Raw genomic sequence first — 72089 nt, 5'->3', positions numbered from 1 at the left:
TTTACTCCTCATTACTGTGAGGAGAAAAGAGAAAATGAGCATTGAACCAGGCAGCTAGCAATCTGTGCAACAGTATCTTTGAGTCTGTGATTGAATTGTGGTACTAGGCTTTTGTCCATTTTATGCCCTGTCTTAAAAGTGAGGGAATTATGATTTTAAAAGAAAGAGAAAAGAGCAAATATGTTATACATGACATTATTTACTAATTTATTTCTTGACTCATGTTCAATTAACTAATGGAGTAGGTATTAATCTTAGCATTTGTCTTACTGTTTACTGTAGGCAGAGACTGGATGTATAATATATGTACCCAAAACCTGATTCTATTTCTTCCAAGGCAGCTACATTACATTTTTCAGCTTCCATAGAAGTTGTGTGGCTATGTAACAAGCACCAGCCAATGGAATGTGACCAGAACCGATTACTACTAAAATCCTCCATCTCTCTCCGTTTCTCTCTCTCTCTCTCTCTCTTTCTCTCCATCTCTCTCCCATTCACCAGCTGAATGGAAAATACTCTGAGAAGAGCAGAGCCATAGGATAAAATGCTAGCTTACAGCATTACAGCATTTCTTCCTGCCACCCACCTTAGCCCCACCAACCTACATTGGAATGTGAAGTGAGCAACAATTAAATTTTTGTGCATGAATACACTGAGATTTGGGGGTTGTTTGTCAACAGCTAGACTATCCTCCTTATGTTAGTATCCTCCAGGTAGTATGCATTCATTTTATCTCTTAGAGTTTTGCTTAAAATAAAAGTAACAACCCAAACCACCTTCCACTTTATACAATAAAATTTTCCTTTAACTAAAAGGACCATTTTTTACTATAGGATTGCCATAAATATCAATGAAGTTAAGGTTCTAGTCTACAGTGGCCCTAGAATATGTTAGAGTTTCACCAAGCACTCCTACTCTTACCACAGTTAACCCATTGTGTAGTGCAGACAAGAAACTGAGACACTGGAGCTCTAAAAGGTGAGATGACATTCAGCACTGTCTTCAGTGATTCTAACAGTTCCTTATGTGGGATCAACTTACAATTTCTTCAGAAATGCAAGTGCTGCTAAAAACGACTCCTGGCCATTTATTTAACTATCAGGTCAAACATGCAATACAAATACCTCAGTAATTGCTAGCAAGCGAGAAAAGGATGTGAGGTCAGCTATGGTCTGACTTGAAAGCAGTGTTTGTAGTGGTTCCAGCCATTGCAACGTTGATTAACATCTCAAGTGGGTAGAGGAAACAACCAGATAGGATGAAAGCACCATCCAAAGAATCCAGTGGGTGTAGAAAAACTGCACAGTATTGTTATTTGCCTTTTGCTGAGCCGTCTTCCTCTTTCGGCTGAGAAGCAGGGTTGTTTCCCTTTTGCAAATAAGAACTCAGTAGGGCAAGGGGAAAGTAGATGAGTCGTCCTAGGCATTTATAATGGCAGGCGACAAGCTTTTGCATGTGTATATACATATACACTAAGAATTTGAAACAGGTTTGACACCTATCACACGAATTCTAAACACAAATATATCTAACAGTAACAGGAGCAGTTGAGCTAGATGTTGAACCCGAAGGCTGATCTCAACTGGCTGCTTTTTTGTGATATCAAGTCTAAATTAACTTCCAGATTTTCTTAATTTTCTTGCTCTAGAAAAAAACATAAAATATAAAATTAAGCAGAAATGAATGCAAGCCTTCAGAAGTATAGAAACTGGGAAGTAAACACTGAAGGAGCCCCAGCTAAACTTCATTTCCCCCACAGAATTTTCAAAGGATGGTCTAGGACAGGTCTTTCCCAGGGAAAAACTACAATGAAGCAGACTCTCTTGCCCCAGCGATGCAAGGATTTCTGCCTGGGATCTCACTTGTTAACAAGGCTTTTATGTCAAAGAAGGAGCTGGGGCACAAACAGTGTGCCAAAAAATGGGTCAAGCTTTTCCCACGACATTGTAAACACAAAGTCTTATAATAATGTTTTCTTTCTAATGAGTCTGTATTTTTCACTCTTCATCTCCTACCTGCAATCATTTGTTCTCTGGAAGTAGATGAAGCCTACAGTGACTAGGATAACCAAGAAAAGAGAGAATTTCACATAGAGAATGATCAGTAAGCCTGATGCTGGGAAATCCCAGGGTTCTGATGCCTTTAAGCATAGGCAACACAGACAGGGGTGAAGAGCCATTTCAAAAATTCTTCTAATGAAAAAATTAGAGTCTATAGTTTAAAAGAGCCTTTTACAATATTCCTAAAAGTTCACAGACTATCATAGTCAAAACCCCTTCTAAATTACAATTTGAATTCTGCTAGTGTATAATTCTTTCAAGACAGAATTTAGGAATGGTGTCTTTGTTTTTGTACATGGTATTTTTTTAATAGTTTAGACTGTTATATTATTTATTACTTCTTGATATCATTCTTTATCAGATAATCTTTCCCAACTCCAGACATTTGAAGAATAGAATTTGTTTATAGCTTGATTGATTACAATGTCTTATAGGACAAAGAAGACGTTTTAACATCACATTTCCATTTGCAATTTGAAACTCTTCTGCCAACTGGGCTTTTCCAAAGGACCTGCCTCTCTGAAATTGTTCCCTTTTCTATTAACTTTTGTAATAATCACATTGCAAAGAATTAATGAGATTAATTGAGGTATGTTTAAATAATCTTGTATAGTACCTCATTTGTTAATTTCCCTTCCTCTTGCTTTTCTTCAAAACCAAATTTAAGGCAATTTTAATTTAATAGCAAATCTAAGAGTTACCCTGAGTCCATTTAAAATGCTAATTAGACGGGCTTCCCTGGTGGCGCAGTGGTTGGGAGTCCGCCTGCCGATGCAGGGGACGCGGGTTTGTGCCCCGGTCCGGGAGGATCCCACATGCCGCGGAGCAGCTGGGCCCATGAGCCATGGCCGCTGGGCCTGCGCGGCCGGAGCCTGTGCTCCGCAACGGGAGAGGCCACAGCAGTGAGAGGCCCACGTACCGCAAAAAAAAAAAAAAAAAAAAAAAAAGCTAATTAGATAACATTTTGTACACACAATTAGCATTATATTAATATTTTATTTTTATGGTATTAGAGTCATCATGAGTCATTAACATAGTATGTTTTTAGTAAATATTTTCTGAATGAATAAATGCACAGTAAGCATTGTAAAACCTTCCCAGTTTTATATGAAAAAAGGAAATGTACTTTCTAACTTCCTGTGTAAATGTTAGTCTTTTGGGGCATTATTCTTAAATATTTTGAGCACTATTTTATGGTACTTTCTACACAGAGAAGTGGTTTTGTTACTGAGTTTCTGTCACCCCTTTAGTAGGGTATTTTGTCTTCCTACTTTCATTTATCCATCTGTGAAATGGCCCCAAGAACTGCTGAAAAGATAAAATGGGACTAATTAGGACCATCATTCTGAAGTCTTTACTCCTATGAAAATGGCAGCCAAAGAGTGTGTGAACTCTAAGTACTAGTCTGACTCTTCACTCACTAGGTCATGTCATCCTGTTAAATAATCTGCTCAAGGTCTAAACTAGAAGACTATCTCCTAGGCACTGTCAGGGAAGAAGAAGAAGACACGTCACATCCCTCAAAAACCTCACAATCCAATTGGAGAGTCAGACCCAGACAAATGAAAAGATAACTTACAAGACACTAAACAGCGCTAAGTGAGCGTTAAGGATTGTAAATCATCTAAGGAATAAGAAAGCTTAATCAACTCCAACTGGGAGGTCAGGGTGAAGTGGAATTTGAACTGAGCCTTGCCGATAACAGGATTAAATAGCTTAAGAGATAAAAAAAAAAAAAAGACTTTTCAGGGGAAAGAAACAATATGAGCAAAGTTTTGAAGATGAGTTAACTTTAACCATATTTGGAGCGTAGAGTGGGATATATAGAGATGAACTCTGTGATGATCTGAACTTAAGTCTGCAGTTATTTGTGTCAGGCACTGTGCCAAACTCTGGGGATATAGAAATGAATGATATGGTTCCCATTCTCAAGGAGCTTACCCAATACTGGGAGTCAGAGAAGTGGGCGGTCAATTAAAGGGCTAGAGAAGTACTCAGACAGAGGCATGCATGAGGCTTTATGTGAGCACAGAGAAGGAACAGCTAACCAAACTTCAGGGCAAGAGAAAATTATCCCAGGAGTTATATCAAACTAAGTCTTAAAACTTCAATAGGAATTGATCAAATGGAATGGAAGAAGAGAGTTGGGGAAAGAAGTATACTATGAAGAAGTAGAAATTGCTTGTAAAAGAGAAAGAAGACTAAAAGAGGATAACACTTTTGAGTAGCCCAAAGAGGCCCATATGCATGGGGTACAGGCTGGAGAATAGCAAGACACAAGGCAAGGAGAGCAGCAGGCCAAAGTGATTTAGTTTTCCATGAGGCAAGGAGAAGTCACTGGGGGCACTGAAATAGGGGAGCAGCATGTTTTTCAATTTGGAAGTCACTGGCCACAGTATAAGGGAATGGAGGGAGGTAAGCTGGGGGACAGAAGACCTGTTGAAAGGACACTGAAATAACCCTGGTGAGAGATGATCATGTGCTCAATTAGTGTAGTCAGGAGAAAGAAAAATGTCTAGATTTAAGAAAGAATTTAAGGTAAAATCAGCAAAACATAGTAACTGATTTTCATTATGGGAAATAAGAAAAAGTGCTATTGTGGGATATTTTTAATTTTCTGGCTTGGGTCATTTATCAAGACATAAAATATAGGTATGGAGTTACAGAATGGGTAGAGGAGAGGAATTATGTTTCAGGAATATGCACATTGGGGTGTCTCTGATGCATTCCAATGAACCTTTTCAATTGGAAATTGATTTTGATCATGGGGTAGCCAAGGAGAGAAATCTGGGCTAAAAATATAGATTTAAGAGTCAAGAATTAGACAATGGTGGAAGTCATGGGTAAGGATGAGACCTCTCAAGGAACAGGGGTAAAGGTGAAAAGAGAGTCAGTGATGGAACTCATAGAAATGCCTTCCTTCATGGAATGAGTAGTTGAAAAGGTATCTATTAAAGAAGACTAAGAAGTTGGCTGAAAGTTAATAAGAGAACCAAGTGAATATGGGAGGAAAACAGATAAGGGAAGAGAGACTGCATCAAATATCACAAAGAAGCTAATTAATAACAAGGAATTTAAAATTTATATTTTATTTGGCATCTGGGAGAACTTCAGTGCTTTTTATTAGAACATTTTATGTGCAGAGAGATGCATGTGAGTTAAGGAGTAGATGTGAGGTGGCATAGAAAAGACAGTGAATATAGAATCCTCCTTTTTTTTTTAGATTTTTAAAATTGAAGTATGGTTGATTTACAATGTTGTGTTTGTTTCAGGTGTACAGCAAAGTGACTCAGTTTTAAATATATACTTTTTGAGATTCTTTTCCATTATAGGTTATTACAAAGTATTGAATATAGTTCCCTGTTATATACAGTAGGTCCTTCTTGTTTATCTATTTTATATATAGTAGTCTATATCTGTTAATCCTAAACTCCTAATTTATCCCTCCTCCTTGCTTTCCCCTTTGGTAACCATAAATTTGTTTTCTGTGTCTGTGAGTCTATTCCTGTTTCGTAAATAAGTTCATCTGTATCGTTTTTTAAGATTCTACATACACGTGATATCATATGATATTTGTTTTTCTCTGTCTGACTTACTTCACTTAGTATGACAATCTCTAAGTCCATCCATGTTGCTACAAATAGCATTATTTCATTCTTTTTTGTGGCTGAATGATACTCCATTGTATATATGTATTAGGTTGCTTCCATGTCTTGGCTATTGTAAATAGTGCTATGAACATTGGGATGCATGTAACTTTTCAAAGATAGAGTTTTCATCTTTTCCGGATATGTGTCCAGGAGTGGGTTTGTGTTTTTTTTAAGGAACCTCCATAATGTTCTCCATAGTGGCTGCACCAGTTTACATTCCCACCAATGGTGTAGGAGGGTTCCCTTTTCTTCACACACTCCAACATTTATTATTTGCAGAGTTTTTGATAATGGCCATTCTGACTGGTGTGAGGTAATACCTCATTGTAGTTTTGATTTTCATTTCAATTTGTGATGCTAATTATTAGAGCTAAGAGCTTGAGGAAGTCATAGCATCTAGTTTTAAATATGGGAGGAAAACAGTCATGTTTATATAATCACTCTTAGGGAAAGGATTTGTGAAACAGAAAAAACTGAACAAAACAGAGCAAGGATAATTAATGGAGCACAGCTTCTGAGGACATGAAAGAGGAAAATAGAGTATAAGTTGAATGTTTGGTCTACAGAAGAGAAGGTCAGGTGGAACTGGAGATAAATGCATGGGTCAGAGACAGGAAGTATAAAATAAGAGCCTGGAGTTGGTGGGAGATGAGATGGATACTAGAAAATAAAGATTAGAAGTGAATATACTGATACATGCTGCAACATGGGTGATTCTTGAAAATATTATGCTAAATAAAAGAAGCCAGTCACAAAGGCCACATATTATATGGTTCCATTTATATGAAATGTCCAAAATAGGAAAATCTATTGTGAAAGAAAGTAGATTATTGATTGCCTAAAACTAGAGGAATGTTGGAGTTAGGGAGTGATAACTAAAGGGTAGAGGGTTTTGTTTTGGAGTGATGAATATGTTCTAAAACTGATTGTGGTGATAGTTGTACAACTATGTTCAAAGACCACTGAATAATGCACTTTAAATGGGCAAGCTGTATGGTATATAAATAAGATCTCAATAAAACTGTTTCAAAAACAAATAAATATGACAGATGTTATGATGAATAATTAATAGATATGATTATTTTAATAATGTTATAATAATGAGTATAATAGCTAATGTGTACAATATAATTAATATAATAATAGTTAATATTTAATATAATACATACAATAGCTAATATTTATTGAGTACTGACTTTGTGCTAGGCACCATGTTAAGTATATTATTTTATTTAATAAACACAGTACCTCTGTGAGGTGGGTACTTTCATCCTATTTAACAGATAACCCACGAGACATTAACTAGATCTATTTTGGTGATCATTTCACAATGTATACAAGCATCAAATATTATGTTGTATACCTGAAACTAATATAATGTTATATATCAATTAAAAAAACAAAATCATGAGACAGAGAAATTAAATACTGTTCAAAGTCACACAGTTGGTAAATGAGAAGCCATGTATCACCAAAGGCATTGCCATGTATTACCAAAGGCATTGCTCCTAATCAACAGATAATATTCCCTGGAACAATACGAAGGCATGGACTTTGTCTTTTCATCTTTGTATTGTCTTTTCATCTTTGTATCACCAGGCTTAAACACATAATAACATTCAATAAATGTCTGGCCAATGAATTGGTTTCAGATGACAAGGGAGAAAGAGAAGGAAAACTTGACTTTTACTCAGAGTAGCAAATAAAGTGGTGACTACTATAAGAAGCAAAAACATCAGGAGGGAAATAATTATTGTTCTTGACTATCTACTGAATAAGTATTGTTAAGTTATATAAAAGTACTGATATTTTATACCAATAATTAATCTCAAAGTAAAAGCCTGGATCACTAAATTAGCAAATAATATTTTTATGGCTGCCAGAATAAAAGGTATTTAGAGAATATATTAGTAAGGAGTTATTGAGTTAATTCCTTCTCTTTGATAAAGGAATACAAACAATTTCTCTAGCATACTAATGCATTACCCAGTTAAATTTTAGAGAATATCTTCAAATTAGGAGCATAAGCTTTCTTATCTTCTGCTTGGTTGTTCACAGTCTTCTGGAAAAGGCTGAGCATCAAGTTCACTGCTCTCAAGAAACAGGTGATTACATTGATCCATCTCTATGGACAAACTCTTGTTGCCAGTCAAGTGGGAGACAGAGCAGGACACATTAGGTACATGGCAGCCCTCCCAGTGGCATGTACTCTGGACAGTCACTGTGCCGTTGCCCCAATGACATTTTTGCTCAGTGACACAATCTCCCTCTGGGGTCCAGGAGATCTGTGCAGCTGGCTTCCCTGCAGCTGCCTTGCACACTGCAGTTCCATTCTCAGTTTGAACCAGGGTCACCTCAGGGGGCACTGCGGAAATGTAGGGGAAATGCTTCAGTCTTAACACACGGGCTCAATAGTCGTGGCCCACGAGCTCTAGAGCGCAGGCTCAGTAGTTGTGGCACATGGGTTTAGTTGCTCTGCGGCATGAGGGATCTTCCCAGACCAGGGATCAAACCCGTATCCCCTGCCTTGGCAGGCAGATTCTTAATCACTGTGCCACCAGGGAAGCCCTCTTTTTATATATTGTTGAATTCAGTTTGCTAATATTTTGTTGAAGATTTTTGCATCTATGTTCATTAGAGATATTGACCTGTAATTTTCCTTTTCTTGTAGTGTCTTTGTCTGGTTTTGGTATCAGGGTAATGGTGACCTCTTAGAATGAATTTGGCAGTGTTCCCTCCTCTTCATAGTTTGAGAAGGATAAGTATTAACTCTTATTTATATGTTTGGTAGAATTTCCCTGTGAAGCCAACCAGTTGTGAACTTTTGTTTGCTGGGAGTTTTTTGATTACTGATTCAATTTCACTACTAGTGATCTGTCTGTTCAGATTATCTATTTCTTCCTGATTCAGTCTTGGAAGACTGTCTGTTTCTAGGATTTTAGTCATTTCTTCTAGTTTGTCCAGTTTGCTAGCATATAAATATTTATAGTATTCTCTTATGATTTTTTTGTATTTCTCTGTGATATCAGTTGTAAATTGTCCTCTTTTATTTCTTATTTTGTTTATTTGCATCCTCTCTCTTTTTTTTCTTAATGAGCCTGGTTAAAGTTTTGTCAATTTTGTTTATCTTTTTCAAAAAACAGCCTTGGTTTCATTGATCATTTCTATTGTTTTCTTTCTTTCTTTCTTTCTTGTCTCTATTTTGTTTATTTCCTCTCTGATCTTTATTATTTATTATTCCTTCCTTCTGCTGACTTTAGGCTTTGCTTGCTCTTCTCATTCTAATTCCTTTAAAGAAATTAGGTAGGTTAAGTTGTTCATTTGAGATTTTTCTGTTTCTTGAGGTAGACCTGGTCACTATAAACATCCCTCTTAGAAATGCTTTTGCTGCATCCCATAGATTTTGGGAAATTGTGCTTTTATTTTTATTTGTCTTGAGGTATTTTCTGATTTCTTCTTTGATTTCTTTATTGACCCATTGGTTTTTTAGTAGCATGTTGTTTAGCCTCCACATGTTTGTGGGGTTTTTTCTTCCTGTAATTGATTTCTACTTTCATACTGTTGTGGTTGGAAAAAAAAAATGCTTGATATAACTTCTATCTTCTTAAAGTTATTGAGACTTGTTTTGTGGCCTAGTATATGATCTATCTGGAGAACGTTCCATGTGCATGTGAAAAGAATGTGTATTTTGCTGGTTTGGATGAAATGTCCTATAGATATCTATTAAGTCCAACTGGTCTAATGTGTCATTAAAGACCATTGTTTCCTTATTGATTTTCTGTCTAGAAGACCTGTCCATTGATGTAATTGTGGTATTAACATTCCTAATATTACTGTATTATTGTCAGTTTCTCCCTTTATGTCTGTTAATATTTGCTTTACTTTTTCAGGTGTTCCTATATTAGGTGCATGTATGTTAACAAATGTTATATCCTATTCTTGTATTGAACCCCTTATTATATAATGCCTTTTTTTGTCTTTTGTTACAGAATTTGTTTTAAAGTCTACTTTGTCTGAGATGAGTGTTGTTACCCTTACATTCTAGTCATTTCCAGTGCATAAAAAAGCTTTTCCACCCCCTAATTTTAGTCTGTGTCTTTTTTTTTTAATTGAAATATAGTTGATGTACAATATTACATAAGTTACAGGTGTACAATATAGTGATTCACAACTTCCAAAAGTTGATAGTTATTACAAAACACTGGCTATATTCCCTGTGTTATACAATATATCTGCATAGCTTATTTCATATATAATAGTTGTATCTCTTAATCCCCTACCCTTATTTTGTCTCTCCCACTTCCTTCACCCCACTGGTAACCACTAGTTTGTTCTGTAAATCTGTGAGTCTGCTTCTTTTTTATTATATTCACTAGTTTGTTGTATTTTTACGGTTCCACTTAAAAGTGATATCATACAGTATTTATCTTTCTCTATCTGACTTATTTCACTTAGCATAATACCCTCCAAGTCCATCCCTCTTGTTTCAAATGACAAAATTTCATTCTCCCCCATGTTTTCTGTTTTTGATGTCATATTTTACATCTTTTTATCTATCCCCTATTTATTGTAATTATATTTGATTTTATAATTTTTGTCTTTTAACCTTCATACTCGTTTAATTAAGTGGTTGATACATAGCCTTTTTATATATTTGCCTTTACTAGTGAGAATTTTCTTTTTCTATCAATTCTTAGTTCTTGTAGCCTTTTCTTTTCTGCTTAAACAAGATCCTTAAACACTTCTTGTATGATCAGTTTAGATGAACTCTTTTAGGTTTTTCTTCTGAAGCTCTTTATTTCTGCTTCAATTCTGAATGATAACTCTGCTGGGTAGAGTATCCAAAGTTTTAGATTTTTGCCTTTCAGCACTTTAAATATATCATGTCACTCCCTCTGGCTTGAAAAGTTTCTGCAGCAAAATCAGCTGATAGCCTTATGGGGACCCCCTTGTATGTGACCCTTTGTTTGTCCCTTGCTTCCTTTAAAATTCTGTCTTTATCTTTAACTTTGCCATTTTAATATGATATGTTTTAAATCATACCAATGTTTTCTTAGGTCAGTTTCCAAGGCAATAGAAATAAAAGCAAAAATAAACATATGGGATCTAATCAAACTTATAAGCTTTTGCACAGCAAAGGAAACCATAAACAAAATGAAATGACAACCTCTGGACTGGGAGAAAATATTTGCAAATGATGCGACTCATACGGGATTAATTTCCAAAATAAACAGCTCATACAACTCAATAACAAAAAAACCCCCAAATAACCCAATCGAAAAATGGGCAGAAGACCTAAACAGTAATTTCTCCAAAGATACACAGATGGCCAATAGGCACATGAAAAGATGTTGTTTATCATCACTAATTATTAGAGAAAGGCAAATCAAAACTACAATGAGGTGCCACCTCACACTAGTCAGAATGGCCATCATTTAAAAGCCTACAAATAACAAATGCTGTAGAAGGTGTGGAGAAAAGGGGACCCTCCTACTCTGTTGGTGGGAATGTAAATTGCTCCAACCACTATGGAAAACAGTATGGAGGTTCCTCAAAAAACTAAAAATTGAGTTGCCATATGATCCAGCAATCCCACTCCTGAGCATATATCTGGACAAAATTATAATATAATTTATCCAGATAAAATTATATGGCACTATTTACAATAGCCAAGGCATGGAAGCAACCTAAATGTCCATCAACAGTTGAGTGGATAAAGAAGATGTGGTATATATCTACAATGGAATACTACTCAGCCATAAAAAGAATGAAATAATGCCATTTGCAGCAACATGGATGGACCTAGAGATTATCATACTAAGTGAAGTAATCAGAAAGAAGAAAGAAAATTGCCATATGATATCACTTATATGTGGAATCTAAAATATGACACAAATGAACATATCTATGAAAAAGAAACAGATTCACAGATATAGAGAACAGACTTGTGGTTGCCAAGGGGGTTGGGAGTGGGAGAGGGATGGATTGGGAGTTTGGGATTAGCAGATGAAAACTATTACATGTAGAATCAATAAACAATAAAGTCCTATTGTAAAGCACAGGGAACTATATTCAATATCCTGTAGTAAACCATAATGGAAAAGGATTTTTAAAATGTGATACGTCTTCATGTGGGTCTCCTTGGGTTCATTTTGTTTGGGAATTTCTTCAGGTTCAGGAAATTTTCAGCCATAATTTCACCAAATACATTTTCAACCCTTTCCTCTCTCTTCTCCTTCTGGGACCCCTATAATGCAAATGTTAGTATGCTTGATGTTGTCTCAGATGTCTCTTAAACTATCTTTATTTTTTTAATTTGTTTTTCCATTTGGTGCTCTGATTGGGTGATATTCATTTTTCTATCTTCCAGATTACTTATTCATTCTTCTCTATCACCTAGTCTGCTGTTAATTCCTTTTAGTGTATTTTTTATTTCAGTTATTGCATTCTTCAGCTCTAACTGGTTCTTTTTTTATATTTTCTAGTTCTTTGTTAAAAGTCTCACTGTGCTCATCTATTCTTTTCCCATGTTCTTTTAGCATTTTTATTACTATTGCTTCAACATTTTTATCTGGTAAATTATTTATCTCCATTTCACTGAGTTTTTTTCAGGATTTTTTCCTTGTTCTTTAGTTTGAAACACAGTCCTCTGTCTTTTTATTTTGTTTAACTTTATCTGTCTCTATGAAGTTAGGTGAAACAGTCACCTATCCTGGTCTTAAAGGGATGTCCTTGGGTGGGAGCATTACTATACAGTCTGCTTGTGCCCAGTGGCTTTTGTGAGATAGTTGGATCTGAAGTGAGCATGGGTCACATCTACCCCCAGGGTATGCTGGCAACCACCACCTTGGTGGGAGGTAGGGCTATAGGTGGAGGGGTAGAGCCAGAGCCAGATGTGAGCTGGGGTTTCTCCTGTGCCCAATGGCAGTCACCACCCTATCAGGGGCAGGGGCAGGGCCCAAGGGTTTGGAGCAGAAGCCCTGAGGAAGCTGGGTTTCTTCCCATGTGTGATGGCAGTCTCTGCCTTGGTTGGGGTACTGGAAAGGGCCTGAGGGCTTGAGACTGTATATCAATGCTGGGTCATTTTTTCCCCATTGTGCACACTTCGATTAGAGACTGGGTCAGGCCAGAGGGTTTGGTGCCTCACTACTGAGCTGATTTTGCTCCTGCTGACAATGTCAGTCTCTACCCTGGAGCTAGTTTAGCTCCTCCTAAAGGTGGACCGGAACATGTTTGCTGGCAAAGGCTGACTCTACCTGGTCCGAGGCAGGGTTGGGTCCAAGCTGGTTCTGTTTCCTCTAAGTGTACATACTCTCCTTGGTAAAGGCAGCCTTCACCCAAATGGAGAGCAGGACCAGAGCAGGAGGGGCTACAGCAGTCACCCAATGTGGCTAGGGTGCACACTGGGGCTGCCCTGGCAAGCTGGCCAGAGCCCTGGCAGTTTTCAATCTGCTTCTTCCATGCTGTGCCCTGGAGTAAGCAAGCATGTGCGGTGCTTTTCAAGAGTGTTATCTTGGTTTCTTTCAGCTCTCTAGTAAGTCCCATTGGTTTTCAAAGAGGATTCATCTTCTTGGTATTGGACCCTTGTGCTGGGGTACCTCAAAATCCTTGCCCCGCAGGGAGGATCCCTCAGCCCGAGACGTCCCCCTCCTCTTCTGTTTCTGTGTTAAGGGTTGGGTCCTGACCTGATAGCTTCTCCTCCCTTCCTAACCAACTTCATGGGGATCTTTCTTTACAGTGTTGGTTGTAGAAGAGCCTTTCTACCGGTCTCCAAGTTGTTTTCAATAAGAGTTGTTCCATGTGTAATTGTATTTCTGATGTGTTCATAGGGGAGGTGAATGCAGCATCCTCCTATTCCACCATCTTGATCTCCCTCTCTATGTTTAACTTATTGAAGACTCACCAAACTGCTGTTAACAATGATTGCACCATTATACATTTCTACCAGCAATGTATAAGTGTTCCAATTCCAGGGACTTCCCTGGTGGTCGAGTGGGTAAGACTGCATGCTCCCAATGCAAGGGCCCCAGGTTTGATCCCTGGTCAGGGAACTAGATCCCGCATACATGTGACTACCAAGAAGCCCACATGCCGGAACTAAAGATCCAGCATGATGCAACAAAGATCCTGCATATCACAACTAAGACCCAGCGCAGCCAAAATAAATAAATAAATAACTTAAAAAAAGAGTTCCAATTCCTCTATAACCTTGCCTACACCTGTTTTCCATTTCAGTAGTAGTAATAGTAGTAGCATCCTAGTGGGTTGTTAAGTGGTATCTCATTGTGGTTTGGTTTGCATTTCCCTAGTGACTAGTGATATTGACCATCCTATCATGTGCTTGTGCCTACTTGTATATCTACCTTGGGAAAATGCCTATTCAAGTCTTTTACCCATTTTTAAATTGGGTTGTTTGGTTTTGAATAGTACAAATCTTTTATATATTCTGAATACTTAAACCGTATCAGATATATGATTTGCAATTTTTTTTCATATTCTGTGCATTGTTTTTCACTCTTTTGGTAGTGTATTTTGACATAAAACTTTGTGTACAAAGTTTTTAATTTTGGTAAACTCTGATTTCTCTATATTTTCTTTGAATGCTTGTGCTCCTGATGTCATATCTAAAAATTATTGCCAAATCTAAGGGGATTGAAGATGTTTTCTTCTAAGAGTTTTATAGCTTTAGTGCTCATACTTAGGTTTTTAAAATCTACTTGGGGTTAATTTTTTAATATGTTGTGAAATAGGGATCCAAGTGTATTCTTTTTCATGTGGGGATCCATTTGTCCCAGCACAACTTGTTGAAGAGACTTTTCTTACGTACAGTGAGTGAATGGTCTTTGCACTTTTGTTGAAAACCAATGGGCCATGGGAGAATGGTTTTATTTCTGGACTCTGAATTCTTTTCCATTGGTCTACATGTGTTTCTTTGGCCAGTTCCAAACTGTTTAAATTACTGTAAACCTGTAGGAAGTTTTAAAATTGGGAATGTCAGTTCTCCAACTTTATTTCTTTCTCTCAATATTGTTTTGATTATTTGGAGTCCCTTGCAATTCCATATGAATTTGAGGTTTTTACATTTCTGGAAAAAAAAAGAGGCTACTGGAATATTGATAGAGATTACATTAAATATGCAGATTTCTTTGAAGAGTATTGTCATTTTAACAATTATTACGTCTCTTATACATGAATACAGAATGTCTTTCCATTTATTTAGATCTTCTTTGAACAGTTAATTTCTTTGAACAGTTTTACAGTTTTCAGTGTACAAGTCTTGCAACTCCTTGATTAAGTTTATTCCTCAATATTCTTTTTGATGTTATTGTAAATAAATTTCTTTGAACAGTTTTACAGTTTTCAGTGTACAAGTCTTGCAACTCCTTGATTAAGTTTATTCCTCAATATTCTTTTTGATGTTATTGTAAATAAAATTGTTTTCTTAGTTTTCCTTTAAGATTGTTCATTGCTAGTGCATAGAGATACAATTCATTTTTCATGTTGATTTTGTATTGTGCAACTTTGCTGAATTTGTTTATTAGTCCTAATTGTACTGGTGGGGGAGTACTACGTTTAGGATTTTCTACATATAAGAAGATCATGTCATATGTGAACAGAGATAGTTTTATATCTTCCTCTCCAATGTGGACATCTTTCATTTCTTTTACTTGTTTAATTGCCCTGGCTAGAACTTCTGGTATAATGTTGAAATTCCAAAAAATAGAAGTAGAAAAAGTGGACATTCTTGTCTTGTTCCTGATCTTAGGGATAAAGCTTCCAGTTTTCATCACTAAATATGATATTAGCTGTGGGGAGGGGTTTAAATTCCCTTTATTATGTTAAGGACTTTCCTTCCATTCCTAGGTTGTTGAGTGTTCTTATCATGAAACAGTGTTGGATTTTGTCACATGCTTTTTCTATATCAATTCAGATGATCATGTAGGCTTTTTTTCCTTCAATCTACTCAAATGATGAATTACATTGATTGATTTTCATGTATTGAACTAACCTTGCATTCCTAGGATAAATCCCACTTGAGCATGGTGTATCATTCTTTTAACATGCTACTGGATTCAATTTGATAGTATTTTGATGGGGATTTTTACATCTATATCCATAAAGAATATTGGTCTGTAGTTTTCTTTATTTGTTATGTCTATGTCTGGTTTTGATATCAGGGTAATGCTGTCCTCATAGAATGAGTTGGTAAGTGTTTCCTTCTTTTCTGTTTATTGAAAACAAAATTGAGAAACATTGGCATTAATTCTCCCTTAAATGTTTAGTAGAATTCACCAATGAAGCCATTTGGCGCTGGACTCTTATTTGTTGAGAGGTTTTATATTACTGATTCAGTCTTTTTACTTATTACAGATGCTCAGATCTTCTGTTTCTTCTTGAGTCGGTTTTGGTAATGTGTGTGTTTCTAAGGGGTTATCAATTTCATGTACGTTATCCAATTTGTTGGTATACCATTGTTCATAGTATTCTATAAATAATAATACTTTTTATTTCTGTAAGTTTGGCAATACTGTCCCTTTCATTCCTGACTTTAGTAACTTGAGTTTTCTCTTATTTTTTAGTCAACTGGCTAATTTTATTGATCTTTTAAAAAACTACCTTTTGGTTTTACTGACTCTATTGTTTTCCTATTCTTTATTTTATCTCCACTCTAATCTTTATAATTTCCTTCTTCGGTTAGCTTTGGGTTTAGTTTGCTCTTCTTGTCCTGTTCCTTAAGGTGTACATTTAGGTTATTGATTTGAGATTTTCTTCATTTTAAACATAGGGTTTCACAGCTATAAATTTGCCTCTGAGCACTGTTTTCATTTTCTGTAAGTTTTGGTATCTTACGTTTTTATTTTTATTCATCTCAATGTATTTTATAATTTCCCTTTTCTTTTCTGTCCCATTATTAGTTTTAAAAAATGATGTTTAATTTCCACATATCTTTGAATTCTCTAGTTTCATTCAGTGATGGTAGTCAGAGAAGATACTTCATATGATTTCAATCTTTTTAAATATTGAGACTTGTTTTGTGGCCTAACACATAGTCTATCCTGGAGAATGTCCCATGTACACTCAACAAAAAATGTGTATTCTGCTTTTTGGGGGTGGAGTGTTCTGTATTTCTGCTAGGTCTAGTTGGTGTATAGTATTGTTCAAGTCTTCTATTTCCTTATTGGTTATCTGTCTAGTTGTTGTATTCATTATTGAAAGTGGGTTATTGAAGTGTCCAGCTATTATTGTAGAACTGCCTATTTCTCCTTTCAATTCTGTCAAATTGTGTATATGTTTATAATAATTATATCCTGCATATGTTATATCCTATATACTGACTTTGTTCTCAAAACTTAGACATTTTTATTTGCATTGGAGATAACCTATTTCCTATGTACCAAAATCTGTTTACTTTCAAGGTCACTTTTGGAGACTTTACAGTCTTTCATCAACATGGCTTAAGCTGCTTCTGCTTGGACCTGTCTGGGGCTCCAGGTAGTCTGTCACCCTCCACAATCAGCTTGCCTCCCTGCACTTCTTCCCCAATTCTCTGGACAGCCTTTCTCATCTTTCTCTTCTACCTGCCTTTCTAAAGTGCATATTTAACACTGAAATAGTTACTTACATGAATTTCCTGTTCAGGTTGATTCTTATCACAGATATTTCCACCACTAATACAAACATTTTATCTAATATCTTTAAACACATGAATGGAAATATACCACATACACACAAACCAAATATTAGGTTTTCACAGTGTGGTCAATTGTGGTCATCATTAAACATCATGGCTCAGAAGAAATTGTTCTTTGCTTATTTCTCATCTGAACCACAGGCAAGGTGGTTGGTTATGTTAATGCTATAATTGCTATAACTGTTGTAACATTTTAGCAATATATTATTTAATCAGTAGTCTCTAAATTGTTGTGACTATGAATAAGACTTTGTTAGTATGTTTTATTTTATTTTGATCCTGAGAGGGTTTTTTTTTTATCTCTTTTTCTCAGAATGAAAACTAGCTCTGCTAATAACTCTATGATTACACTGTCAGATATAATAGATCCTACCACACATTCAGTGAGTGGCATGACAGAGAGATAGACATATTCTGGACTAGGGTGAGCTACAATGGGTTATTGTAGATGGTGATATCCCACCAAAAAATAAATAAATAAAAATTTTAAATCATGATTGGTGATGAACAATAAATCCATTTAAATATATAGTTAAAACTAAATACTTGAGAGAATTATGTATAAAGAACACAAGTGTTTTAAACCTTCAAAATGTAAAAATAATATATAACCAACAAATCAGAAAGTGGGAGGAAAGGCTGTTTGAAGAAGTGTAAAGTTGGTCTTTATCTTATCTCCCTATTGGCAGGGAGTCAACAGAAACAGTGACAGTGAAAAAACAGGTTTAAAATGTACAGTTACATCATCCTCTTAATATTGTTCACAATCTTTTTTTAACTTACATAACTCCTTTAGAAATGAGTGTCTCATCTGGTAAGGATATTTTTTTTCAATATGTAGGGGGCAATAGTCCAAACTCATTGGAATAGACACTCTCTACTTGGCATGCTGTGCTTTTGTTTTGGTTTTTAGTTTATTGGCTGCCTTATACATCATTATGATACACCAGAAAATACTGCTTCTGAAAAGGAGCTTACTTTTTTATATTTAAGCTAAATTTTTTTAGAGCAGTTTGAGATTCACAGAAAAATTAAGCAGAAAGTACAAGGAGCTCCTGTTTGCCCTCTACTCCCACACGTGCATAGCCTCCCTGATTGCAAATATCCCCAGCAGAGTGGTACATTTGTTACAATCAGTGAACCAATAATGATGCAGCATTATCACTCAAAGATCGTAATTCACATTAATGTTCACTTTTGTATGTGGTAGAGACATTTTTATCTCACATTCAGTAATGACTTCTGCTTCTTTTGCTAGCTTAAAATAAAGTAACAATAAATGTAATAATTTTTATTTAAAGTAATTTTTATTTAAACATGCTTATATGAAATAATTTTTATAAAATAATTTCTGTCTTTCCTTCTTTTTACATATAGTCATAGAAAAGTGTTCAGCTAATGTTAACACTGGTTGTTTTGAGTGGTGGAATTTACATTTTTCTGTATTGCCTGAATATCCTGTAATAAATGTTTCATCTCACAAAAATAAAATGCCATTATTTTTTTTAAAAACAACTAAAGAGAAAATTATACACCTTAGGGACCACTGATAAATATTTCCACAGTAAGTGTTAATGCTGATTTATAACATATTTGGCAGAATTGACTTAGAAAGCTATCCTGAAAAACAGCAGGAGACTTGGATAAAAAAGAGAAAGATATAGTAAACAATTAGATTTGGGAAGATAAGAATAAGTGGGATAAATGGAATACTTCAAATGTTTATTTAGGCTAAAAATGGAAAGTATTTACATCAAACATAACCCATACTTAAGGCAGGTTAGACCAACTCCCATAGTGTACTCTTCTGCTATGGCAGCAGTAACAAAATACCACAGACTGACTGTTTGGCTTAATCACATGGTGTTTGTCCAAAAGGCAGGTTATTAAGGTTGGAAGGTGTGTTTGTTGATAGTCAACAAAAACTGAGGTTATGCTTGTGTTAATTTTAAAGAAAGTGGCTAATAAAAATCTAAATGTTTATTTATAAAACATGATGAAAACAAAGAAAGAGAGGAAGCTCTGAAGCTAAGGAATGAGTTTTAGTCTTAACTATCAGAACCTGTTATAACTCTAAAAAAAAAAAAGAGAGAGAGAGAGAGAGAGACTCACAGCCAGGAACTCAGTAATTTACAATCAATTCAGGTAAACCAAATGATACAGCTTATGAATTTTCATTATTTTTTCACACTTGATAACATTTTATAATTTTATATAATTTTCTAAAGTTATGTTTTCCAAACTTAAAACTAATTCAGTCATAAGTGATCCTAATATGTATTTCATATTGGCTAAAACAGCAATTCTCAGGCTTTTGGTCTCAGGATTTCTTTTTTTTTTTTTTTTTTTTTAAACATCTTTATTGGGGTATAATTGCTTTACAATGGTGTGTTAGTTTCTGCTTTATAACAAAGTGAATCAGCTATACATATACATATGTTCCCATATGTCTTCCCTCTTGCGTCTCCCTCCCTCCCACTCTCCCCATCCCACCCTTCCAGGCTGTCACAAAGCACCGAGCTAATATCCCTGTGCCTTGCGGCTGCTTCCCCCCAGCTATCTACCTTACTACGTTTGTTAGTGTGTATATGTCCATGACTCTCTCTCGCCCTGTCAAAACTCACCCTTCCCCCTCCCCATACCCTCAAGTCCGTTCTCCAGTAGGTCTGCGTCTTTATTCCTATCTTACCCCTAGGTTCTTCATGACATTTTTTCCCCTTAAATTCCATATATATGTGTTAGCATACGGTATTTGTCTTTTTCTTTCTGACTTACTTCACTCTGTATGACAAACTCTAGGTCTATCCATCTCATTACAAATAGCTCAATTTCATTTCTTTTTAAGGCTGAGTAATATTCCATTGTGTATATGTGCCACATCTTCTTTATCCATTCATCTGATGATGGGCGCTTAGGTTGTTTCCATGTCCTGGCTATTGTAAATAGAGCTGCAATGAACATTTTGGTACATGACTCTTTTTGAATTTTGGTTTTCTCAGGGTATATGCCAAGTAGTGGGATTGCTGGGTCATATGGTAATTCTATTTGTAGTTTTTTAAGGAACCTCCATACTGTTCTCCACAGTGGCTGAACCAATTCACATTCCCACCAGCAGTGCAAGAGTGTCCCCTTTTCTCCACACCCTCTCCAGCATTTATTGTTTCTAGATTTTTTGATGATGGCCATTCTGACTGGTGTGAGATGATATCTCATTGTAGTTTTGATTTGCATTTCTCTAATGATTAATGATGTTGAGCATTCTTTCATGTGTTTGTTGGCATTCTGTATATCTTCTTTGGAGAAATGTCTATTTAGGTCTTCTGCCCATTTTTGGATGGGGTTGTTTGTTTTTTTGTTATTGAGCTGCATGAGCTGCTTGTAAATTTTGGAGATTAATCCTTTGTCAGTTGCTTCATTTGCAAATGTTTTCTCCCATTCTGAGGGTTGTCTTTTGGTCTTGGTTATGGTTTCCTTTGCTGTGCAAAAGCTTTGAAGTTTCATTAGGTCCCATTTGTTTATTTTTGTTTTTATTTCCATTACTCTAGGAGGTGGGTCAGAAAGGATCTTGCTGTGATTTATGTCATAGAGTGTTCTTCCTATGTTTTCTTCTAAGAGTTTGATAGTTTCTGGCCTTACATTTAGGTCTTTAATCCATTTTGAGCTTATTTTTGTGTATGGTGTTAGGGAGTGATCTAATCTCATACTTTTACATGTACCTGTCCAGTTTTCCCAGCACCATTTATTGAAGAGGCTGTCCTTTCTCCACTGTACATTCCTGCCTCCTTTATCAAAGATAAGGTGTCCATATGTGCGTGGGTTTATCTCTGGGCTTTCTATCCTGTTCCACTGATCTATCTTTCTGTTTTTGTGCCAGTACCATACTGTCTTGATTACTGTTGCTTTGTAATCTAGTCTGAAGTCAGGGAGCCTTATTCCTCCAGCTCCTTTTTTTGTTCTAAAGATTGCTTTGGCTATTCGGGGTCTTTTGTGTTTCCATACAAATTGCGAAATTTTTTGTTCTAGTTCTGTGAAAAATGCCAGTGGTAGTTTGATAGGGATTGCATTGAATCTGTAGATTGCTTTGGGTAGTAGAGTCATTTTCACAATGTTGATTCTTCCCATCCAAGAACATGGTATATCTCTCCATCTATTTGTATCATCTTTAATTTCTTTCATCAGTGTCTTATAATTTTCTGCATACAGGTCTTTCGTATCCTTAGGTAGGTTTATTCCTAGATATTTTATTCTTTTTGTTGCAATGGTAAATGGGAGTGTTTTCTTGATTTCACTTTCAGATTTTTCATCATTAGTATATAGGAATGCCAGAGATTTCTGTGCATTAATTTTGTATCCTGCTACTTTACCAAATTCATTGATTAGCTCTAGTAGTTTTCTGGTAGCATCTTTAGGATTCTCTATGTATAGTATCATGTCATCTGCAAACAGTGACAGCTTTACTTCTTCTTTTCCAATTTGGATTCCTTTTATTTCCTTTTCTTCTCTGATTGCTGTGGCTAAAACTTCCAAAACTATGTTGAATAAGAGTGGTGAGAGTGGGCAACCTTGTCTTGTTCCTGATCTTAGTGGAAATGCTTTCAGTTTTTCACCATTGAGGATGATGTTTGCTGTGGGCTTGTCATATATGGCTTTTATTATGTTTAGGAAAGTTCCCTCTATGCCTACTTTCTGGAGGGTTTTTATCATAAATGGGTGTTGAATTTTGTCGAAAGCTTTCTCTGCATCTATTGAGATGATCATATGGTTTTTCTCCTTCAATTTGTTAATATGGTGTATCACATTGATAGATTTGCGTATATTGAAGAATCCTTGCATTCCTGGAATAAACCCCACTTGATCATGGTGTATGATCCTTTTAATGTGCTGTTGGATTCTGTTTGCTAGTATTTTGTTGAGGATTTTTGCATCTATGTTCATCAGTGATATTGGCCTGTAGTTTTCTTTCTTTGTGACATCCTTGTCTGGTTTTGGTATCAAGGTGATGGTGGCTTTGTAGAAGGAATTTGGGAGTGTTCCTCCCTCTGCTATATTTTGGAAGAGTTTGAGAAGGATAGGTGTTAGCTCTTCTCTAAACGTTTGATAGAATTCACCTGTGAAGCCATCTGGTCCTGGGCTTTTGTTTGTTGGAAGGTTTTTAATCACAGTTTCAATTTCAGTGCTTGTGATTGGTCTGTTCATATTTTCTATTTCTTCCTGATTCAGTCTTGGCAGGTTGTGCATTTCTAAGAATTTGTCCATTTCTTCCAGATTGTCCATTTTATTGGCATAGAGTTGCTTGTAGTTATCTCTCATGATTTTTTTTATTTCTGCAGTGTCAGTTGTTACTTCTCCTTTTTCATTTCTAATTCTATTGATTTGAGTCTTCTCCCTTTTTTTCTTGATGAGTCTGGCTAGTGGTTTATCTATTTTGTTTATCTTCTCAAAGAACCAGCTTTTAGTTTTATTGATCTTTGCTATTGTTTCCTTCATTTCTTTTTCATTTATTTCTGATCCTAATATGTATTTCATATTGGCTAAAACAGCAATTCTCAGGCTTTTGGTCTCAGGATTTCTTTATACCCTTAAAAATTGTTGAGAATCCCAAAGAATTTGCCTTAGAAAAATTTGGAGACACACCCACACAAATACACAAATACTCCATAAGCCATTAAGGCAATATTATCAACATATGCCATGTAGCATCTAGAAAACTAATGTGCACTAATGCAAGAGAATGTAAGTGCCAAAAGCAAATAACTTATTAGTATTATTATGAAAATATAAAAAACCTTGAAAACCTCCTGCAAGTGTTCCTTGGACCACATTTCAACTAGAGCTAAGCTAAAACAAGCTTGAAAGCTCAAAGATTATTCTTCTTTTATCCATTTGTGTGCCAAAAAATGTTAGGGAGGAGGAAAATGTAGAAAAAAGAAAAATGTAATTTCATTTATTTAGTCCCATTATTTTTCATTTAAGAATTCTAGTTGGCAAAGCAACTGTGAATAAAAAGCTATTTACACTTTGAAAGAGAAACCTGCTTTTTTTTATTATATGTTCTTTTCCCCCCACAAAGATCACTGCTGTACCTTGACATATCCAAAAACGCATGCATGTAAGACATAAAAGCTTTTCACATAAATGGTCAGTTACCCCCAATATTTAGTTCCATCCCTGTCAATAAGAAAAAAATAGTTAAAGTGACATGTGAGGCATATGGTATAGTGCCTGGAAGAGTAGTAAACATTCAAATAATGACAGCTATTTCTGTTTGCTGTAAGTATTGAATACTAAGACGACAGGGGTAGCATAGCAGGATCACAAATTTTGTTGCCTATGAATTTACCATTTCAATAAACATACTTTGAATTCACAGTCCATTTTAATTAACTAATAGATAACTTGCATCCAGTAAACTTCCAGAAAGCAGTGGATCCCACAACAGGCAGAATGCCCAGAAGGAAAGAGAGACTTATGCAGAGTCCAGGGGGTGTAATAACCTGGAGGCTCAAGACCTTTAAATACAAGCACAAGTAATGCCTTAAAGGTACATTCCGTATTGACAAGTCAGGTTGATCTATAGTGTGTCATTGATACTAATAATGCTTTTTGCTCAAAGTAGCAAAGGAATCTGGAGAAAGGTGTTTTGCTTTTCTCTTAAAAATTTAAGAATTTCTAGTGAAATTTTGCCTAATGTTCCACAAAAGTTCCTTGGAAAGGAGTCTGTAAATAACACATCAAATGTTAGCATTCTGATCAAAATATTTTTGACCAATGTGCTATTTAAAATTATTTAAAGTTTTATTCCTAGAAAATGAATATTATGATATTATACAAAAGAACATCAGTAAGGTATTTTGGGATATTTCCTGATATGATTCACAATATTTTTAAAAAAATAATCAAAAGCTGACTGAAAAGCTAGCCCTTCCCATTCCTACACAGTTCCTCTGCTCTTTCCACCACCCCCCAAAACTGCTTTTATGACAGTCATCAGTAATCCACTGATTGATTCAAAGAACATTTAAAATTCCTATTCCACCTGACATCTTGAAGGAACGTGAAATTTTTGCTTCTTCCTCCCTCAAACTCTTCTGTTGGTTTCCATAGATTTTCTTTCCCCATGGACTGCATTCTGCCTCTTTTATTAGATTCTCTTCTTTGGCCCACTCCTAAAAATGTGGTGTTCCCTAGATTCCATCTTGTGCTTGCTTCTCTATGCAACTCAACATCGTTCCCTAAAAAAATTTGATTCATTCCCATTGGCTTATACATTGCTTGAAAGAAGATGACTCCCAAACCTGAATCCCACTTTAACTTCCTATGTTTCAAACCTGTGTTTCCAACTCATCTGTAAAACAGATTGAATCCAAACAAATCATCTTCACTTCCTTCTTTGCATTCCATATGTAAGCAATGGCATCATCATCTATATTTACTGACATAAAATACCCAGTCATGTAACTCCTACTTAAGTCCCATATTTAATTGATATAAAAATCCTATTGATCCTGCAACCAAAATACCTTCCAAATATTTTATATTACCATTATTTATGTCCAAGTCTAGCCCTTATTATCTATGTCCTAGACTATTAAAATAGACTGCAAACTGATCTCCTTGCCACTAACTTCTTTTAATCCTAGTCCATGAAAACCATATCATGTCATTCCCTTATTTGAGACCCCCTATTGCCTTTCTATTGCTTATTGAATAAAATATAAATTCCTTAGAATGGCATAGAAGGCTCTTCACAACTGGGCCTTAGTTTATTTTTCAAGACTTACATCTTAGTCGAGAGATTAGAAACACTGGTCAAATCTAAACTGCAGATACTTGAATTTGTTTTGAGCTGATACAACAACATTTTTCAAATAAGAAAATTTTACATAAAAATCTAGATGTCAAGCTCTTTTGAGAAATTTTAAGATGTGGCAATATTGAGCCCTCATTTTCTAATGGAAATCATCTGCTGGACCTGAAGTGTTAAATTATTCTTATACATTCTCACATGCTTTACATGGAATATTGCTCTCCATTTTGCCACAGTTTACCATCTAGCTCACTTAGACTCCTCTATGTTAGCTGTCTGTCTCCTAAAACTCCTTAACACCACTGACCTAGTCACCATCCACTCTCCCCACACTGCATTTCTTTCAAGTGATTTCAAGTAAGTTGATGATTCTAAGCCTTTGTATAGTCAGTCATATTTATTTAAAATGCCCTCAAACAGATGGAGAGATACACCATGTTCTTGGATTGGAAGACTCAATATTGTCAAAATGCAATCTACAGATTCAATTCAATCTCTATCAAATTACCAATAGCATTTTTCACAAAAATAGAACAAAAAATTTTATAATTTATATGGAAACACAAAAGACCCCAAATAGCCAAAGAAAACTTGAGAAAGAAAAAATGAGCTGTAAGAATCAGACTCTGTGACTTCAGACTATACTACAAAGCTACAGTAATCAAAACAGTATGGTACTGGCACAATAACAGATCAATGCAGCAGTATAGAAGGTCCAGAGATAAACCCACACACCTATGGTCACCTAATCTATGACAAAGGAGGGAAGAATATATAATGGAGAAAAGACACTCTCTTCTATAAGTGGTGCTGGGAAAACTGGACAGCTACATGTAAAAGAGTGAAATTAAAACATTCTCTAACACCAAACACAAAAATGAACGCAGAATGGATTAAAGACCTAAATGTAAGATGGGATACAATAAAACTCTTAGAGAAAACATAGGCAGAACATTCTCTGACATAAATTGCAAGCAGGATCTTTTTTGATACATCTCCTAGAGTAATAAAAATAAAACCAAAAATAAACAAACGGGACCTAATTAAACTTAAAAACTTTTGCACAGCAAAGGAAACCATAAACAAAATGAAAAGACAACCCTCAGAATGGGAGAAAATATTTGCAAACAAAATGACCGACAAAAGATTAATCTCCAAAATATACAAACATCTCATGCAGCTCAAAATACCAAACAACCCAATCAGAAAAATGGGTGGCAGACCTAAATAGACATTTCTCCAAAGAAGACATACAGATGGCCAAGTGGCACATGAAAAGATGCTCAACATCACTAATTATTAGATAAATGAAAATCAAACCTACAATGAGGTATCACCTCACACTGGACAGAATGTCCATCATCAAAAAATCTACAAACGATAAATGCTGGAGTGGGTGTGGAGAAAAGGGAACCCTCCTACACTGTTGGTAGGAACGTAAATTGGTAGAACCACTATGGAGAACAGTATGGAGTTTCCTTTAAAAACTAAAAATAGAGCTACCACATGATCCAGCAATCCCATTTCTGGGTATATAGCTGAAGAAAAACATAATTTGAAAAGATATATATACCCCAATGTTCATTGCAGCACTATTTACAATAACCAGGGCATGGAAGCAACCTAAGTGGCCATCGACAGAGGAATGGATAAACAAGATGTGTGTATATATATAATGGAATATTACTCAGCCATAAAAAAGAACAAAATAATGGCATTTTCAGTGACATGGTTGGACCTAGAGATTTTCATCCTGAGTGAAGTAAGTCAGACAAAGACAAATATCATATGATATCACTTATATGTGGAATCTAAAAAAATGGTACAAATGAACTTATTTACAAAACAGAAATAGAGTCACAGATGTAGAAAACAAACTTATGGTTACCAAGGGAAAAAGGGGTAAGGGAAGGGATAAATTGGGAGATTGGGATTGACATATACACACTACTATATATAAAATGCATAACTAATAATAACCTATATAGCCCAGGGAACTCTACTCAGTACTCTGTAATGACCTATATGGGAACAAAATCTAAAGAAAGAGTGGATACGTGTATATGTATAACTGATTCGCTTTTCTGTACACCTGAAACTAATACAATGTTGTAAATCAACTATACTCCAATAAAAATTAACTGAAAGTAAAATAAAATGCCCTCTTTTTACTGTGTCAGTCTAATTAACTTTTTAAACTCTTATCTATCCTCCAGGCCTCATTCAAATTTTATCCCTTGTATAAAGTACTCTCTAAATTCTCCCCACTCCCATTTACCATTTAAGGGTCACTGTTTCTTCTATAATTCTGTAATTCTATTACAGCGACCAACAGGAGAATTGGCAACACAATAACTAGAAATAATAGGATAGTACCAAAATCACCATAAAATAACATAAGGTTAACAAGGTTAAAAAGGGAAAAGAGGAAACAGAAAATAAAATGAAAGAACTGAACTTTTAAAATGAAAAATACAATTATTGGAATTAAATCTCAGGGGGTAGATTAAAAAGCAGATTAGACACAATTGAAAAGAAAAATTGTAAAGTGGTAACATAACGTGATAATTAAAATGCATTGTCAGAATGCTCTAAGAATTGATAAACAGATAAAAAATTAAAGTGGAAATTTGTTCTGAGAAAACCAACCTCAGTCCAATAATAAGACATAAAGCAAAGTAAAACATGAAAGAGGGAATAAAGTAAATGGAAGATAGAATGAAAAAATTCAATGTAAGTCAATTAGAATTTCCTGAGGAGATAACCGAGTACATAAATAGGTGATGACTTGTTTGGTAAGAAGTTTTGATAATCAGATCAGTTGCTGCATGCCTCCTCACCTATGGTTAGACTCTTATTCCCACACAAATGTAAAACAAAGCAGGTCACATAAGATACATTGTTGCCTACCCAGTGGTATGTGCTCTGGACAGTCACTTTCCTGTTAATCTGAGATTCATACTCAGTGATGCAATGTCCTTCTGGGGCTCAGAAAATCTGTACTGCTGGCTTCCCTGCAAGTGCTTTGCACACTGAAGTTTTATTCTTCCCCAGAAGAAGGGTCACCTCTGGAGATGCTGTAGATGAGGACAGAAAAAAATTGTTCAAGTTTAATATTAAAAAAGCAACAAAATTTTATCCATGAATATTTATTAAGAATCTACTTATAGTGCATGTTGGTTAAGGGCATGGGCTCTGGAGTTAGATTATCTGGGTCCAAATTCTGCCACAACTGTTTCCTAACTGTGTGATCTTGAACAAGTTTCTGTGCTTATCAAATAAAAGAATGATACTAATTTGTAATGTATTAATTATGTAACAGTAGGAAACAAAAATTCTGCCAATTACTCATGACATGTTCTCTACTGTAAGGTGCATCTTGTGCTGGAATCTCCTCCATTTTCTCCTCCAGATCAATTCTCCAATCTCTTCTGCCATTCTCTGGGTCCTAAGAGGCTGACTTATTGGAGGAATTGGCAGTAAATGTAGGTCAGAGGTGGGAAGAGAGTGAGGTCAGGGTATTATATCTTTCCTGTGGTGGTGTCAGGGTTTGCCTATATACCACTACAATAGCCATAGTCCTCTAGGCAGCCCTCTCAAAACCACTGCTTTCTTCAGCTTCCTTCATCGTGTAACTTCAGGCCAAGGAGTGGAATGTCTTCCAGAGGATGCAAGCCACCAGGTCCTTCATTATCTCTTATTGGTTAGGGAAACCGCTTCTTTTTAAAGCATGCATACTTTTATAAAACTCTCCTCAAGTTACTCAAAGTGTGCTGTTTGTTTATTGCTGCTGCTCTGACTGATACACATCCCACTTTGGAAATGTTAAATGTGAAAAAAATATTGCAGCTAAGATATAGTGAAATATATCACTTAGCTTCTCTGTGCCTCAGTTTCATTTCTCTTAAATAGGAATAATATTCCTCTTAGAATTATTATGACTAAATGCACTAATGCATGTAGAGTACTTAGAAGAGCATGTAGCAGGTAATAAGTTCTCAATAAATATCATCATTAGTATATTTAAAACATTGTGATAGGTGCCATGAATTATACAAAGACGGGTAAAAGACAAAGCATCCTGGTCATCTTAGTAAGTGACAGCTTTAAGTCAGTTATTTTGACCTAAAGCCCAGTATTCTTCTATCAAAACTTCCTTGATAATCCAAAATAACTGGAAAGAAGATCACTCTACCTTAGTGCAAAAGCACTTTTAACACTTTTTAGAATAAATGGTGTTATTAGTTTTAATTATGTACAGTAACACAATGTAATAATTAAAATGCATTGTCAGAATGCACTAAGAATTGATAAAAAGATAAGAAATTAAAATTATCTTGAATGTAAAAATGGTAGTTATTTATAAATAAATAGATTCTTCAAAAGATTAGATAGAAAAGAGATTAGAACACTAATCTTCATTGAGCATCCACTATGTGAGAGGCACTTCAAGATTGAGTACTCACAAACTGTCTAACAGGGAGAAACGGCTATCCCGGTTGTACACATGAGGAATCTACCTCTGAAGGGCAGAGCAGAGACTCAAACCCAAAGCTTCCACAGACAGCAGCAGGGAGCACAGGGAACAACCATGACTTTTCTGTATCACACTGCCTCTGGAATGCTTTAAAAAAAAAAATCCCCTAACATGGCTTAAATAACACATACCCACTTATAAGGAGATTTATGTTTATGTGTGAGTTTGTTCTTAGACTCCTTTTGGGGGTTTCTGTTTGTTCCTTTGTTTTTGCAAATGGCACAAAGATGCAGTCTAAGAGTTATCACAAGTGTCTTTTTTCAAAAACCAAGACTTCTTTAAAGCCTTGCTGCTGAGTGTGATCTACAGACCAACAGCAGCAGCCTCACCTGGAAGCTTGTTAGAAATGCAGAGCATTAGGCACCCAGACAAGGACTGTTCTAAAATTGCTAGCCAAGGAAACTAGAAAGAGAAGAATAAAACTGAGCATTTTCAAAGACAGAAAAATTCTGGTGGAAAACAATCTAAAGTACCTTTCTCATGATGGTTTCCTCTATTCCACTCCAATACCTTTCACCCTTCCCTCCACCACTCTGAACAGACTTAGCAGCTGTGAAAGGGAGAAAAATTGTGAAAAGTATCCCAAAAGCTGAAGACATATTCTGAAGGGAGTTCCCGCCTTCTTTTTTTTTCCTATCCCTACCTCTCTGTTTTCTTTCCACCATACCATATACCTAGCTGTGGTCTTTTTCTTCTCCTGATCTCTCCCATAAGCACTGATGAGAAATCCCCTACTGTCTTACTCCACTGTATTTCTGGCTAGTGAGCAATTTAAGAAGAAGCATTTCCTGTTTGGAGAGTTGAGGTGATAATGACTGAACTTCCTGGTTTGTGCTTTTATACATTTATTTCTCTCCAATGAAGCATATATATTTGACCCACTATTCAGATCCAATGGTAATCACTTGAATTATAGCCCAGACAATGTTAAAATGATTCTTGGAGCTTCCCTGGTGTCACAGTGGTTAAGAATCTGCCCGCCAATGCAGGAGACACGGGTTCGAGCCCTGGTCCAGGAAGTTCCCACATGCCGTGGAGCAACTAAGCCTGTGCACCACAACTACTGAGCCCGTGAGTCACAACCACTGAGCCCGTGTGCCACAACTACAGAAGCCCACGTGCCTAGAGCCTGTGCTCCCAACAAGAGAAGCCACCACAATGAGAAGCCTGCACACCACAACAAAGAGTAGCCGCAACCAGAGAAAAGCCCGCGTGCAGCAACAAAGACCCAACACAGCCAAAAATAAAATAAATAAAATAAAATAGATAAATTTATTTTAAAAAGTGATTCTTATGAGGCATGTATCAGTATATTCATTTTTATAAATAAAGAAGTAGAGAAGTTAAGTAACTTATCCTAACTTGATTAATGACAGAGCTATAGAACCAGGATAGAAACCGTGATCTTTTCATGGATAGTTTTCCTTCCCTTGCATTGTATTGTGTGTGTGTGAGTGTGTGTGTGTCTATGTATATTTGGTAATTTGTTGTGTGGTTTATGAGAGATGACAAACATGATCTCTTCCTCTAGAAGTATATGCACTTTAATACAAAAAACACTGAGGCAGAGAGTATTTAAAACACTCCAAAAAACCGTAATACAAATCGTTCTCCACTCATATGACCCCCTTCCAAGTAGAAAGCTTAGGCTGGGGCTAGAGGTCAGTCTGCATTCAGGAACTAAAGCCCAGCTGGGGGAATTTTACTTTGATCTATCCAAGAAATCCTATGCGCAAGCCCTGGACTTCTGTCTTCCACAGGTGAGGAGGGGACCAGATCCATGATAATGCTGCATGTGGCATTTCTGAGGCACCTCCAACCTGGCTCCAGCGCAGCTGCCCCCTTGCTGTTTCTGAACATGGCCCTAGTGGAATGTCATCCCTGCCACAAACTAACAGAGGACACCACTGCCCACTGCACAAGCTCAGACCTGTTGTGGGAGAGGCCAGGTCCTCCTTGCCTCCACCCGACCTGCCTAAACATTCACCCTTACACTTTCACACCCTGCTGATGATGTTACCCTCTTCTACTTCATAATTTCCACTTTATTTCTTTTTTATTCTGTTTGTTTCTGGCTAAGGCATTTTAGGATATGCTGTCTTCTACCACAAAATAGAGGGTGGCGGGGTAGGGGAATCAATCTACAGATTCAATGCAATGTTAACCTGGGTTTTCTGTGTGGAAGGAGACAGTGAAGACTGAGGGGCTGGACTGGTAGGCAGAAGTTTCTGCTTATAAATTCTCCTTACATCTTCTTGAACAGATGATAATCCTTCCCTTTGGGTTTGTTCTATTAACAAATGTTTAACATAGGTTTCAGTTTGATTATCCAAAGGAACGATTAATGAAAACTTCTTGTGAAAAGCATCAGGATCAGCTTCTTGTCACCAGATAGATAATTCGTCTACACATTTGAAGATGAAAGTTGGGATTCTTTTAATTGGTGAATTTTATTACTGTCAATATCTTGGTTACTGTCAATATAGTATAATTTAGCAGAATGTTATCATTGAGGTAAACTAAGAATGGTGCACAGGGATCTCTTGTGTTATTTCTTACACTTACATGTGAATCTATAATTATTTAATTATTTCAATGAAAAAAATTGAAAGTCAAGTGTGGCTGAGAATCTCCCTGAAGGTTATAGTCAAAGCGTTTATTAGGACTGACCTGTGAGACATGGACTGAAGGAAGATGGAGTGCTTCTCTTCCAGTGTGATTTTGATCATGGCTTTTTCCAGAGCATTTCAACTAGTTGCTCGATTGGGCCACCATGAACTTGCCCATCCATCACAGGGAGACCTGGCCTTCGGAGATGATGACCTTCAGTCCTGGGAGGAGCCTGCAATTCATCATCAACCTTCCCAGTTTGTACCATCCATGGGAATCCAGGACAGTAAGGAGCTAAATAGCTCCTGTCTGTATGGGGAAACCTGCATCCTGGGGTCCCTTTTGCCTGCCCTCCCTCTTTCTATGGACGGAACTGTGAGCATGACTTGCACAAAGAGAACTGTGGACCTGTGCCCCATCACACCTGGTGGCCCAGGAAGTGTTCCATGTGTAAGTGCTGGCATGGCCAGCTTTGCTGCCTTCCTCAGTCATTCCTACCTGGTTGTGATGGATAACCACCTCACAGCTTCTGGGACTCCAGAATTAACACTGTCTGCATGTGCTCTTATGCCACCTGTCATCTGCCTTGCTATACAAAGTTATAATTAACCCATGTTTGCATGCAATATTTGTCATACAAATTTCATGACCTGTAAAGGCTGTCCCTCCAATGTCCCACCTGAGAGATGATGATTTGTTAGTTGCCTTGAAATAGTGAATAGATTTCCCTAACACAGTGAAATAGTGAATAGATGGTCCCTAACATTTCCTTAAAGTACCAACTATTTTCCTCTGCCCTGCCCTCTCCAAAAAACTACTTAAAAAAAATAGTAACCCATATCTTGTGCCCAAGTCCTATGTTTCTTGATACATGTAACTCTAGCAAGGGCTTATTAATAGTTTCCTTTAAACAATTGAATTCTATCTTCAGATTATTAAAGGTTACTCCCAGTGTGGAACTGAGTATAAAGCACTGAATAGAGTTGATCAAAATCAATTAAGATAATATCTTGAAAAGGAAAGGAAAGGAAGTATCTGTAAAGGGAGCAAAGGAGAAGAGAGGGGCAGATATCGGAGGTGAGAGACAGGATGCTGGAGAAATGGAAGTGTGCGTGTGTCCCTAGGAGACTAGATATTAAAGTGGGAACAAATGAGAAAGAGTTGAGAAAATAAAATGAATTACTTGGTTGATCAGATGGGTATAGAGAAGCAAGTTAAAAAGGTAAGTTGAAGGACAAGTTTCTATCATCTATAGGAAGCTGTATAAGACAAGGGCACCAGTTTTCTCAAGGATTTGTATTAAGAGTGCTTAATACATTATGATTTCTCCATACTATGCAATTATTTTAACGGTGGTAAAAGATAAAATGTTCACAATGTATTTAATTGTAAACGAGGTGATAAAACTATACATTGTAAAGCCCATTTTAAAAATATGTATCTGGTGTGTATTTGGTGTGTCTAGTAAAAGTGGGAAGTACGCTGAAAAAAAAAAATTGAAACTGGGGTCTATATCTCGAATCTTGATGTTAGTAAATTTAGGATAATAGAAAGGAAGTTGGTTGCAAACTTACAGACCTTACTGGCCTAATTTCAGAAGCTGCAACACATGGATGGAATAAAATAATTTGAGGTGTTATATACATGATCCATCCATAAGGGATACCTCTAATTAATTAGGATATTCTGTAGTTCATCACTACACCTAAGTTGTAGGGGAATTCACACCCTTTCAAAATTGTTCTTTAGTATCTCTGACAGAGATTTAATATAGTATTTGGGAGTTGGTGGTTGTCATTTCTAACATCAGTCATAGGAAGTTTTTTAAAAGCAAACCCATCACCTCACATAGTACCTTTCTTTGTATACTTGAAATTAGCAAGTTTCGAGTATACAATACAGTATCATTAACTATAGTCACCACGCTGTACATTAGATTCCCAGAACTTATTCATCTTATAATTGAAGGTGTGTACCCTTTGACCAGTATCTCCCCATTTCCCCAACATCCCAACCCCTGATAATCACCATTCTACTCGGTTTCTATGATTTTGACTTTTTTTCCCTTAGATTCCACATATAAGTGATACCATGCAACATTCGTCTTTCTCTCTCTGGCCTATTTCACTTAGCATAATGCCTTCCAGCTTCATCCATATTGTCACAGATGATAGGATTTCCTTTCTTTTTAAAGGCTGAATAATAATCCATTACATGTATATACCACATTTTCTTGATTCATTCATCCGCCAACACACTCTTAGGTTATTTCCATACCTTGGCTATTATGAATAATGCTTCAGTGAAAATGAAAGCACAGATATCTCTTCAAAATAATAGTTTCATTTCCTTTGGATATATACTTAGAAGTAGGATTAGTGAATCATGTGGTAGTTCTAGTTTTAATTTCTTGAGGAATCTCCATACTGTTTTACATAGTGGTTTACCAGTTTACATTCCCACCAACAGTGCACAAGGGTTCCCTTTTCTTCACATCCTTGCCAACATTTGTTACCTCTTTTCTTGTTGATGATAGCCATCCTAGAAGGTACAAGGTTATAGCTCATCATGACTTTGATTGTCATCTCCTTGATGACTAGTGATGTTGAGCACCTTCTTGTGTACTTGTTGGCCATTTATATGTCTTCTTTGGAAAAATGTCTACTCATGTCCTTTGTCCAGTTTTAAATTAGAGTATTTGGTTTTGTTTTGTTTTGTTTTTGGGTTTTATGAGTTCCTTATATATTTTGAATATTGACCTCCTATAGATATATGGTTTGCAAATATTTTGTTCCATTTTGTAGGTTGCCTTTTCATTTTTTATTGAGGCATAATTAACTCATATAACATTATATTAGTTTCAGGTGTACAACATAATGATTTGTTACTTGAATATATTATAAAATGATCATCACAATAAGACCAGGTAACACATGTCACCACACATAGTTACAATTTTTTTCCTTATGATGAGAACTTTTAAGATTTACTCTATTGGCATCTTTCAAATGTGCAGCACAAGGTATCATTAACTGTAGTCACCATGCTGTACATTATATCCCCATGACTTATTTATTTTATAACTGGAAGTTTATACCTTTTGACTCCCTTCACCCATTTCACCCACCCCCTACCCCCCACCTCTGGCAACAACCAATCTATCCTCTGTATCTGTGAACTTGGTTTGGGTTTTTTTTGTTTTGTTTTGTTTTAGATTCTACATAAGTGAGTTCATATGGTATTTATCTTTCTTTGTCTGACTTATTCCACTCAGCATAATGCCCTCAAAGTCCACCCATGTAGGCACAAATAGCAAGATTTCATTCTTTTTTATGGCTGAATTATAGTACATTGTAGGTATTTACCACATTTTCTTTATCCATGCATCCACCAATGGACACTTAGATTGTTTCTATGTCTTGACTATTGTAAATAATCAATCCAGCAAAGCAGAGTAAAAGAAAAAATAAAACAGAGCTGGGGGAGGAAACATAGTAAATGAGACATGTAAAATAAGATTATAGAAATATGGCCAAATATGTAAGTAATCACAACAAATATGAATGGTTTAAATTCTCTCATTAAAAGTTTAAATTCACCCTCACCCTGGTCAGAATGTCCATCATCAAAAAATCTACAAACAATAAATGCTGGAGAGGGTGTGGAGAAAAAGGAACCCTCCTACACTGTTGGTGGGACTGTAAATTGGTACAGCCTCTATAGAGAACAGTACGGAGGTTCCTTAAAAAACTAAAAATAGAATTACCATATGACCCAGCAATCCCACTCCTAGGCATATACCCACAAAAAACCATAATTTCAAAAGATACATGCACCACAATGTTCATTGCAGCACCATTTACAATAGCCAGGACATGGAAGCAGCCTAAATGTCCATCAACAGAGGAACAGATAAAGAAGATGTAGTACATATATACACAAAATATCATGTCAGGTGTTATCATCAGTTTTACATCCAAAATAGACTAAAAATCCTTTTAAGGATAAAGCCTAGAGGAACCAAAATGTCTTCTGGGAGACAAACATATTAACAAAACAAAATAGCTGTCTTAAACATTTCAAATGGCACAATTAAAGAATGAAATGGATTTTGTTTTAATTTCTACCATGTTGAAAATTTTTAATTTTCAGTATCATTTTTTCCTGCTATGGAGTAAATAGACATATTTTTCATAATTAAAACATATATTTAATAATATTAAAAATGATTAATATACACATTCCCAACATTTTATTCCATAGAAAAATGTAGAAAAGGGTCATGTCATCCCATGGCTATTCCCTTAGCACATAGATCATATTTTATAAATATCTCAAGTCCTCCATAATGCATATTTAGCTGGTTATAAAATTGTTATTTGATAAATGCATCACAGTAAAGTGCACACCATAAAAATACACATTTCCAATTTATCACATCTGCAAAACTATTAGGCATTAGATAGCAATACCTCTATAGAGATATAAGTTCAGAAGAAGCTAATGTCCTCACATGTCTGTCCTCCCTCTCTCCCTCCCTCCATCCCTCTCTCCCTCTCCCTCTCTCTCTCTCTCTCTCTCTCTTTCACACACAAGCATTAAAGAAAAATATAAATTCAGTTTTATTAAATAGTGAAATTCTTATTATAATCTTATATTAGCTAACAGTAGGTTGGCATTTTACAGATATTAAAATAACAGAAAAGGCACATTCAAACAGGGTTGGAGGGAATGTAAATTGACACAGTTTGACATATTAGTCAATAAAAGAAATGCACAAACCCTTTGACCTGGCAATTTCACTCAAGGAAATTATCTTACAAATATATTCAAATACATACAAAGAGATATAGTCACAAGAAACATTCTATGTAGTATTGTTTATAATAGCAAAACAAACAAAACTTACTCTAAATGTCCACCACTAGAGTTGTGGTTAATTAAATTAAATTCCATTACATACAATGGAATTTTTTGTAACCATTAGGAAGAATGAGGTAGCTTTGCTTGTGTTGATACAAAAGATCTTCAGGATATACTACATTATTAGCTTTCTGTAAGTACAGAACAAAACTATGGTATGTTCCCATTTGTGTCTTGACAAGGATATGTGTATGTATATGTAAATGGACATATAAGTGCACACATATACCATGCACATATAGATATGACATATGCACATAGAAATTTTCTAGAAGATTACATAAAAACTGTTGGTTAATTTTTCCTTCTGTGGAGTTACTTGAGGTAACTCAGTTTTCATCATCTACTGTATTGAACAATTTGAATATTTTATCATGAGCATGAGCTTTCTTTGTAATAATATCAGTTCTTCAAAGAACTACATAGTAACAGCTAAAATTCTAAAATTTCAAATGTATAAGGATATGAATGCAAATCCTCTAGAATGTCTCTGTCTTCTAAGAATCTTTGAAAAGCTAATTTCAAAATAAGCCTTCCATTCCAGAACTCCAAGAAAATCAAAACAGTATCTGTACTGTATCTTGATTCATTTGTCCTGGTGCTACACTTCAGGAACATATACAGTATGGAGACTCATCCCATCAACTTCACTTTGTAACACCTTAGACATCTTCACCCTGTTTGTAGTATCATAAAGTGGATTGTTCTTCTCTGTGTAGCTGGCATAGGGCTGCATTTCATCCTAAGAAATAACCCAAAGTTAAAATCAATTCAAAAAAGCCAGAAATCAGTAACCACCTATGTTTTTCTAACAAGGGCCCACAGCTTTAGTATCTACCAATAGTAGTCTCTGGGCTTACATGAACATAAGAGCAAGACTTTTCTAATATTTTATCAAAAAATTATTGATTATTTAAGTCTCAGTGTGACATGATAGCAGTTGTCTGAAAGTAGGAGTGGAGAAGAATGGAGTGATATGAGAAGTATTTCAGAGGAGAGTGTCAAAGACTTAGTAAGCTATTGGCTATAAGAGATTATAGAGCTGGATAGGTTTTAAGCTTGGGTAAGAGAGAAATGATGATGGTATTGAAAAAAGGAAGTCAAGAATTAGAGCTGGTTTAATGGGAGAGGAAGTACCAATTCAACTTCTCCAAAGATTACAGCCCAAATGAGGCAAACATTATGTCTTTTGTAGGATGCAGTTCTTGAAATAAAAATATGGATTTGGAGTGTATATAAATAGTACTTGGTGGATAATTAACAGAATAAGTACACCTGACAGCACTGTAAAGTTAGAATTTTTGCTTTTCAACTAAAATACTAATAATGATGCAAATTACAAGTTATGTGACTAGATTTTCAGACTACATAGCTTAAAAGTTTATAAATATTCTTTTTAATCTTACCTCCTCAAAAACTGAAGTATGTTCTGTTTTTTTCAATTTTCTGCAAAAATAAAAATTAGCTGGAGTGAATGTCAAAACATTATTTTTCAGATTGAAAATGGAAAAACAAAACAGTATGCTATTGACAATTGTGGTTCATTTTGATAGAAGCCTTAATAAATCAGAAATGAACTACCAGAAATGAATGAAGAATGCTGCTTGTAAGTTAATTCGTCCAAATAAGATAATTCTGGATTTTGGAAAAGGAAGTGAAATTATGCAAAGAAGTTTGATGTAATAGAATATATGTGACACCTCATATTTGGTGTATGAAATGAATCACTGTAATTCTTTTCTCAAATAGAAAATAGCATGCACTGTCTCTCCCAAGATCCTGCCCCAAGTGGGCTATGCTTGCATGTCTAATTCACTATGCTTGCATGTCTAAGTAACCTAGAAAAATCCCCCTTGTCATTAGTGTAGTCCAAGTCTGTTATTTTCAGGACACACTTATGAGAGAACTGAGGTTAACATCTTTTTTTTAATTTTTATTTTATATTGGACTATAGTTGATTTACAATGTTGTGTTAGTTTAAGGTGTACAGCAAAGTGATTCAGTTATACATATACATATATCGATTCTTTTTTACATTCTTTTCCCATTTAGGTTATTACAGAATATTGAGCAGAGTTCCTTTTTTACCCAGTCAATTCCATTTTTTGACTCTTTTCTAATCCAATAAAGCAGGAGAAGAGAAAGCATCAGTCAGTACCTGCAGCCACTGATTTTCAAAAGCCAAATGGATCCAACGATGACCAAGATAATAAAAATAGGGGGAACGATACGTAAAATTCTTAAGGGTGCTGATGTTTTGGCATCTGTAAATGTAGACACAAAAATGTATGATTTACTATTATTCAGCAGTAGAAAGAAATGAGCTATCAAGCCATGAAATCATGGAGGAAAATTAAAAGCATATTACTAAGTGAAAGGAACCAATCTGAAAAGGCTAAATACTGTATGATTCCAACCATATGACATCTGGAAAATACAAAACTATGGAGTAAAAAGATCAGGGGTTGTTAGAAGTTAAGGTGGAAGGAGGGATAAATAGGTGGAACATAGAGGACTTTTATGGCAGTGAAACTACACTATATGATACTATAACGGTGAATACATGGCATTTATACATTTGTCAGAACTCATAGAATGTGCACCTAGAATGAACCCTAATGTGAACTATGGACTTTGAGTGATAATGATGTGTTAAGGTAGGGTCATTCATTATAACAAAGGTACAACTGCGGAGCGGGGAATTTAGATAGACAGGGAGACCATGCATGTGTAGGGTCAAGGGTTATATGGGAGCTCTGTACTTTCCACTCAATACTCCGTCATCATAAAACTGCTCTAAAAAATAAAGTCTGTTTAAAAACTATATATATAGCATGGTTCAAGAATGTCTCACAATACATGAAATTCATTTCTGTGATTTTATTTGAAAAACTTTTGATCCATTTATAGTTCAAATAATTGTTATAATTAAATTGCTTTATCATTTCAGACTCTTAAGTTTTCAACAAGACATCATCTTGTATCAGTATTTTGTTGCTTTAAGGATTCATTTGGTGAATTCCTGTAAGAGAGATGTGAAATTTAGACCTCTCTGTTATAGTAATAGAGTGTTTCTCATCTCCAACATTCAGAAATAAATAGAGTTGTAAGGAAACTATTTGGATAAATAACCCTAATTCTGAAGTCACCTTTCTTCCAGGGCATTGAAACTGAAATGAATGCATGGCAGCAACTTTAAACTATTCACTGACTGCTGGCAGCAATACAAAGTTCAATCTGATAGGAGGACAAGTCGACCAAGGAATTGCCAGCTCTGAGAGGTTTTGAGACTGTGCTCCTGGTGTTTCGTGAACGCGGCTGGGGCAGCAGAGGAAGGTAAGTGGAGGCCGCATCCAGTCCCTCCACCTTCCTTCAATACTTTGTTTTTAAACATTGGATTTTTATTTGAAAAAGAAGTTTAGTTTTGCATTTTAAAATGACCACATTGTTTTGAAACCCTCTCTTTCAAACTAATGGGCTCTCTTTTATTGGAAGTGCACTAGCACCAGGTGAAGGTCCACCCTGCGAGGAAGACATATCTGCACTGGGTGAGAGTGGACTAGAGAGTCCCTCCAGTTCTGAGATTCTATAAATATGACATCATATTGTAATACTGGGTGGTTGGACTTCATACATAACCAGTGGCAATTACTCTTCTCAGTAAATACTGCTGAACTATTAATATATATATAAAACTTTAAGAATAGATATTAGAAAATTGTGGTTTAAACCCATGTGTTTTCCTCTTCTCCTTTCTTAACACTTACTAAAATATCAGCAGAGAATTTTTTAAAGTATAGACTGGCAAAGACAAAGAGAACATGGATGAAGACAAGAGCAGATGAAAGATTTCAACTTGTTTTTAGGGTGAGAACTGAACAGAAGAATGGCCAATAATTCAGAGTGAAATAAGTATAAACCTTAGTGAACTCCAGGAAGACTCTAGAGTAGGAAAGACCAAATATAGAGAAGGGGGAATGTAGGGAGTGAAGCGTGGAGCTAAAGTTGGAAGCTTCCTTGAAGGTCTGTATTAAGAACAGATGGGCTGCCAAGTCTCCTCCCAGCCCGTGCAACCACGTTATCACACCTTCCCCAACCAGCAGAAAACAGGAAGTGTGACCCAAAGAAGATGAACTGGAGAAACTCCAGAGTGTCAAGGATCCAGACATAATGGAGGGTGAAGATGAAGTGTCATTAAAAGAAAGTTGAGTTCTCAACAGTCATACACACACACACACACACACACACACACACACACACACACTCCCCTCTCCTCCCTGCTCCCAGAACACTGATAGTCAGGATTATCCCTCCCAGGCAAGAGACTGGAGAGTTATTTTTTGCAGAGTCTGAATAGCCTCAGAGAAAAGACCTTCAGGTACATAAGGAAATAAGGAATCCCCAATTTTAAAACAATCATCTGTTTTCACCCTATGGAAACCTACTAGCTAACAAACCCACTCACAGATAATATAGGTTCCAATCAGCTCCTTAGTGTTCACTTTTAAGTGAATGGATAGCCAAGGAGTTAAGGAAAGCCTTGTATGTGGAAGAAAGATTAAAACAAACAAATGTCAGGAAGGCAGAGGGAACTCAGATTACACAGACGTGGCATCAACCAGAGGACTGAGGGAAAGAGAACATCCAGGACAATAGCTGTGCAGCATGTCTCGTGACCAACCAGGCCAGATTAGAACAAGAGCGTGTAAAAACTCAAGAAAGAATGTCTTCAAGGAAAAAAAAATGGAACTGACATTACCTAACAAATCTGACCATGTGGAAAGCAGTATTAAGAGGCGTTTTCTAGGGTTTTGTTTTGTTTTGTTTTTAGTGTTAGTGATAATTAATAATAGGTACATGCATTATTAAGGAAATGAAAAAGGAAAGCAATTAAGGCCAGGAAAAACAAAAAGTTATTCAAAAATGAAAGTATGAGTTTATTTCTTGATTCAGAGCTTAACAAAACATACATGTTCAAAATAATGTAAACACTGGCTATTTAATTTAACCAAAAATTGCTATTTTACTACATATGAATGGTGAGGGAAGAGAAGGTAAAGTTAAATCCTCATCTACCATAAGAGGAAGTGGGTACACTAGGTTTAAATTTGTTATATTAAGAAATAGCAGCACAACCATGTTGTTTATAAAAACTGAGTCAATTACTAGAAGAAACACTTGAAGATCTGGAAGTACTTGTCTCTAGAGAGTTGTGTAAGAATGGAGAGGTGGGGTTGGAGAGGCAGAGAGATGGCTAACGTTTTTCATGGTAGCCCTATAGAACAACATAGACTTTAAACTATATGAGTTATGTTGATTTGAATAATATTTTTTATAACAAGAAATAAGAGTAGATGGGAGCAGAGAGTAGAGAAACTGAACTGTAATGAACTGAATCATAGATACTATTATAAGACATTAAAGAAATTTCACTGGAAGACCCTGGAGGAGAGAATTCTACCAGACTGAAAATTCATGAAGATAATTTATGAGCAACGTTATTCTTCTAATAAAATAATAATTATTTGTTTAAAATTACCCATTATCTGTCTATTAAAATCATAAATATTTATGTAAAAGTACACTACACAAGCCAATTTAGCAGTACAGAAGAGAACATTAAAAGAAGAATAAATTGGGAAGTTCACTAGTGGCCTAGTGGTTAGGATTCGGGCTTTCACTACCATGGCCCAGTTCGAATCCCTGGTCCCAGAACTGAGATCCTGGAAGCTGTGCAGCATGGCCGGAAAAAAAAAAAAAAGAAGTAGAATAAACTGCATTTGATAATATGGCTTTTTACAATAAATTTTTGTATTATTCTTCCAGGCAATCTCTTTACTTTGAGGAGGAAAGGGAGATAAAGTGGAGGGTGGAAAGGACATCCTTGAATGAAATTCCTCTGCACACTCCTTTTTTCTTCTTAAGGTAACTCTTCTGAAAGAATGGAAAAATCAAAAACAAAACTAGAATAATTACTAACCTTGATCCAGCTCCATGGACAGACTCTTGTTGCCAGTCAAGTGGGAGACAGAGCAGGACACATTAAGTACATGGCGGCCCTCCCAGTAGCATGTACTCTGGATGGTCACTGTGTCGTTGCCCCAATGATGTTTTTGCTCAGTGACACAATCTCCCTCTGGGGTCCAGGAGATCTGTGCAGCTGGCTTCCCTGCAACTGCCTTGCACACTGCAGTTCCATTCTCAGTTTGAACCAGGGTCACCTCAGGGGGCACTGCAGAAATGTAGGGGAAGTGCTTCAGTCTTAACACATGGGACATGGAATTCGGAGATTTGTTTCAGCCCAAAATCTGGTTATCTGAAACACCACAATATATGATGTTCCTTACCTAACACTTGGAGGTGATATCCACGATGGAAATTCCCATTAGGTGTTACCATTTGACACCTGTAATACCCATCATGACTGATGGCCACTGGATCAATCTGAAGGGCAGGATTCTCGTCAAGTCTGGAGGCCCAGGTTATTCTCTCGTCGGTACAGTTTCTTCCCTTGGTCTCATTTGTATCACCCCTGAAGGCTCTGAAGCAGGGCAACTTGTCTCTGAGGACTATTTCCCATGTTGTTAGCAGTATACTTGTACACAGCACAAGAGGGCAAGAGAGCACAGCCTTTGTACCCACTGGTACTGATAGTGAAGTGTTAACTGTACACACACACACACAGACACACATGCACAAATACAGAGAATAATAAGAGAAAAGCTTGATAAAGAATTTCAGTGTTAAAATTTATTCACAGCATATTACATGAAATTGTACTTGAACATTACTTAGCGAGGTCTTATTCCAGAAATATTAGACTTACGTAAGAAATTAACATTCATGAAGTATACATAAAGTATTAAACCCATCCAAAGATTAACCAACTTCCTCCAGGATTATGCATCATTAGGAAAACAACATGAATTATATATGTGACAAAATTGTTAAAAGTGTTATGAAATTAATTCAGGAGATTTGATCTATAAGACAAACAGATGAGAATGCAGAATCTAAGTTAAAAGACAAAGGCAGTTTTCTAAATCTAATCTTTTGGCTTCAGAGACTATTAGATTTATCATACAACTCATGCTCCTCAGGGGGAAAAAAAATGGAATAATTAGTGATGTGGTTTTCTCCTCCTAAGTTTTGATGAAAGTGAAAAATCAGTAACATCAGAAGTAAACACCTATCCTTAAGGGTGGCAATTCAGACAAACATAAATGTGGAAAGATACGGTACTTTCATTAAAAATAGCTAAGATGGCAATCAGGCTGAACAAGGTGGAAATTATTTTGTTTAATTTTTATTCAGTGAATCACAAAATCAGTTAAATCAGCAGATTTTATTTATTTATTTATGTAAAGAATAAAAATTTCCTTTATTCTTCCTAACACCTCAGATGTACTTCCTAAGTCTACAAAACAACGAGAAGCACGTGCTCTGTCTTTCAGATGTAAATATGCACACTTAAGTATGTATTTACATACAAACATGCATATTTTAATACATATATATATAAATTGAGATGTATATTGCATATCATACTGTGTATATTGTCCTAAGTCTTTTTCTTTTTTGTTGATATATAATAGACCTATCACCATATCAGTATATTTACATCGATCTCACTCTTTTTTTTATTAATTAATTTTTATTGGAGTGTAGTTGCTTTACAATGCTGTGTTAGGAAAACTGGACAGCTACATGTACAAGAATGAAATTAGAACACTCCCTAACACCATACACAAAAATAAACTCAAAGTGGATTAAAGACCTAAATGTAAGGCCAGACACTATCAAACTCTTAGAGGAAAACATACGAAGAACACTCTTTGCATAAATCGCAGCAAGATCTTTTTTGATCCACCTTCTAGGGTAGTGGAAATAAAAACAAAAATAAACCAGTGCGACCTAATTAAACTTAAAAGCTTTTGCACCACAAAGGAAACCATAAACAAGACAAATAAACGACCCTCAGAATGGGAGAAAATATTTGCAAATGAAGCAACTGACAAAGGATTAATCTCCAAACATACAAGAAGCTCATGCAGCTCAACATCAAAAAAAACAAACAACCCAATCCAAAAATGGGCAGAAGACCTGAACAGATATTTCTTCAAAGAAGACGTACAGATGGCCGACAAACACATGAAAAGATACTCAACATCTCTAATTATTAGAGAAATGCAAATCAAAACTACAATGAGGTATCACCTCACACCGGTCAGAATGCCCATCATCAAAAAATCTACAAACAGTAAATGGTGGAGAGGGTGTGGAGACAAGAGAACCCTCTTACACTGTTGGTGGGAATGAAAATTGATACAGCCACTATGGAAAATAATATGGAGCTTCCTTAAAAAACTAAAAATACGGCTCCCCTGGTGGCGCAGTGGTTGAGAGTCCGCCTGCCGATGCAGGGGACACGGGTTCGTGCCCCGGTCCGGGAGGATCTCACGTGCCGCAGAGCGGCTGGGCCCGTGAGCCATGGCCGCTGAGCCTGCGCGTCCGGAGCCTGTGCTCCGCAACGGGAGAGGCCACAGCAGTGAGATGCCCGCGTACCGCAAAAAAAAAAAAAAAAAAAAAAAAAAAAAAAAACTAAAAATAGAGCTACCATATGACCCAGCAATCCCACTACTGAGCATATAGCCAGAGAAAACCATAATTCAAAAAGACACATGCACCCCAATGTTCATAGCAGCACTATTTACAATAGCCAGGACATGGAAGCAACCTAAATGTCCATAAACAGAGGAATGGATAAAGAAGATGTGGTACATATATACAATTGATATTACTCAGCCATAAAAAGGAACGAAATTGGGTCATTTGTGGAGGTGTGGGTGGACCTAGAGACTGTCATACAGAGTGAAGTAAGTCAGAAAGAGAAAAATAAATATCATATATTAATTCATATATGTGGAATCTAGAAAAGTGGTATAGATGACCTTATTTGCAAAGCAGAAAGAGAGATACAGACGTAGAGAACAAATGTATGGATACCAAGGGGGAAAGGGGTGGGGTGGGAGGAATTGGGAGATTGGGCTTGACACATATATACTATCGATACCATGTATAAAATAGACAGCTGATGGGAACATATTGTAAAGCACAGGGAACTCTACTTAGTGCACTGTGGTGTCCTAAATGGGAGGGAAATCCAAAAGGGAGGGGATATATGTATATGTCTGGCTGATTCATTTTGATGTACAGTAGAAGCTAACACAACATTGTAAAGCAACTATACTCCAATAAAAATTAACTAATAAATAAACAAACAGATTTTTAAATAATCTGTAATTTCTTTAGTTCAACCACCTCACAAAAATGAAAAATGATGATGCCAAGTGGTAAGAGATGCTTAGAAGTATTCTTCTAGAAAAAAAGTACTATAGTATATAAATACAAATCAATGCAAAAACAAGGATTAGTTTCCTCTGTAAATTTTCTATAAAAAGGATTTTATTGCAAGCATGTAATAGTATCAAATATGGCCTTTCAATGAGTTCCCCTTCCTTCCTATTCATTCACACATATACTCCCTGACAGTTTGCTGTGAACCTTGCTCACAGATTTTGTTTCCATACATTCAATAACATTATCAGGATTAAATATAGCATTGACCTATTTTTCCATATTTTAAAGTACAAATTAAGACCGGCAAGCCTCTCCTAATGTAGAAGCTCACGCTTTCGCATAAGTTGACATGTGTACCTGACAGAAAGGGGTTTGCTGACAGGTGATTAGGTGTATCTGTCACAAGTCACCTGTAACGAAGGAGAGTGTCATTGATTTCATCAGTTTAACATAAACAGAACCAGCTGTGGTATGGCAAAATTTTTACGTGGATGAAGCTTATTTTTTCTAAACTTTGCATTTAATATTTCTCCTATCCTCTTTTGGTGTCATCTGCCCCCTCTGTGATGTACTCAAGCCTTTGCATTTCATGGCCAAATAAAGATCATATTACTAGATGAAGAGGGAGGATTTTAATGCCGATCTAAGAGGGCAGGTAAATCCATGCTCTTTCCATCACTCCAAGTGGCATCCCCTCATAGCAAGAAACTCCAATTTGGCAAAGGCTTGGAGAGAAGCAAGAACATGGCTTGTTAGAGAACTGCTAGAGGTTGGGTGTGGGAAGCATATATGTGCATAAGGGAATCGGGATTAAGATAAAACCAGAAAAATAAGAGACTGGCGAGATAGCAAGTTGTGAATGTCCTGTTGTTCTTGGGATTTGGAAGTTTAGCTTATAAGCAGTATAAGGCTTTAATATTTAACCTCAATATCTGACTCATTTTTGTAAAATAAAGTTCTTGCTAATCAAATAAACATGTATTTGAACAGGGGCACAGTATCCGAAGAAGTAACTCTAATGGTGAGGATTCCAAGCACTGCAGATATTCTGTTCTTTCACCTTCCTCCATTCTATAAACTTCAGTCAATCACCCTACACCTATAATGATAGTTCTTATGTTATTGTTATTTTTTCACCCTTTCTTCATCCTCTTCTTTCCTTTTTCATACCTGTTGTGATAAGTTACACAATGGCCAATACCTCTACAACACTCAGTGGGTTTGGCACCTGTCTGACAGATATATTCTCCATATGCTCCTGTGATCAGCTAGGGTGATTTCACTTCTTGCTTCACTGAGAAGATAGTAGATTCTCATCTCTGCTCCCAAACCAGCAGTCACATCCCATCTTTTCTGCATCCTTTGCCTACAGATATCTTCCAGTCTCATCCAGCCTTATGCACACTGACAAATTCTTATTGGCTTTGGGGCATTTCCTTTCTTTTCTCACAACCACAACCTAGATTAAGTCCTCGTTGCCATGTACCTGGATTGCTGCAAAGGCCTCCTAACTTCTGTCTCTGTCTCAAAACCCTTCTCCTTTCAGTTCATACCTTACACTGCAGCCAGTACATCATTCTGTAACACAGATGTGATTCCCTCAACTCTAAAACCCTCCAGAGATCTCTCACTGCCTGAAGAATAAGTTCAAATGTCTTCGTATTGGCTTTGAAAGCCCTCTTTTTCACATTGACTCACTTTGCAATCTTATCACCCACTACATTCCCCCAAACTGCAGAAAAAAACACCAAGCACAATTCCATTTCTGTGTCATTTCTCACATCGTTTTCACTCTCTAAGGTGCCCTACACGATGCTCTTTTTCTATTAAAGTACTCTACCTTTAAGACCTGATTCACATGCTACCTCATCTGTGAGGCCTTCTCTAAGCCTTGGTGCTTAATCAGCCCCTCTGTACATTCCTGGTACACTTGATGTGAGTGCTTCCCTCTTCTGCCTGTGTGATAACTGTGCTCCTGTCAGGGTTCCCCCACAAAACTGAGCTCCCTGGGGGCTCTATGATAGTCTTGCTCATCTTTATGTTCCCCACAAAGCCCAGCACAGTGCCTGATAGAGAAAGCTCCACAGTCTTCCAGTGGAATGGAGCTGTTTTAGGGGAAGATGGGTGAGGTCGTTCAGGTCCCTCATCCCACAGCATTCAGATCACCATATTCTTCAACTGGGCACAAGGCTGGACTTGGTCCAGACCATCGACTATGTTTCTAAGGAAGCTCAACATTCCATGCTTCAGTACTGGCCTCAAAAACAAACAAACAAACAAAAACCAAAAACAGCATACTACCTTCTGCAGGAGGTGTTACAGTGCTCTGCTTTCTGGCCAGGGACGAAGTAATTGTTGAAGCTAGAAAATATTCAGAGGAAAGTAGGTGATATCAATTTTAGATATTTAAATGGAGTGAAAACCATTATTTCTCCACAAGAGCTTGTATACAACATGCTAGAAAATCAACGAACCGTAACTAAAATTACACAAAAATCCTTGAAAAAGAGAAATTAGAAGCTGTTCCATCACTATATGGAAAAAAACGTGAACATTTGAAAATTACATTTATAAGCTGTTAATCAATGATGCCCCATTTATGTGACACCTCATTTTATACGTAAAACTATTCTGTACAAGGTAACGCAGCCTCCACCCATTCCGTAGTCATAATGGATTCGTCCATCATGGGCACCTCACATGAGCTGGGCTGATGATAGTCCTTCTTCCAGATGCCACACCCTGATTAAAATTGTCTGGTCCAGTGGTAGGCACCTCACCCAGCAGGACAAATCAGAATACTTTCTCAAGAATTTTGAAACCAGAATTGAGAAGAATAGTTCATCCGTCTTTCTCCCCCATTTTTCTACCGTGACAGTTACTTTTATGTGACAACTTGGCTAGGACACAGTACCCAGGTACCTGGTCAAACATTATTTGAGATTTTTCTGTGAAGGTACTTTCTATCGGTAGACTTTGAGTAAAGTAAATTACCCTCCATAATGTAGATGGGCCTTATCCAATCAGTTGAAGGTTTTCATAGAAAAAGACTAACCTTATGGGAAAGAGAATTCTGCCAGCAGTCTGCCTTCAGACTCAAACTGCAACTCTTCCCTGGGTCTCTAGCCTGCTGGCCTACCCTGCATATTTTGGACTTGCCAAGCCTCTGCAATCGTGTGAGCCGATTCCTTAAAGTAACACAACCTCTCTCTCTCTCTCTCTCTCTCTCTACCTCTATCTCTATCTCTATCTCTATCTCTATCTCTATCTCTATCTCTATCTCTATTTATCTCTCTCTGAATCTCTCTCTACAGGATGTATGCCCAACACACATGTACATCCTGTTCTGTTTCTCTCAGGAACCCTGACTAATACACCTACCTTGGGGTTAAAAAGTAAAACTATACATAAAAACCATACAAGCATCAAGCATTCTTCTATTAGAATTATCATTAAAAGGTGAGCATTACCCCAACTGTAATTGTCCTTGACCATCTGCTGCATTAATGAGTTGTTTGATGTAACAAGATCTTCCATTACAGCGCTTATGCATTCTGAAAAGGCATATGAAGTAAAGAGAGGAATATGCATTAGTATTTCTGACTCCTACCTAAAATCACATTTTTTCACATCCTTTGGGCTATTTTAGGGTTGCAGTTGCCAATAAATACATAAATTATGACAGGCAAGCAAAAGTCTCATAAAAAATTTGTCTCAGTTTGAACTTTTGAATTGATCTTCCTAGCTGTTTGGCATACCCCTACTTTCAGTCCAGAGTGCCCCTTACCACCCTCCTGTCTTTATATTCAAGTCAAAGTATTTCTTCTCCCAGGCTTATATGCATTTAATCTATCTCCAATTGTGAAAAAGTGTTTTACTATCTGGTACAGATTTTTCAGGCACCAGTGATGAGGTAGAAGAAGTTTAGAAGTGATGTGTTGGTTGGATGCTGGTATAGAGCAAAAAAAGGAGCTTCCTAAACATTGTTGAGATAACATCGTATAGACAGCTGTCTATTAAGTTCAAATTTTATAAGGCAAGCTCTAAGTGAGAATAAGCATTGTTAGGGTATCAACTCCTGGCAAATACTCACTAGGCATAGAGACATCAGAATAAACAATAGCTTCTTCCCTCCATGAGCCTAAGGTCCAGGCGAGAAATTAGCTATGTAAACAATAATAACATAAAGTTGTTGGTATGATGATAGCAGTATACATAATGTCCAGAAGATAAAAAGAAGAGATGTTTCATTCTAAGAGTGCAGTAGTAAGAGATTAGGAAAGACTCTACAATAGATAATATTTGAGCTGGATCTTAGAAGATCCGTTTTCCAGGAAGGTAGAAGGAAAAAGAAAATTGCACAAAGAATGACATTTAGAAGAAGGCATGAAGCCACGGGATTTTCAAAGAACTACACATTATGTATTATATTGCCATTATGTGAGAAAAACTGGATGTGTGATTAGAATTGAGGCTGGATATTGGCGGGCTCTAACTGTGGAAGACACAACATTCCTAAAAGTTTTCACAAGGAAATGATACACTTCTAATGCATCTAAGTGGATATATCTGTCCAGCAAAGAGAAACATTTTACAGTAAAATTCAGTGCACAGTGTTTTTCTGGAGAAATTTTGAATGCACTACTTCTCTTAGCTACCATTTTCTTTTACACAACATTGATAAATAATAATTTTTGAACGTTAGAAACAGATTTTTGGTAATTTGCACATGTTATTCATTTTAGTCTCTCCACATTGACAGGTATTATCATCCTCATTTTAGAGATGAAGAAATATAGATACACAGTGATGAAGCAATTTGGCCAAGGCCACCCAACTTTTAAGCTGCTCCAATTGCCCAATTATTTTCATGCGAGTAGTTCTTCCTGCAGTGAGTAGGAACCAAGGGTTGGATCCTAAGAAATACACAAGGATAAATACACTACCCAAATTAACCCAAATTGAGGGAGTTGGAGAAGGTAGTCCAAGCCATGTTTCTGTAGAAATACTGATAGACAACCGTCTGAAAGAGCACATTAAAAGGCAAGTCCATAAAATCAGGATTATAATGGCCCATGGATACAAGCATTATGAATGCTGGATATGAATGGGAATAGTTAAGCTAAGGAGGAAGATTTGAGACAATTGCCAAAATTCATGGGCCAAACCCACCACTCCCTCACAAGATTGTAAGCTCCAGGAGGGCAGGGATTTTCATCTATGTTGTTCATTCTTCATCCTCAGTGCTTAAAAGAGTGATTTGCGCAGCTCCCTGGCAGGTGGCTGGCTTAAGGTGGGTTAAAAATAAAGGTCAACAACCCTATAGCAAGCTGGACTAAAGATATGGACAGTTAGTTTACAGAAAAATAAGTATACATGTCTCTTAGTCATTTAGAAAGAAGCACAGCATCATTTATGGTAAAAGAAACACAAATTAAAACTATGCAGAAATGCCATTTCTCACCAATAAGATCGTCAAAACCCAAAAGTTTGACAACATACTCTGTTTGCACAACTGTAGAGAGATAGGCATGCCAATATACTGCTGGTGGGAATGTAAAATGTTACCGATTCGATAACGGAAAATATGACAGTAAATAGCAAAGTTACATATGCATTTTCCTTTGGATGCAGCCATATCACTTCTCAGAATCTATCCCAAAGATATGCAGGCAACAGTATGAAAAAATATATATACAGAAGACTCGTCATTGTAATAGCAAGACTTTTAGAAATAACCCAAATAGCCACCCATAAGGAACTAGTTGTCTAAATTATGGGACATCCACAAAATGAAGTATAATGAAACTCCTAAAAAGAATGAGAGATATCTTTATATTACTATTATGGAGTGATCTCCAGGGCATATTGTTAATGAAAGAAGAGAGACAGATAAAAGTGTATACAGTATCACATTTTGTGATATGCAGCTAAAGCAATGCTTACAGAAAAATTAATAGCTTTAAATATTAATTACAAAATAAGAAATATCTAAAATCCACTTAAAGAAGCTAAAAACAAAAGAGAAAGAAGAAAATAATAAAAAGAAGAGCAGAAATCAACAAAACAGAAAACAAGCAAAATCAAAAGCTGGTTCTTTGGGAGTTCCCTGGTGGTCCTGTGGTTAGGACTTGGTGCTTTCACAACCGGGAGCCGGATTCAGTCCGTGGTTGGGGAACTGAGATCCTGCAAGCCATGGCGTGACAAAAAAAAAAAAAAAAAAAAGCTGGTTCTTTGAAAAGTTCTTCAGTATTTATAAACCAATAGCCATATTTATCAAGAAAAAAACAGAACACAAATATCAGGAATGAAAGAAGGGACGTTAACATAGATACTACATTCATGAAAAGAATAACAAGTAAATATTAACTATGCTAATCAAATTCAGTAACAGATGAAATGGACAAATTCATTGAAAGACACAGCTTTCAAACCTCATTTGGGATTAAACTGATAATCTGAAGAACCTTATACTTATTAAAGAAATTAAATTTGTTGATAAAAATCTCCCCATCAGATTGGCTACACTGAAAAATTTAAGCAAACATTTAATAAAGAAGTAATACCAGTTCTACACACAAACCCTCTTCAGAAAACACACAAGGAGGGAACACTTCCCTACACATTTTATGAGTGTAGAATACACTGTTCACCAAAACCAGGCAAACACATTACAAATAAGAAGAACGATGGAGCAGTAACCCTTATAAACTTTAAGACACAAAAAATTTTCACAACGTATTAGCAAAGCAAATCTAGCACTTGTAATACAACATGATCATATAAGGTTTCTCTCAAGAATGCATGTTGATTGAATACTCAAAAATCAATGAAACTGACCACATTAACATAATAAGGGAGAAAAAACATGATCATTTCAGCAGATGTAGAAAAAGCGTTTGACAGAACTCACCACTCATTCATGATTTTTAAAACTCTAGGAATAGAAATAAACTTCCTCAAACAGTTAAAGAGCATCTATGAAAATCCTATAGCTAACATCATACTAATAATGAACTATTTCCCCTCTAAAATCAAGAACAAAGCAAGAATTTCTGCTCTTACTTCTTTTTAATTTTGTACTACAGGTTCTAGCGATTGCAATAAAGCAAGAGGAAAAAAAGGCATATAGATCAGAAACAGAAACATAAAACTGTCTTTATTTGCAGATGACATGATTGTCACAAATCTATAAAACAGCTCCTAGAATTAATTGAAATTAGCAAGGTCATGGTATTAAAATGCTAATAATGTTTTAAAACAATTATATTTTTATATACTAGCAACACATAATTAGAAAATAAAATTTTTACATCAATTCTATTTATAGTAATGCAAAAGAAAAAACTTAGGAATAAATTTAACAAAAGATGCACAAGGCTTATACACTGAAAACTATAAAATATATTACTAAGATAAATGAAAGAATACCTATATAGATGGAGATAGATACCTTGTTCTTGGATGGAAAAACTCAAGGGGTCAACTCTCCTCAAATTGGTCTACAGATTCAACACAGTTTTAATTAAAATCTAGTGGCCTTTTCTGTGAAAATTAAGAAGCTGAAATATTTATGGGAGTGCAAACCTAGAATAGCCAAAGCAACAGTTAATAAATGAATAAGACTGGGAGACTCATATCACCTAATTTCAAGCTTTACTCTGAAGCTGCACTGATCAAGGCAGATTGGCATTGGCTAAAGGATAGGCACATACTTCAATAGAGCGGAATAGAGAGTCTGGAAATAAACTCACACATTTGTGGTCTATTGATTATCACCAAAAATGTTAAGGCAATTTAAAAGGAAAAGAAAAGTCTTTTATACGACAGATGGTGGAACAGCTAGATACCCGTATGTAAGACGAAAAAAAAATTTAACCACTACTTAATAATATATACAAAAAATTACCTTAAATTTGATTATTGACTTAAATGTAAAAAGCTGAGACTGTAATACTTCTAGAAGAAAACATAGGAGATAATCTCTGTGACTTTGGCATATACAAAGATTTCTTATAATACAAAATAACAAACCATGAAATAAAATTTGATAAACTGGACATTATCAAAATTTAAAACTTTTGGTCTTTGAAAAAGAGCATTAAGAAAATGAAAAGGGAAACCACAGATTAGGAGAAAGTATTTATAATACATGTATTTAACAAAAGACTGCTATGTAGAATATGTGAAGAACTTTTACAATTCAATAATTTTAAAAATCAATATTAAAAAACAGGCAAATGACTTGAACAGACACTTCACCAATAATATATTCAAATTGCCAATAAATACACAAAAAGATGTTCAACATTAGTAATTGTAGAGGAAATACAGACTTAAATCACAGTGAGATAGTGATTACACACCTATAAGTATGGCTAAAGTTAAAAAGACTGATAATATATATTGGCAAGAATGTGAAGCAATTGGAACTCTCACACATTATAAATGGGAATGTAAAAAAGTATAACTGCACTAGAAAATTTCTGGCAGTTTTTTCAAAAGTCAAACATATGCCCATTTATAACCTCACCATTCCAATCCTAAGTATTTACCCAGGAGAAATAAAAACATATGTCCACACAAAGACTTGTGCATGAATGTTCATAGCAGCTTTATTCACAAATAACCAGAAGCTAGAAACAACCCAAATGCCAGTCAGCAAATAGATAAATTAGTTATCCATACGATGGGATACTATTCAGCAATGAAAAGGAATACACACAACATTGATGAATCTCAAAATCATTCCCTTGAGTGAAATAAGGCAGACACAAAAGAGTACACTACACACTACACAAAAGAGTACTACTAATGTAAAATGCTAACTAATTTATGGTGACAAACGGCAGATCAGTGGTTGCCTGAAGATATGGGAATGAAGACAAGGATGGACTACCAATATACATGGAGGAATATTTTGGGAATGATAGAAATGTTTTGTATCTTGTTTGCGATGATGATCACAGATATATACAACTGTCAAACCTCATCATAATGTACCTTTTAAATGGACGCAGTTAACCGTACATAAATTATCCCTAGATTTAATTTAAAATAATATCAGAAACATCAGGTTATAACATACATAATATTAGAACATGCTTCTACACAAATAAACAAAAAAGAAAATACAAATGAAAAACCTTGGCACTGAAAATACTGTTTAAAAAAAACCCTTTTCCATCTAAGTCAAAATCATCAGTAGAAGTAAGATGTTTTGTGATTTGACTACTAATGAAACCTCTTAGTCACTTTGAGCACTCACTTTGAGTTTTCTTTCCCAAATCGTCCTTGTCATATGCCTGAGCAAGCATATACCACCCACACAGTAGACACTGTATAGGCATTGACTGTGCAAACCCATACTCCAAAGGCTTCCTCCAGTGAGTGAAAAAGGCTCTCAGAAACAGCACGTGGTTTTTTTGCGCTACTTAACAGTTTTTATCTATTGTAAAATCCTGTGCTCTGCTGGGCTCTACTGACTAAAAAAGTTAGAGATAGGCATTTCTGATAATTTCACCATTCTCGATAAAAACCTCTGATTCAGTAACTGTTATTAACCAAAATAGAACATAGATTATGCCATACTTAAATAGCATAGTGCCTTAGATTATTATTTCTAATGTATGAAGATGGAAAACAAAAAATTAAAGATTTTTCTGCCCTTTCATTCATTGGCAAGGTTTTGGGAGAATACAAACAAGCAGTAAGGAGTCTGATCAAATGAATTTTAAGCTAAAAGAATTCTAAAATTGAAGCAAAACTGTAGCTTAAAGTATCTGGCTATGCTCTAATAAAATTACCATATAGCTGTAAAAGAGAATAATGTAGAATAGCTTTATTTTTACATTTCTTCTGATATTTCTCTCCAAAACTTGAGGCTTCTATGCTAGTATTGAACTAATTAAAAGTCATTCTTATTGCTTATTATGGTCTTTGCATCTTGTCATCTTTATTGTTATTTAATGAACTTACTATCAACTCTTTTAGAAAAGGAACATAGAATACAAATATATTGAATATATTTCAATACACTGAAATCTGTGGGAATATTCTGATATTTTACACAAGGAAAATATTTGGTGTTTCAAGCTCTCAGACTTCAAAACTCTGCAAGTTATCATAATAAATACAGAACTGGACGATTTTGGATTAAGCAATGGCAGGAAAATATGAGGGATATGAGTTTTACTTCTTACTCTGCTTCTTCCCTGAATCATTATAAATAATTAAATGAATTTATTTACTCTAGTTCTCTCCTCTGCAAAACACAGACTGTCATCCTTACTTAATAAGTAAGGAATAACTAGTGAAAGGTATCCAATGAACATTACAAACTGAGGTTTTAAACCCAGTAAAAAGGAAACCGTACATCTCTTCTAAAGATTCAAGTTTCATTTAAAATAAATGCAACTCTGAGACTGAGATCTTAATCACACAAAGAATATTAAAATTACATTGCCAGAAGAATTTTATTTAGCTATACTGAGCACATAACTTTTTCTAATCACCAGTATGGTGAAGTAAATACAGTATAGAAAACTTTACTATAACTTTTTGGCTTCAGAAAGCTTAAAATATCAAGCTTAACATTTTAGTTAGTAAGTTTGTACTGTGTTATATAAAACTGCATATTGTGGATATAGGTTAGACATAAAAGTATTATTTCCCAACAGTTTTTAGAGTTATGAATGGATTCAAGCAAGAAGAGACATTGAATTGTTTTCTTCAGAGGTCCTGAAAATAAGATGAATTGTCATCCAAATAGTCTAATTCTATTTCTGCTTCTAATGCAATGATTTTCATGTTGGGAACTAGTGGAAGTCCATGATAATTGGCCAGAAAATCCATAAACTTTGTAACTTTGGGGGAAGGGATCCTAATTTACAATTTTTTTTCTGATATATAATTTAAAAGTACTCTCACCCCTGTAAGAATAATTGAAAGCATAGCCAATTTCCCCCCCAATTTTATTTTCTAAATAGCAAACAGGAATGGTTGGAATAACAGACTCATGTGATCTTTTTCTCTACTAAAGCTACCTGAAAAGTAATGTACTAATTTTCCAAGAAATTTTGGAAGAAAGGAAATAGGTTTTTTTCTGCCTTCTTTCACTAGTGTTCATTGAGAGGGTATCTTAGTGACCACCTATCACATATATAAGAGCTTTTGGACTGGTGGAGGGAAGCTGGAAGCTGCATTAATAATATTTATTTATTCAGTTACAATAGCTAGGCACTCAATAAATGCCCATTTATCATGGAGCTTTCAATCTAATGGGGACAATACACATTAACCAAATAATCAAATAATTATGTGAAATTGCAATAGCAGTAAATGAAAAGTACATAAAGTGTACCTGAGTAACTTATCCTAGTACTGAGGCATGGTAGGCAGCCTCTAAGATGACGCCTACTGTTCCCTCTTCCTGGTATTCGTGTCTTTGTAAAATCCCCTTCTCTTGAGTGTGGGCTGGATTTACTAACTCACTTCTAACAAATAGAATACAGCAGAAGTGATAGAATGTCACTGCCAAGATTAAGTTATAAAAAGACTGTGGCTTCTGTCCTGGTGTTTTCTCTCACTCACTGCTGGCTCACTGTGAGAATATAAATATTTGTTAGGGGGTAATTTATTATGCAGCGATAGGTGATTAATACATGGCCCAATGAACAAGAAGCTGATAATAAGAAAGAGAATGAGAGGAGAATATTCCAAATAAAAGTAATTTTATGTGCAGAGAACATGTATCTGGAGGGAATATACTAGGATCTGAAGAAAGACCAGGGCTAAAAAAAAGATAGTTTCAGCTTTTGCTATAAATCTAGTCTCCCATAATGATTTCAGGATTTTTTCCCTGAGACAAATGTATTTTCCTACGGAAAGAGAAGAGAAAAAAAAAAATAAATGTTTGCCATTTTGGCAATATAAAATGAAACATGCCTTTTAAAATTAAAACTATCTCCTTCATCTGTCTCATAGCTTAATATTTCAATCAACATGATCCTTGCCTCCAAAAAGGAAAGAAACTGAAATGTTAAGTAAGAAATTTTTTATTTTAAGTCATATTTGTTATTTCTGCACCAGAATTTTTCCGGGGGAAAAAAAACTATTCTGCAAACATCTGAAACTTTATGATAAAAATTAGTTATATTAATGAACAGCAGCTACATACTTAAATCTAGTTAAATCTCAAACATAATATTGAGTAAATAAATGTAGTTATAAAATAATATACATAGCATGATTCCATTTATGCACAATACCAAAAAAAAAGGCAAAATAAATTTTATTGTTAGGGACTACATATGTACATGGTAAAATGTAAAAAAAAACAGGGAATGATTATACACCAAAGAGAATGACTATCCCAAAAGATAATGGCTACCTTTAGAGCAAAGTTTGGGAGCTATAATTGAGGAAGAATTGGCAACAGTCTATGTCTTAATTTACATAGATATTCACTGTATAATTGTTCTTTAAAATGCACATATATCATACTCTGCAATATATATTATATATGTCACTATACAAGAAAATTAAAATAAGTACAAAGAAACACAAGAATACTTACTTTTTTTAACATAATAATGTCAACAATTGATCCTGGTATCACAACATATATTTCGTGTTCTTACAGTGTGAAAGTGATTTATGTTTTAAAATACATTAATTTAGTAGCAGACAACACCTAATTAGGTGTTCAGTAAACAAAATATTGGGTAAAAACCCAAAGTTTTAGCAGAGACAAAAATAGAAAAAAACACCAAAATTAGAGTAAGAAAATCAACTAACATTTTGGCTCTTCCATTTATTACCCCTGTAATTTTGCACAGATTACTCTCTGAACCTCAGCTGCTTTATCTACACATATGGGAATTTAGTATCTGATAACAGTGGTCATTTAAATTCGTAAGGGGAAGGATGATTATTTATATCACTGATAAATGATACTAGGAGAACTAATTAGCCATTTGGAAAAGAAATATGGATAGGATACAATGATAATAAAAACCATATTTCTGGGAATAATTTTTGTGTGTGTGACAATAGTCACAAAGTCTGCATCATTTTATTAGGACACAGTATTAATGAAAGCCATATTGTTGGGCTAATTTTTTTGAGGCAGTTACCATCACATAGTCCAAAACTAGTTAATGAAGACAGATTTGTTCCCTAGCTCATGGAAGATGTTGTACAAATGTGTATCAGTGATCACAAGGGTCAGTGTGTTCAGTGGACAGATCAGGAATATATATGCATATCAAATATACAAAGATACAGACATACCTCCTTTTACTGTGCTTCACTTTACTAAGATTTTTACAAATTGAAGTTTTGTGGCAACCCTGTGTTGTCAGATGATGGTTAACATTTTTTAGTAATAACGTTTTTAAATTAAGGTATGTACATTGTTTTTTAGACATAATATTATTGCACACTTAATAGACTACAGTATAGTGTAGACATAACTTTTATATGCACTGGGAAACCAAAAAGTTTGTATGACTCACTTTATTGCAATATTCACTTTATTGTGGTGGTCTGGAACTGAACCCACAATATCTCCAAGGTATGCCTTATGTTCTAGGATATTAATTCCAGCGTAGTTTTTAATTCCAAGAAAAAAAAAAACTAGAAACAACCAAAAAGTCTGTCTGTAGGGGCCAATTAAATAAGTTATAAAATAATATCTATGAAAGAGTTTTGGAAACTGCAAAATAATTATTGATACGATTTTTTTTAATGTTTGTAAAATTCAGACACAGTATTAAGTGTTTTATATATATCATTTAGCTTAATCCTCACAGCAACCCCAGACACTATCTCAGGGTTTTTGGGTAAAATTTCCCAATTTAAAAATATTGGCAACAAATTCAAATTTTTAAAAATATTACATGAACCAGTCAAAAGTCTCTTCAAGCCAGATCCAGCCCATGGGCTGCCAAATTGCTGTCTCTGTTGTGGAAATTAGAGAAGAGGCCACAGCCAGAGTCTTGAAAACATTTAAAATTAGGGATCTGTTGGAGGAAGTGAAGTTAGCAGAAATGATGAGGAAAAGTAGAAAGTAAATTCAGTGTCTTGAAGCCAGGGAAAGAGATTTCAAGACAGAAATACTCAAGGTCAAATCGTGTATGAAAAGTCTTAAAGTAAGGACTAAGAGGCTTTATGGTTTGCTAACGAGGTCATCAGAGACATTTAGGAGCTGTAAGAAAGTAGTGTTATAGTACAGAGGGAGGGGTAGAACAGATTGCAAGGGGCCAAGCAGAAGCAATTGTCAACAAATGTAGACTTGCTCTTTCAAGAAGTTTGACCTTGAAGGTATGGGAGATATGGGAGAATGGGACCGTGGCTTTATCCTTTCATGTCCAACCTGAAAGAGAGATATGGGGCAATATCTGGAACTATGAGGACTGAGAGGGTATTTAAGAAGAGAGGAGAGCATAGCATATTTGTAGACAGAAAGAGGGAACACTAGAAGTTACAAGAATGAAGGAGGCTAACTGGTAAAGCAGGATCCTAAAGGTAGTGGGAGGAGATGAGACAAACGCAAAGTGGAGGCTTGCTTTTGAAGACTGACACTTGGTTTCTGAGAGAGAAGCATAAAGGGCAAGAGTGGTTACAGATACAAGAGACATTTTGAGGAAGTTTACGTTGACAGACGTTTTCTGAGTATACGTACTGAGCTTCAGGTAGCTGTGCAGAGCTCTGGGGATGGTAGAATGAATAAGGCAAGGCGTTAGCCCTCAGAAACCTTATCATTTGCGGAAGTTAAAGTCCACATTGGGTGTTGGGTAAATCTGAAGGTGAGCAGAATCTGATCTATAGCAGCCTGTAGATCTGGGACAACAGGGATAGTTTGGGTAATGAAGAAAGACCTAAAACAGTGTTCTTAATCCTAGCTCCCATCAGAATAACCTGCAAAGATTTGTGAAAGTCCAGATGCCCTGAAAGGTCTGATTAAGTAGGCTTAGGATGCCATCACTGTATCTTTAATATTTTAGGCCCTGCGGGTGACTCTGTCCAGCAACTAGCTTAAAATTACTGGCTTAGAACAACCTCTGGGTAACATGTAGGAGAGAGCCAATAAAAGGCAGATAGAATGATATTTTGGAGAATAAAAACAACTAGATTTAATAATTTTGAATCTACCACTATTTGCTACTTGAACATTTTTTCAAAAATTGTCAATACCACAAAAATAAATCCTATAACCAGATACTCCCATATTATGTAATAGATAAATTGTAGGGAAAGATGGCATAGTATTTCATGGTAAAGTAACAAAATGGCAAGGACAAAGAAAAGAAATCACTAAACAATTTAAAACTGCATATGCGAACACCCTGTTTGGGAAAATATCTTTACCGAATTACTGACTGTTCTCCAATGACACAGTTTGAACACACTCAGGCTCCCCCTATGTTGATAGAAAATTAACATAGAATTAGCGGTCTAAGCCCACAGTCTCAGTTTCCCCCCCACCCACTCCATCCTCTATGTCAGCAATTTGTGGCTCTTATACCCTTCCATTCAAACCACAATTTTGAAGGTCACCAGGCCCTTTACAGTCAAACTTTAGACCTTTCTTCAGTGCTTATGTTCCTGAGTTGCTTGGCATACTTTGATGCTATTATTTTCCTCTCCCTCTAAAACCCCTTCCTTCACCTCTACCAGTACCCTGTGCTTCTCTCTATCTGTCTCCTCATTTGCAAGCCTGCCTGTCTCCTCAGCCACCTTAATAAAGGTATTGCCCCAAGTCTCGCCTGCTCCTCTCTCCCTTTACACCTTCTCTCACCATCCTTTCCCACCTCCAGAATTTGAATTGGGCCTCAACACAGTTGCTTTCTCCTTGTTTTACCACTTCAGTCACAGTTTAGCTCCCTCTGCCCTCCTACAGGCTGTTTGACTCTCTGGAATGTTCATCCCCTCAACCCTCCTTGCCTAGCTATTTTCTGCTCATCTTCATCTTAAACCTCATTTCCACAGGGCAGTCTTCCCTGACCCTCAGACCAGATCAGACTTACCAATTACACATTTCCATGCCACCCTATACTTCTCTTTACACATTTCATATTGTTTAATTATTTGCAATGATTTAGTTAATATCTACCTTTCTTACCAGATTCTAAGGTCCATGGGAGCAGGATCAATGTCTGTCTTATTCAAGTATCTGCAGCATGAAGCATAGTGTCTGACACATGGCAGACACCCACTTACTTATTGACTGACAGAAAAACTAGCCCACATGCTAGCCTTGACTTATTTTTCCTAAACAAAAATCTCAACCCTTAAGCTGCTATTTCTCTTCACTTGAATGCTTGCTGTTACTTCAAGTACATCACATCTAAAAAACCATAGATTCTCCCACATATACTTGGCACATCCACTTTCCCCTCTATTTTTTGGTGCTATGGAGGATTTCCAAGCTCAGCTCGTCCACTAAAAAGTTGGGTAATGTCTTTAGGAACTCCTTAAACATTTCTGAGCTTTATTTGCCCATGTATAAAATGAAAGCATTTAATTTGAAAGTTTCTAAAATCCTTCCTGTCTGAAAACTCAATACTCCTCAACAGTGTCATGCATCTCCTTTATTTCACAAATGAGGAAATTACTGTTTAAAGGGGGGGCAAGTAATTTCTTAAAGATGACATAGCTAGCGGTTAGAATTATATCTCGTGACGGATCTTTAAGTCCAATACAGAGATATATAAGAATCTAGAAAACGAGGGAAAGGGGAGTGAGATTTTCTTGAGAAAAATGAAAAGCACCAAAATAGTCAAGGCATGGATGAAATTTAGAAAACAAAAAGGCATTTAATAATATAATACATTCGATCTAAATGTCCAAGATAATACAACCAACCAAATCAATATCACTTGGTAAAAACACAATGATATTAAAAAGACATAGATTTGAAGAAAGTTCTACTTCGTTTATGGACAAGTAAGCTTCCACACATAACAACCACAAATTCTGGACAAAATAGAAAAACAACTATTTGAAGCCACTGGCAAGTAGAAAAAGGAGAAAGATTCTTGAGAAGTATCAATCCTTGAAAGAAAGAAAGTTTCCCATATTTACCACTTCTGGTCCCAGGAAAGGCTGCAGTTGGCATGACACTGGACAGCTAAAACTCTAATAGAAAACCCACAGTTCTCTGAAGAACAAGAAGATAAATTTCAGGGCAACCTTGGTCTCTTGAAATTGAGAGAGGCAGAGAGCTAGAGTTCTAAATTCTGTGTATAAACTGTACCCACCTCTCTGGCTGACCCCAAGCCCCACATGGCAGGGCACACTTGAAGCCAACTAGCTAAAAGTAAAAGCAGCGAGATGTAAAATACTGTCCAAGAGATCAGACTTCCCTGGTGGCCCAGTGGGTAGGGCTCTATGCTACAATGCAGAGGGCCCGGGTTCAAAGCCTGGTCAGGGAACTAGATCCTGCATGCATGCCACAACTAAGATTTCACATGCCGCAGCTAAAAGTTCACATGCTGCAGCTAAGAAGTCCACGTGCCACAACAAACATCCCGTGTGCCACAACTAAGACCTGGTGCAACCTAAATAAATAAATTTTTTTAAAAAAATAATGAAATAAAATACTGTCTGAGAGAGTTTTTAGTTTGAGTTCCACCAAGGTAAATGTTTTCTGGGGAAAAAAAATCAACAAAGTAATATAACAGAATATAGCCTCTAAGATGTAATATTCACAATCTAAACAAAATTACTCACCCTACAGAGAACCAGGGAAATGTGGCCCATTCTTAGAAGAAAAAAAATACATTAAAGGGAAATCAACCTCAAATTGACACAGATACTGCAATTATCAGAAAAGGACCATAAAGTAAATATTAAGCTATGCTCAGTGATATAAAAGAAAATAGACTCACAATGAATGAAAAAACAAAAAATCTCAACAGAATGAAAAGAGACAAGTTACAAAATAAATGGAAACTCTAAAATTGAAAAATACAATATCTGAAATAAAATATTCAGTGGATGGCTTTAAGAGAAGTGAGAGAGGAAATTGCTAGCAAACTTAAAAATATATCAATAGAAGTTATCCAATCTGAAGAGCAGAGAGAAAAAAAAAACTGAAAAGAACAATCTATAATAGCTATAGGGACCTGCAATGAAGTAGCTTAGAAAGTTGATAGATAAAATATTTGAAGAAAACAGTGATTAAAAATTTCCCTGGGGCTTCCCTGGTGGCGCAGTGGTTGAGAGTCCGCCTGCCGATGCAGAGGACACGGGTTCGTGCCCCGGTCCGGGAAGATCCCACATGCCGCGGAGCGGCTGGGCCCGTGAGCCATGGCCGCTGAGCCTGCGTGTCCATAGCCTGTGCTCCGCAACGGGAGAGGCCACAACAGTGAGAGGCCTGTGTACCGCAAAAAAAAAAAAATTTCCCTGAATTTGCTGAAAAGCATAAATTTACAGATTCAAGAATCTCAGTAATCCTCAAGCAGGAAAATATGAAAATAACTATACATAGACACATTATATGTGGTGAAACTGACAATAAGGAGAAGATCTTTAAAGCGGCCAGAAAAAAAATGACTCATTATAGTCAGAGGAACAATGTTTTGAGTCTGCCAACTTCTCATCAGAAATAGTGAAACAACATTTTTAAAGTGCTGAAAGAAAAAAAGGTCAACCAGAATTCTACATCCAGCAAAAATATGCAAGAATAAATATGCAAGAATGAAGCATATTCAGATAAAATGAAACTAAGAGAACTCCTCACCAGCAGAACTACACTACTAGTGATGATAATAGAAATTATTTAGGTTGAAGGGAAATAGCACCAGACAGAAACTCAGAAATTCAGGAAGGAATGAAGAGCCCTGGAAATGGCAGCTACGATGGAGATAGTATGTGTACCCGAATCCTATTCGAGGAATGAGTTTCTGCTCCTGCTGCTATAGGAGCACTGTCAGCAGCCAGCCTTCAGTTCTCAGCATCTTCGGAGATCACCTCAGTTATCTCACGCACAGTCAGACTTTTCCCAGGGCAGCCCACATCCGTTGACTAATTTGGAGGTATAAAGCCCCAGCCATTTTGATTCAATGCAGAGTCTCTCTGGAGCCACTGTAACTCTAGAGACCCCCATGAGGGGTCAGATGAGGGTCATAGTTAAGATTGCTGATGGACTTCTCCCTCTGCTCCCTTGTCCTACTTTCCAGCTGTTTCTTCCAAGGGTGCTCGCTAATAAACATTCTCTGCTCAAAACTCAACTTTTAATGTTTATAACTATATAAAAAAAGTAATGGTTTGATTCTTAGGAGCAATTAGCATCACACAGTCCAAAGTCATTTCATAACCACAGATCTGCTCCCTAATCCCATTTAGGAATTATCAAATGTGTGTTGATGACAACAAGGGGGAAGAGGCAAAAGTATATATTAAAAGTTACTATATTTTAATCACTATTCAGATACAACATAAAACCAAATGAAAACTGAATTATCTTATTAACTAGCACCATTAACTGAAATACTCATGACTTTATTGGGAGGGAATTTATCTACTGTGGACTCTCATTTGTTCCCATTTCCTTATTTCTATCCTCAACCTATTAGTGTCCTTACATCCAACTTCTCATCTTACTCTGAAATTTCAGAAGAGTGTCTGTCCTCTTATTTAAAGTGAAGCATTCCAATTATATGGCAGATTGTCTCCCTTCCCATCTCTTCTCAGATCTTACTCTCTGTTATAGAGAGGAAGAAATAATTATCACTCCTAGGACCCAAATCCAAAAATCTCTAGAGTTTATTCTATTATTTTTATCTCTTCATGTGTACTCTCTTTGTGGGATCCTCCATCCACAAATTCTGGATGTGCTATACTTCCAAGTACTCATAGGGATTTTCATCCTATGTGTTTGCCCTCTCTATACTGAATTTAACATCTTCCTCCACAAAGAAACTTCCCTTCTCAGCTGCCAATGCCTCTCAGTAATGTCATGGGCCTTCCTAAAATGTAAACTCAAGGGTAGGAGCTCTTGCCCCTGCTTCAAAATAAAGCTTTACCAAGTGCCACTCCCACTCAGTGAGATACCGATGCCACATTTTTCTCCAAAATATTGTTTTATTATATTATTTTCCTGACTAGTGTACAGTATCCAAGTTTCTTTGTTTAGAGATCAAGGACCCCTGAAATTCAGCCTTATTTCCTGCAGTCATATAACAAACAATCTCTGATCCATCAAGCTAAGAGTTCTTTTTCTCCCTGAACAACTTTGCCTTTGACCATGCTACACGACTCCTCCTCCCACTTTCTATCTCTGCCTTTCCGCACCTATCCAAACCTATCATTCAAGACCCATCTCTTCCATAAAGGCTTCAATAAGTCCAACCCACCATAATTTCTCCTATCTTTGGATTTTTACTAGATTCATACACAATTTCAAGACTGAATGATTGAAAGTGTTCTCCGTTTGTTTCATCTTAGCTTGATCTCTCTAATTTAGATTGCTAACAATTTTTAGGCCCTATCCCCCCCCCCCACACACACACACAGACACACACTCTATATACAAGACTCTATGTAAAGACTTTTGGTTCATTTATTAATTGTTTAAGCATGGATGTTTAGAGGAAACCACACCTAAAAATAACTATAATGTGTAAATTCACAGCTATCACAAATTAGAAAAGGAAGAGAAGACTGAAATTAATGAGGACAAACACCTTCTTTTTCTCAATTGCTTTTAATCTCTTTTTCGGTTTTTTGCAAACCTGCTGAAGCTACCAAACAGCCCTGCCTTGATTTTTATCTCCTCTTCTTGTTACTGCCTGCCCCCTACTGGGAGATAATAACAAATGGTCAAAATTAGCCCAAAGAAGAAAAAAGGTGGAGGATTCCTTTTCAGTAACTCATAATCTCAATATCTGTGAGATTATATATTGTTATAAAAGATAGAGTCTTTTATAAAAGATTTTGATGGGGACGTCAAAATATAATTTGAACACAAGAAAAAAATCTAGAAGACAATAGAATAAAGTAAAAAAGAAGTGGTGTGGGGTAAAGGGAGTTTGAGGGAAGGGGACTAGACACAGGGTTGGAGAGCTTTACTCTGCAGTGGATGATTAGCATTGTTTTTATTTTTCCCTCTCAGGTATTTTCTTAATAAATCTTGCCTATCAACTTTGTCTATCAACTACCACACTGCTTGAATTTATAAGCAAATAAGTAAAAAAAAAGTAAGTGGATTTTTAAAAATAGTATGTTGTTTACAGTGAAGTCATTATCTCTCTTTCTCCTTTGTGAGTTTGTCTTTTATAATAAAGTGAGTTATTTCTGTTTGGCAGCATTAATAACAAAATATTAGTGATAAAGTTATAAACTCATACCCCAAGTGCTTTGCGTATCATTATTCTGAATTATTTCATGGTGAATTTATCATGCGAAATCACTGCACATAAAGTAATTTGTTTTTCCATATCTTTATCCTAAACATTCTGATAACATTATAATTATAGAAGCACAGACTTCAGAGATTTGATATTTGTAGTATTGCCTAGTTGTGGTTAGAAATAGTTTTAAAATCCAAACCTTTAAAGCATTAAATTCAAAATTATTGATTATGTTTTAATCTTGATCTTTTTTCTTTTACCCAAAACTCATAGTGCAACTTGACATAAATAGCTCATTGTCTAGCTGACATTCCCTGCCAAGTTGGGTCCTGCACAGGTTTCTTTAAGAACTTTCTACAGCAAGACCTCAACTATTGAAAGATTCAGATCAATTGATTTTTTTTTTAAGTGAGTAAATACTCCATTCAGTTTATAGCTAAGTATTGGCTTAGTGGCAGTTGTTAGTGAAAAGCATAATGACTAAGTATTGAGGAAAATTGCCTATTCAAATGTTTAATGATGCTTACAGATGTATATTATTACTGGGTATGACTGTCATATACTAGTAGTGTAACCTTGGACAAATCATTTCACCTCTCTATGCCTCAGTTTCTACCTTTGTAAGATGGAGAAATGTCTTCTATGCCTGCTTCACTGGGTTGCTGTGCAGAGCAGAGGAGAAAAAGTATGTGAACATGCTCCATAGAAAAGTACAGTAATACAGTATAGTTACTTCACATGTGCTCACCAGTAAGATTAACATGCAGAAAAACAGATGTTTTGCTGGAAGATAGTATTTTAAAGTCATTTATATGAGAAAAAATACTTTTCTTCCTTCAATTGCCAAACTATAAAATTTAAAACCAAATGTTTCCTTGCAGCTGCTTCCACCTACTACAAGTGAAACCTGAAAACTCCCTCCCACTCCTACCAGCCCTCTATAGTGAAACCCGGACAGCCCCTCAAGAGCCCCAAGTTCTCCACAACTCCTGCAGGAACCTAGGTGTTGAAGAACGTGTCTTCTAACCCAGAAACTGTCTCTGACAGCCCACACATGTTAAAGATAAATACAGACCTACATCTCAGACGCACCACCAAACATCGGAACGTATTATATTTTTTAAAGTGCCTGGTCATCGAAAGTGACAAGAAAGCAATAAACTTTCCTAATTTATACTGTTAACAATATGGACATAAATAGGTTGGGATTATTATTTAAGTTTTTTAAGAGGGGGAGACGAAAATAGCGCCACTTTTTTCAGGTGACTTGGATTGCTACTAGAAATTAATTTATTCTGTCTCGCTCAAAAAAGAGGGAGGGGGAATAAGGAAATGGGCAGTGGGGCAAATTATAGAGATATGTAGAGTGTAGTAGGACACAAAATAAAATAAGTAAGACAAAGAGGAAAATAAGAATAATAAAGTGAAGTAAATTTAGATGGAAACCCCATCCCCCATATCTCAGATTGCATTTATCATGCTCTGCTCCATAAAAAAGGCAAAGAAAGCTCAGGAAAAGCTTAGACCAGGTTTCTCACCAGTCATTCTCCTGTCACCCTCCCAAAGAGAATTCAAACCCACCTGCAACTAAGAAGAGAGTCAAAATCAGTAGTAGCTGAAGATCAGAAGTTATCCAAGTGCAGGGCATTTCTGTTTTCTTACTTTCTGCCCTTCACTCAGCACTGTTCCTCCACACAGGTGTAAAAGGAGCTATGGACATGGTGAGGCTCTCTCTCGTCCACTTCTCCGTGCTGGATCCTCTTAGCCCATTAGCAGCACGACGATACTTCTTTCCTCATAGCCCCTTCCGTCAACTCTATGTGTTTCAGCCTGATTAGTAACTTGGAACAGAAGAAACTTCTCTGGAACTTGACACAGCAATAGATTTCCTGTATGAAGCACTGAAGCAAAGACGGAGGAAGTGGATTGATTGAGTTATCTTTCAGCTCATTGGTCCTCTTCTCACTTCTGCTGTACACAGATAAACTTTACAGTAAGGCATTGAACGTGCCCAAGATAAACTGATTTGTCTAAATTTGGTTTAGAAAGCAAAACAGGATATTTCTCTATATTTGACCCATCCTGTAAATGTCCCAGTCATCATAACTTTTAGCAGTTACCTCCAGCTTGAAGAGGTGTACAGCCTCAGTAATCAAGTTTAGAATAAAAGATTTTCCCTTGAAAATTCTTATGTGATTACTGTCTATAGTGGGAGTCACATACAACTCTAGAAGCATCATAAGTGTATTACTACTGTAATAAATTACCACAAACTGAGTGGCTTAAAACAACACAAACTAATCATCTTACAATTCTAGAGGTCTGAAGTCCAAACTAGATCTTCTAGAGCTAATATCAAGGTGTTGGCAGGGCTGTGTTCTTTCTGGACGCATGGAGAGAATCTGTTTTTTGCCTTTTCCAGCTTCTGGGGGTCACTTGAATTCTGTGACTCGTGGCTGCATCATTCCCACCCCTGTTCCTTTGTTATATCTTCTCTGGTGGTAAGTGTCCTGCCTCCCTCTTATAGAGACCTTTGTGATTATATTGGACCACCCAGGTAATCCAGGATCATAGAGCCCCATTTCAAAATCTTTAACTTAATCACATCTGCAAAGTCTCTTTTCCTGTGTAAGGCTACATATACAAGGGGTTAGGACACGGACATCTTTGGGGGGAGCATAATACTGTCTATCACAATTCAGTACTTATTCCCATTCACTTTCATGTTTGAAGAGCTAGAATGATCATTTGAACCAAATTACAAATAATTACTCATCTTTAGTTGCCACACGTCTGGAATTTAGAGTTACCGAAAAACAAAAAACACCTGCCTTAATGTGACTATTCATAGGTATTTAGATTATGTTTGGGAGGAACAAACTCCTGTATGTACTAAGAGTTTTCTACCCCAAGGCAAAACTCCCCAGGAAGGGGAAGAAAACATTGCAAACAGGAAAAAAATTAAATAACATGCATTTTTTTTCTTTAAGCTAGCAGTTCCATCTTGCCTCTTGCCAAAGAGTAAACTATATATATTTCCCCTCTTCCCCTTCTCAAGCTTTCCTTCCACTGAGTCAATTTAAGACAGTGAAATCAGGTGCTTGAGGGCATGGAATACCTAAGAAGACCATGGGTTGAGTCTCTGCTGGACAATTACTAATCTGATGATACTAGGCAAGTTTCTTAATTGAGTCTATGACCTATTTTTTCCACTTAATATTATATTGATATGAGCATTTTCTCATGTCGTCAAAAATTCTTGATGATCATTTATGTTAATGCCTGTTCAATGACACAGCCAAAACTAAAGCACAGAAGGGTTACATGATCTGCCTGAGGTCCCAAAGTGACTTGGTGACAAAGCTGGGAGTGAAACTCACATTTCAAGTTCACTAGCCCTCTGTTCTTTCCAGTGAACTCCTCTGGCTTGAAATTTCAGGCAACAACTTTAAATAGACACACTCCTATGCCCTCATCTCAGGTCCAACCACAATGTACAATCAGCATTTTAAGAGTCAAGCGCATGGTGTGAAAAACCATAGAATTCTCAAAGTAGATTTGGCGGGATGAGACCTTCTCTTCACACTCTTACATCCCCTCCATCCCAAAACCCCATCCCCCCAACCTCCCAACTCCCACCTTGACCTCTTATGCAGAGCAAGTATTTGGAAGAACAATAAAGAGACCAAGGGTTTGTTAGCGTAACCATCCACCAAACATAAGCCGTGAAAGTCAACAGAATGAGAGAAAAATGTGATTGTCTTGTATATGCAGGTCTCTGAAAAATCTCAAAGATTCTCCTTAGGTGTGCCCCTTGGGTCCCAAAAAGCAGAGCAAAAGATGGAAACAAGCTCAAGAGAAAGGTACCCCTCAAACCAGAAACTCAAACCTTTTACTCCACCAGTCTTCCAACTCCTCTTCAGTACTGCCAGTTATGAATCAGTGCCCGCAGAGACAAACAGAACGATGTTATGCAGGTTAGTGTTGTAGTAGCCAAGACGAAAAGGCCTAGTAAGCTTTAGTAAGTTAGAGCTGCTTTAAGACATAATGCCCCCAATTTGCACTGTTGATTTACTAAAAAAAAAAAAATT

The 72089-nt window shown here is 36.1% G+C and overlaps 1 protein-coding gene and 1 pseudogene across 1 annotated transcript; one reads left to right on the top strand and one right to left on the bottom strand.

The window, feature by feature from the left end:
- Nucleotides 1-32425: 32425 nt before the first annotated feature.
- On the top strand, nt 32426-32965 carry LOC136122030 (protein Cripto-like; annotated as a pseudogene).
- A 4915-nt stretch (nt 32966-37880) lies between these two features.
- CD200R1 (CD200 receptor 1) lies at nt 37881-69646 on the bottom strand. The gene is made up of 8 exons (XM_065876029.1): nt 69580-69646; nt 50110-50193; nt 48941-49000; nt 43627-43944; nt 43260-43511; nt 39438-39543; nt 38686-38725; nt 37881-38021 (listed from the first exon to the last, which is right to left on the bottom strand). The coding sequence occupies exons 1-8, from the start codon at nt 69644-69646 to the stop codon at nt 37881-37883; spliced, it is 1068 nt and encodes a 355-aa protein (XP_065732101.1).
- Between the last annotated feature and the right edge of the window lie 2443 nt (nt 69647-72089).

The sequence above is a fragment of the Phocoena phocoena genome, chromosome 4 (genome assembly GCF_963924675.1).
Source record: "Phocoena phocoena chromosome 4, mPhoPho1.1, whole genome shotgun sequence".
NCBI lineage: Eukaryota > Metazoa > Chordata > Mammalia > Artiodactyla > Phocoenidae > Phocoena > Phocoena phocoena.
Note: the sequence above shows the minus strand (reverse complement) of the source record. Positions and strands in the feature narration are given on the sequence as shown.

Bases quoted from the DNA above. Each gene is read 5' to 3' on its own strand.
- CD200R1 (XM_065876029.1), bottom strand. From the start codon at position 69,646: ATGCCCTGCACTTGGATAACTTCTGATCTTCAGCTACTACTGATTTTG. The intron at 50,194-69,579 runs GTGGGTTTGAAT...ATGCCTTTTCAG, and splicing joins GACTCTCTTCTTAGTTGCAG to AATGCATAAGCGCTGTAATG. The intron at 38,726-39,437 runs GTACTGACTGAT...TTATTTTTGCAG, and splicing joins TTGAAAATCAGTGGCTGCAG to AAAATTGAAAAAAACAGAAC.